The sequence below is a fragment of the Lytechinus pictus genome, chromosome 8 (genome assembly GCF_037042905.1).
Source record: "Lytechinus pictus isolate F3 Inbred chromosome 8, Lp3.0, whole genome shotgun sequence".
NCBI lineage: Eukaryota > Metazoa > Echinodermata > Echinoidea > Temnopleuroida > Toxopneustidae > Lytechinus > Lytechinus pictus.
In genome coordinates, this window is record NC_087252.1 from 14,099,919 (window position 1) to 14,172,007 (window position 72,089).

Genomic DNA, 72,089 nt, shown 5'->3' on the forward strand with positions numbered 1-72,089 from the left:
ACAAACAGAAGACGCAATTTATGAAAGCGAAAAAGACATTGAAAGGGAGTGGAATTTCTATTCAAGAAGATTTGACACTGACAACCCTCAAACTCCTCAAGAAGACAAGCCAACACAAAAATGTAAACGCGGCATGGACAAGTGATGGCCGTATTATCGCCTCGGTTAAAACGACAGATCCTAACACTTCAATGAAGAAACAAATCTTCAGAGAAAGTGACCTTCTTGCCTTATAAACTCTATTAACGCTACAGTTTGTCTATTCCATATGGGCAATTTTAGTAGATCCTGAAAAACTGTGTTATATTAAATACCCTTCTATAATATTTACGAAACTGTTGTTTAAATCAAACCACATTGTATTGTAACTCAACATTAATATATATATATACTAGTATACATAATCATAAAGATTGTAATTTTATATTCTGCATTTGAATAACTCTTTGTATGTCTCAATACAACTTCAACCCGATAAATTTATGGGTTAAATTACTGTCTGTATCCAATGCCTATCAACATACCATTGATATATGCATACTTACATTATTATATTATCATGTGTCTATATATTTGCTGAAGGCAAACCTAAAATTGACGAATTTTCCTCCAGATTATCCGAATTGTTTATGCGCTAAATAATATATAGTAATTGTTTTATACTTTTATATTCTATTTCATTATTATACACCATTATATTGTTTAGATCTTTGCTTATAGTGTGTACATATTCTATATTAGATCTTTAATGGGCTTTTGTATATGTTTTTCCTGCGTATTTAGTCTCTCAAAGTCATATTGTAACAATTGCCATTTCCACTTTAAGAACATGTCTTTAGATATCAATGCCAGTGTCTTAACGATAGTAGTGTACTGCATAAACGAACAATGTAAATCCTTAGATGGTTGAGTCTTTAAACATGTCTTTTTCTGAAGAAGAACTCAAATCTAATGAATGCCACTATTATTTACCCGATGAGTTTAATTCCTGTCATAATAACAACAAGTCTTATTTCAGCTTACTACATTTAAATGCCCGGAGTTTAAGTCGCAACTTTGACAGTGTATCTAATCTACTTAAATCCCTGAACAATTCGCTATCCATCATTGGAGTAAGTGAATCATGGTTAAACCCTAATTCTCCTTCTTTATTCAATTTAGAAGGTTATCAGATGTTACGGTCGGACAGATTACACGGACGTGGAGGAGGCGTAGTATTATATGTAAAAGAAGATATTTCCTTTCAATTAACGACCCCTCTGTCCGAATCACCAGACTTTGAGATGCTTTTTGTAGAAATTACCAATGTCAAATGTAAAAATGTAATTGTAGGTGTAGCGTATCGTCCACCCGGTACGAATATTGAATCATTCACTCTTCAATTAGAATCATGTATCAGTAATTTTTCGAAAGGTGGTAAACATATTTATCTAATGGGCGACTTTAATGTAAACTTACTTACAAAAAACGACCAGACTTATAATACATTCATGTCGTTTCTGAATAGTTACGCCCTCTATCCATTAATAGATAAGCCTACCAGAGTATCCCCGGCATCCGCAACGCTTTTAGATAACATTTTCACAAATGTTGTAAGAGAAGATTTCCAAAGTGGTATTTTATATTCTGATATATCAGATCACCTTCCTATTTTTACAATATCAAGAAAAACACAAGGGAAACGATGTGAATCTAATGAATATTTTAATAGACAATATTCAATCGAAAATATAAACTCCCTTAAAATCGACCTTATAATAGAAACTTGGTCAGATGTATTTCAAGAAACACATGACGTGAACATAGCATATGAACTTTTTCTTCAAAAATTTAAGGAATATTATGATAAAAATATACCTTGTTTGCTCAAAAAGAAAAGAAAAAATAATATTCATAATCCCTGGATTACTAATGCGATAATGAATTCTATCCGAAAAAAGAACCGATTATATAAGTTGTATATACGCAATCCTAGCAATACCGTCCAACATAACATATTTAAGGCTTATCGTAACAAACTAACAGCCGTTATTAGAGCATCACGCAAAATGTATTATACAAATAAACTTAAAAGAGTATCGGGAAATATGTCTGCTACCTGGTCCATCTTAAACAATATCTTAGGTAGGGGCAAAAGAACAGAATTCACAAAAGAAATGTACTCTGAAAAAGAAAAGACACGTGACCCACAGAAAATTGTAAACATCTTAAACAAATATTTTGTAAACATAGGGCCAACGTTATCAAAAACTTTTATAACTAATGAGCACTCTTTTAAAGATTTTTTACCTGATCGAGCTGAAAACTCGATATTTTTCAAACCCGTAAGACCACACGAAGTTATATCCATAGTAAAATCCCTTAAAAATACCAAAACTTGTGGTCATGACGATATTAACTCACTTATCTTAAAACAAATAATCTTTTTTATAGCTGAACCACTATGTCATATTTTCAACTTATCATTGTCTCTTGGATGCTATCCGAATTCTTTCAAATTAGCACGGGTCGTACCAATATTCAAAAAGGGAAATCGTATCCAATGTGAAAATTACCGACCTATATCTATCTTACCCTCTTTATCTAAAATCTTAGAAAGAATAATCCATATCCAGGTATATATTTTTTTAGACAAAAACAAATTACTTTGCACCGCCCAATATGGTTTTAGGAGACAACATTCAACTGAATTAGCAGTTTTGGACTTATATGATAGAATAACCAAATCCCTTGCAAAAAAACAATATATAACTGGATTATTTTTGGACCTTTCAAAAGCGTTCGACACGCTTGATCATTCAATATTAATACATAAACTTGAACGTTATATGGTATAAGGGGTACGCCTCTTGCATGGTTCAAAGATTATTTAAAGAACAGAATTCAATACACTGAGGTCGACTTAAATGTATCACAAATTTTAGAACTCCAGTGTGGCGTCCCACAAGGATCCATTCTTGGGCCGCTTCTTTTTATAATATATATGAACGACATTGTAAATTCTTCCAAAATGCTTAGCTATGTGTTATTTGCAGATGATACGACACTGTTATATTCCCATCATGATTTTAATAAAATGATCGTCACTATCAATGTAGAATTACGTAAACTAACCAACTGGCTACAATGTAATAAGTTATCTCTAAACCTCAGTAAAACCAATTATATTATATTTCACAACCCAATAAAAAAGATTATGGAAGACCAGTGCCAAATCTTAATAGACAATACCCTAATTGAAAGGAAAACTAATGTTAAATTTCTTGGCGTTGTTCTCGATCAACATTTAAATTGGAATTTGCATTTTCAGCATCTAAGAACTCATATTTCTAGATTTATTGGTATAATGTTTAAACTTAAAGATACGTTAATGCCAAAGTCTATTATACTATTGTACAATTCTTTTATATTATCTTATTTATCTTATGCTAATATTGCGTGGGGTTGTGGAACCAAAAGAAATGTTAATTCCTTATTGCTACTGCAGAAAAGAGCCATAAGAATTTGCACAGGTTCTCCTTACTTAGCCCATACTGATCCAATTTTCAAAAAACTGAACATATTAAAAATATCTGATATCAATATCTTACAAACTGCAAATTTTATGTTCAATTATACTAATCACTTGGTTCCAAGCAATTTTAATTCAATGTTTATACGCAATAACCAGGTTCATGAACACAATACCAGAGGTTCTAACAATTTTCATCTTAGTAATCCCAAAACAGTACTTGCTTATAAATCCATTAGACATAGAGGACCTGATGTTTGGCACTCGCTGCCTTGTGAAATTAAAAAATGTTCTTCGCTTTATTCTTTTAAACGTAAGCTAAAAAAACACATTATATCATCATATGACTCATAAATATTCTTAAAGTGTATTTTGATAATTTATATATTGTTACACTGGCTTCCAGTTCCCGATGGGGGATGGGGGGGGGGTTAGGACATTTGTATTTATATTTTTTTCATCCTGTTCATGTCATCATTTTAACCTATGCCAATATATGTATTGCCATGATGGCACTCGGGGTCTGCCTCGTCAAGACCTTTCGGTCTTTTGCAGTCTCCCAAATTTCATTTTATATTTATGTATGTTTAATTGTTTTGTTACTATGTATTTCTCTGATATTGTATCTTGTATTTTTATTGAATGGAATTTGAATAAATTGAATTGAATTGAATTGCATTGAAATCTCTTTTGAGTTTGGAAAGGGATGACAGTTTTGCATTCTATATGAGCACACTCATGCGGTACGTAAATTTCATTTTAACACATATATTAGCTGATATTACACACTGATGGTTCAAGAAAATGTTGGAGAAATATCATAACATGACAGTTGAGTTTTTATTGTTTTTGTTTCATGCACTTATAAAGCATTTAAAACGTGTTAAAATCCAGGGTTAAAATCGTCCAAGGAATGACGGTAAGCCCGATGGCACATGAGAAGCCACACAGTTTGTAATTTGTGCTAGTCTTAATTTGTCCGAATCTGCATTTTATCATCATGCATTAAGAAGAAAAAAGATATTGCCAGTCGGGTTAGATTTAAGAGAGAAGTTGTATACATCATGCTCAATAAACAGATCACTTTGTACATGGTCCAGACAATTTTTGTCATTTTATCTTTCGTATGAGTTTAGAATAGGCTTACTTGTAACACAAATTGAATTTTCAAAAAAATTATATAAGTACAGTACACTGCAACAATGAAGGAATTTCCAATAACACAGTGGCGTAACTACGGGGGGGGCATGGGGGGCACGTGCCCTCCAATCAGCTGGCCAGAAAAAAAAAACTGGGAAGAGGAGAAAAAGAGGGAGAAAGGAAGAGAAACGTAGTGGGAATGAAGAAATTATTGTTCATTATAATGTTATATTATAATAATTAATAATGTTATGTTATAATACATTTTGCTCAGGCCTAGATGTCTTTATTGTTCCCGGTACTCGCATTGTCTGTTTAACGTTTTTAAGTCAATATACACCACATATATTTCCTCGCACTTCGACTTATTATTGTTTGATGTAGTGACATATGGTTCTTTTTCATGACTACTTAATGTGATTGCCCCATTTTAAGGTGTTAATATAAAACATTTCCTGTCCTTGCTTACGTTCGCACTAGTAGATTGGTGAGATATGTCTGCTCTTCATGAATTCCTAAAATTCAGTCCTTAAAATGTCCCTTTTTCTGATCTGAATATCAAAAATTTTCAGCTCGCGCTTCGCGCTCGCATCATTTGTTCAGTGAAATACGTATCGTATGGTCTTAGTGAATTCTTACAAATAGGCCTTAGAATGCCTCTCTTCAGGTCTGAATATCCTAAATTTTCAGCTCGCGCTCGCAATATTGATGAGTGAGATGCGTATTATCATGATTACAATGACTACAAAAAGTGCTTCATGTGTTTAGATGTAGCAAAATCAGCAAGCGCTTTGCACTCGCATTAGATGACTATGGGGAGATATGTATACTCTTAATGGATTCCTAAAATATAGTCCTTAACATGTCCTTGTTTGGGGTCAATATTTACAAAAATTTCAGCTCGCGCTTCGCGCTCGCATTGTTTGTTTAGCGAGACAGGTATGTATCATGATTACAAAAATTTGCTTATAATGTCCTTTTTGGTCTGCATATCAAGAATTTTCAGCTCGCGCTTCGCGCTTGCATTATTTGAGCAGTGAGATACATATCCGTTTAATGGCACTGTCCTTAAAATGTCCCTATTAGGTCAGTATACCTGGCAACTGAGCGCGCTTCGCGCGCTCACTAAGTGACTCACAAATTTTGCTGGTGCCCCCCCAATGCCGTGACTCACGGTACGCCACTGCAAGAACACCATGCATATCAATCACTCCCAAATGTCCTAACTTGTGATTTTAGTGGGGGTAATGTTGAAAGATCCCCATCCACAAGAACATTTGTGTCAATCATCCCCCCCCAACCAAGAATACCGATCGACACCCATGATAACAGACATTTATTTTAAACCTTTTTGGAGGTAATACAGTGATTTTTGGAATTGATATGTTATATACATATATCATTATGTATATGTTATTGATTTGAATCAATAAAGAAAAAAATCAAACAAGCATTTTAAAGGACAAGTCCACCCCAACAAAAAGTTAATTTGAATAAAAAGAGAAAAATCCAAAATCGGATGTAAAATAAGAAAATAATGATATTTTAAAGTTTCGCTTGATTTCACAAAACAGTTATATGCACATCCTGATCGGTATGCAAATGAGGAGACTGATGACGTCATCCACTCACTATTTCTTTTGTATTTTGATTATGTGAAATATGAATTTTCTCCTCATTAATTGTCAAGTGAAACAACAATTAATTCCGCCCTGAACATGTAGATATAACATTGTTTATATGGCTCAGTCAAGTTGGTCCTTATTGTCGAATGTATAAAAAATGAAATATTGTATAATTCAAACAATAAAAAACAAAAGAAATAGTGAGTGATGGACATGCATCATCGACTGTCTCATCTGCATGCAACTGCATATGAGTAGCATGTGCATATCACCATGATCACTGTTTTGTGAAAAATAAGTGGAACTTAAAAATGTCATAACTTTCTTACTTAATTTACATCCGATTTTGATGAAATTTTCATTGTTATGCTAGTTTGATTTTTCTCTATTTATTCAAATCAACATTTTTCTGGGGTGGACTTGACCTTTAAGCTCCATGGGTCCATTTCAGCCGGAGCAAAATGTATATTATCTAATCCAACAGGCCTTAGTGACGTCAAAAGTTTTTCTTTTATCCAAGACTTCAATCCACTAATTTCCTTTTATTCACTCTTCTTTTCCTCTCTATTCCCCCCCTTTCTCTCCAAAGTTTCCCCTATTTTTGAGCCGCTAGCATGGCTATTGCCTATTGGAGAGGAGGGATATACGCCTTCTATCCTCTGCTTCTTCACTTTTCTCATATTTTTCATAAAAAAATCTTCTTGTTCTTCTTAGAACAAGTTCTTCATCAGTGCCTTTTGTTTGATCTTATTCATTCCCTGATCCTTTTTGTGATCGTGACTCGACTTGAGCTAGCTACCCGTACCCGGAAGTGCTGACATCCAATCCAAGATGGCAGCTATCATGGGAAACGAAAGTCGTATCCGGTTGTTACTATTTTCCCTCATTTTCATCCTGTCCGGTAAGTCGTTTGACTTAAGTATGTTTTCGATGGAGAGTTTATGGAACTCTTTCCAGTAGATTGGAATTGATGAGATTTTACAGTCGTTTTAGTAATATAAATTTAATATTGTATTGCATTAATGTTGCGTCGATCGTGTTACTGAGTCTGAGTGTTGGACTGCTGCTGCACTGCGGCGCACAGGCCCTGCGAGCGCCGGGCGAGCTTCGCTGAGCTGCACCGTTAGCCGCTTTGGCGTCGTGGCGTGGCCTGCTGCCGCGGAGATCGCGATCAGAAGCAGAGCCAAGTTGCTGTCTTCTTGCAGTCGAAAGTTTCAGTTTTGCAAGCAACTTCCCTGTTACTAGACCGATAAATCATGTTGTAAGTAGGTTTATTTCTGTCAGGGATATGCTCCGCTTAGCTTATTATAATACCGGTATGTGACAAAAAAAATGAAAATCATCAAATATCAATATTAAATTTGGTATCATTCAGTAGAGGCGCTGGTCAGAAAATTGGGATCGTCCCAGTTTACAGGGACTGTCTCAGTTTATAAGGATTTCTTCACACAAGAAATCTAAGAAAGTTCATTCACCTGTCAAGTGCCGACACCAATCAAGTGTGCTAGTCAATGTAAACATATCGGGTTTCATAACAAGATTATTGGAAGACAGTAAGTCATGAAAAATAGACGGTGAACTGGGGGGAATTGAGGTCACTGAATCTATTTTTAGCACTCTCAATTCCCGTGATTGCTGTCTTTGTCCCGTAGGGGGAAGTGAAAAAAAAACGTCCCCATAAACAAGGACAGTCTCAATTTATCAAGACATGATTTGTCTTGGTTTATGAGGATATCCTCGTTTTCTGGGACAATCCCAATTTTCGGACCAGCGCCTCTTGACCTTTCAAATGATACCAAGTCCAAGAACTCTAATTTTCATCAAGAAATTCTAAAGTTATTCCAGTTTAAGTCGCGCATATTCACCCAAATTTGTTGTCGTTGTCTTAATTAATGTAAAGTCAATGGAATACAAAACCAATTTTTGTGACCAAGTCTGTTCAACTTCAAGTCAACACTCAACAGGCTCTATTAAATTCTTTGTTTTTGAGCCCTTTGAAGTAATTTTAGGTATCAATGGAAAGGTGAAAGAAAGCTCAATTGATGTGTAATCATGTCACTTTGTAATTTTTCTTAATAATTTTTAATACCGGTATGTGTAAAATATTTTCTTCTAATTAATTGTAATTAATTATGCAAATTACGCAAAATAACATTTACTGGCCTCTTTTCTTTACCAAATGAAGGTGATCATGATAGATAATTTATATAATTTAGTTGGCATCAAAACAGCATCATGTAGATAATTTCCTAAATGAATTTGTTTAAAGTATTGTTTTTGTAATTTCTAATGTATTTCTTTGTTTTTCTGATGTAAATTACCAGCTCTTTTCAACTTTAGTATTGTATACATGTATGTACTAGTGCTGTTGTCGATAGGCCTCATATCGACATTGATGTCGACATACGAAGGATTTTCAATGTTTCCGACATGTCGACATGCACGCACCCACATCGTCATGTTAACATAAAATAAAAAGGGGTCTAGCCTAAAGTCACGAGTGTAAAGCTTTAAAGCTGAAAATTTAGAAGCATTTATCCAAAGTAATTGGTGCGATTAAAAGGTTTTTGTCTCACCTGCATAGCAGAGTGAGACTATAGGCGCCGCTTTTCCGACGGCGGCGGCGGCGTCAACACCAAATCTTAACCCGAGGTTAAGTTTTTGAAATGACAGCATAACTTAGAAAGTATATGGACCTAGTTCATGAAACTTGGCCATAAGGTTAATCAAGTATTACTGAACATCCTGCCTGAGTTTCATGTCACATGACCAAGGTCAAAGGTCATTTAGGGTCAATGAACTTAGACCATGTTGGGGGAATCAACATCAAAATCTTAACCTAAGGTTAAGTTTTTGAAATGTCATCATAACTTAGAAAATATATGGACCTGGTTCATGAAACTTATACATAAGGTTAATCAAGTATCACTGAACATCCTGCATGAGTTTCACATCACATGACCAAGGTCAAAGGTCATTTAGGGTCAATGAACTTTGGCCGAATTGGGGGTATCTGTTGAATTACCATCATAACTTTGAAAGTTTATGGATCTGATTCATGAAACTTAGACATAATAGTAATCAAGTATTACTGAACATCCTGTGCAAGTTTCAGGTCACATGATCAAGGTCAAAGGTCATTTAGGGTCAATAAACTTTGGCCAAATTGGGGTATTTGTTGAAATACAGCCATAAATTTGAAAGTGTGTTGGTCTAGTTCATAAAACTTGGACATAATAGTAATCAAGTATCACTGAACATCCTGTGCGAGTTTCAGGTCACATGATCAAGGTCAAAGGTCATGTAAGGTCAAAGAACTTTGGCCACGTTGGGGGTATTTGTTGAATTGCCATCATATCTCTATAAGTGTATTGGTCTAGTTCATAAAACGTGGAAATAAGAGTAACCAAGTATCACTGAACATCTTGTGCGAGTTATAGTAGTTTTCAAAATCAGCACTGCTGCTATATTGAATCGCGTGATGCAGGTGAGACGGCCAGAGGCATTCCACTTGTTTCAGCTTAGCAGCGCATTAAATGAAAAAAGAATACCTGCGAGCTGCGCGGCAGCAGAAATACGTCGGTGCGGGGCCGGCCTGCCCGATCGAGCCGCCCTCGATCCCGACGATCGCTCTAGATCTATATCTAGCGCTATAGCGAGCGTAGCGTAGTAGCATTCACTGTACCCATCCACGGAAATATGTACCCATCGCTATTCTCCGTGCTTGATAATACGTTGCTCCTCAATGCATTACTTTTCACACAAACGTGAGCAGCAGCAAACACGTGTTTTTGTCAAATTTGTGACCGCCGCAATAGACCAGTTCGTAGTTATTCATGGACAATTTTGGTCAAATGACCTTTCATTTCTTTCATTATGATAGGCAGATTTCAAAGCAAGATATTACGTAAGCTTGCCTTACATAGTAGCATGAAGAAATTGAATGGACCAGGTGACTAGAATAGCATACCAATGAACACTTGTATTTGTTGCATTCCTACTTTGAATGCATATCATATAGCATGTTGCACAATGTACTTGGCAAATTGTGAAATACCAGTCGTTCGTGGACGCATTGTTGTTTTTTGTAGATGTAAAAGAAAACCACAATTCAAAAGAAAATATGAATAATCAAGACATCAAAGTTGGTGCTTATCTCATTAGATTTTAAACCACCATGTCACTTCAGTACAAATGACCTTCCTCTGATCATGCGCAGAAAGGAACTACGAACTGGCTTATTGAGCGCTTACTTCATATCAGGAAGTCACAGAAAACTTCCCTTCCTCCGTTTGGAGGTCGTTGCACGGATCGCCGCGGAAGCGATACTGAAAATATCGGTCGATTTTGATTATTTTTTATTGTCAATTTGAGGAGCATGCGTTTGCAGCACATGTGTACCAGCGTATAATTCGCAATGATCACTGTTGTAATTGGTAATTCTCAAATTGGCTCCGAGTGTTATTGCGCAATGCTTTCGAGACCGGATCGTGGTACAAAAACTTGATTCTCCAGAAAAAAATATGGATTAAATCGGTGATTTTGAAAGTGAATTCACTCTAGCTGTATTATAGTGAAAATATGTTTTCCCGAACTGAGCCTGTATTATATAGATCTAGATCTAGTGTGGGGATATCACTCGTGTCAAGGTGAATACATTTGATTGAGAGTGTTGTGTTCCACGATCGAATGATTTTTTTTTTGTTAGGGAGCCTAGGCTAAATTACCCTCCCTTTTTCATGTCGACATTGTCGATGTCGGGATTAATTTTTAAGCGACATGTCGACATGGATTTTTGTTCCCGACAACAGCACTAGTATGTATGGGGGTCTTTTTTACATATGAAAATTATCATTCCTTTTGTACTTTGTATGACCAAATAAAAATACAAGTGTGCTATTTTCTGATGTATTTGATTGTTTCACCAATTCCTTATGTTTTCTATTGTCTCAACAATTTGTTATACATGTATGATATGCAGCTTTTGATTTTGGAGGGATGAGCAGCTGAGTGTAAAATATGTATGTAGCATTGTATGCAATTTATTACAAGTATCAAGAAGTATAAAAATTAAGCTTTAATATATATTCTATCAGTTTCCAATGCATTTCTTAGATTTGTATACATACATTGTATAACAAAGGCCCTATTTGAGCTCTCTTTTTTAAGAAAAATAAATAAATTTAGATTCTAGAGTGAAATCACTGCACATAAATGTACCTAATTTTTTACACATACTTCCATATAATTCTGAAACAAAACAAAAAATTTGCAAGATTTTTGTGGAAAAGAACTTAACAATCTAAACTTACCAATCTCCCCATGGATAGACTTGAAAGGCACCAAAGTATTAGTTGAAGCAAAAAGAAAAGGAAAAGAGTGGTCTATTTCTTTCAAAACAAAACAAAAACAACCAGGAAAAAACAGATATCAAAGCTACAAAAACAGATATCAACGCTACAAAAACAGACATCAAAGCTCCAAACAAACACTAAAATCAAGACACAAAAACTTGTACCAATCCCATCCCCATTTTCCAGTTTAAAACACAACCCCCACCTGCACCCCTAATGAAAAAAAAAGAAAAGGAAAAAAAATTAAATTAATAAAATAGAAAAAAAATCATAAATACAGGACTTAGACCCATCTGAAAATAAAATATTCTTTCCTCTGAGTTTCATGTATTTTCTTACAAGAGTGAAAAAAATTAAAATAAACAACAACAAAATAGACAACATAGTTCTTGCATTTTAATTAAAAAAAATCAACATTTAAGATATTCCCCTTTCAAAAGCAATTCCAGTCTCCAAATAATGACACATGTTTAAAAAAAATAAACAAAAAAGAATTAAAAAAGAAACAATAAAAAAAAAAAAGTGAATAAATAAACTCCATAATTTTTGCATTTTAATTAAAAAGTCAACATTTATGATATTCCCCTTTCTAAAGCAAATCCAGTCTCAAAATAATGAAACATGATCAAAAAATTTCCAAATATATTTTTTTCCTACAAAAGAAAAAAATAAACACTATAGATTTTGCATTTTAATTTAAAAACTAAAAAGTCAACATATTCCACTTCCAAAAGAATCCAGTTTTCAAATGATGAAACATGATTGAACAATCAACCACCTTGACTCTTGACTTGGGAAGAAAAAATATTTTTGTGACAAAATGTGTATTAAAATCAGTATAAGAATAATAATCTACGGTATAATGACAGAAGGCACAATATTATCAAGTAACAAACAATTCAGATCCAGTTCAATCTAGCATGAACGACTCACTATCGACCGCTCCCGTCACCCAGCCCTCTGCATCGGGTAGCTCGACTGCCGAGAGACCGGCGGGAGCCCACCCTCCGCATCGGGCAGCTCGACTGCCGAGAGACCGGCGGTGACAAGGGTAGCCTGCGGCTCTTATATCTGGACTGCGTTTCAATAGAATCTGCTATATTTGGTTTTATTTTGAACATCAATAGTTTTAGAAGAAATAAATATACATACCGGTAATTGGAACTTTTTTCTACTTTCCATCACAAAATTTTGATCATTTACACATCCAACCCGAAGGAGAGAATGCATACGCCACAGAGGCATACACAACAAGCTGACGCACCGTCACCTTCTCGCAAACAACGTCAACCACACATCACGGGCTTTCTTCGTACACACACACCGTCACAGTCCGATGAGCAATACAACACAACAGACGTAGCAAATGAATGCGACTCAGGAGACGAGACATCGAGCGAGGCAGACCAGTTTCAATCGCCTTTCTCACCTGAAACCCCGACACCGAAAAAATCCAACAAAAAACCTCCGAAGCGGAAAAGAAAAGAAAGATCAAACACAGGAAGATAAATTCACGGAAACGAATGAAAGAACGCCAGAAAACTCAACCCTACTAACATGGCTATTAACTCAAAAGTTCTACATTTGATTTCGGTCAATGTGAGAGGAATACGAAATAAAAAGAAACGAGAAAAAATATTCAAATGGTTAGATTTTCAAAAATACGATATCGTTTTGATGCAAGAAACTTTTATAACCAAAGACCTTGAACCAATATTAAATATAGAAAGAAAATGTTCATTATTTTTTAACAACGGTACCAACCATTCAAAAGGTGTTTTAATTGGAATATAGGATGGTTTACCTACAGATATCATAGAATGTATTAGACAACCAGGTGGTCGTGTAATTGGTATTCGATTATCTTACAGCAATAAGTTTTATTTTATTGTAAATGTTTATGCTCCGACAAAATCATCGGAAAAGTCTAATTTTTTCAGAGGTTTACTATCATGGCTGAAAGCACACGTACATAAAGATGATTTGCTATTATTGGGTGGAGAGTGGAATTCAGTTCAAAGTTCGTGTATGGACACCCAAGGAATAAGTTATGCATATAAACCTAATGACCTGTTACAAAATATATGTAAAAAGTTGAATTTAGTAGACATCTGGAGAAAATGTCACCCTTCACTCAAACAATTTACTTGGCGGCAATACTTACTTGGTTATTACTCCCGATTAGACTATTGGTTGATATCATATAATTTATGTTCATTTGTACATTCCGCAGATATAAGACCCATTCTGAAATGTGATCACAACGCTGTGTCTTTAAAACTTACAATTTCATCTTCAGTCAAGGGTAAAGGTATATGGAAATTTAATAACTCACTTCTTAGAGACGGCATATTTAAAGAAACAATCAGAAATATCATAAAGAAAGTAAAACTAGAATATAAAAACTATAATGATCAAATGTTATGGGATTTATGCAAGATTAAGATCAAAGAATATTCAATAAAATACTCAAAGACAATACAGAAGGACAGAAACCAAATATATCATACCTTGCAAAGTAAACTTGAAACCCTTTCGAAAGCAAATGATAATCACCCGAGTGACAATAATCTCACTGAACTTAACGATGTTACTAAGCAGATTGATAAATTAATTGAAGATAAATGTAAAGGTGCCTTTGTGAGATCTTGTGAAAAATGGATGGAAGAAGGCGAAAAATCATCAAAATATTTTCTCAACTTGGAAAAAAGAAACGGGATAAAAAAACATCTAGATTTTTTGAAACGGGATAAAGATGTCATTTTTGATGAAGAAGCCATTTTAAAAGAAATCTATGAATACTACCAAAATCTATATTCAAATAAAAAAAATGTTCTTGTAACAGAAATATATGATTATTTGAATGTTGTTGAGTTTACTACCTTGTCGGAAGAAGAAGCTGACCTTTGCGAAGGTTTACTTACAGAATCCGAGTGTTACAAAGCATTGAAGTCAATGAAAGGTACATGTAACAAGACTCCAGGTAGTGATGGACTATCAGCAGAGTTTTATCAATGTTTTTGGCAAGATATAAAATATATGGTTATCAATAGTTTGAACGAAGGCTACAGAAAGAATAAGTTGTCAGAATCTCAAAAGCAAGGTATTTTAATATTGTTACATAAAAAAGGTGACAGAGGTTTACTTGACAATTGGCGTCCTATATCACTTCTAAACATCGACTACAAAATTGCAGCCAAAGTCATTTGTTCACGTCTTCAACGTGTTATCGATAAAATCATTTCTAAGGATCAAACTGGTTATCTAAAATTGCGTTCAGCTTCAGAAAATGTTCGTTTAGTTGAAGATGTAATTGATCTTTGTTCACACCTAAATCTTCCAGGTTATTTCATTTTTTTAGATTTCAAAAAAGCTTTTGATAATGTTAACCATCAATTTTTATTTCAGTTATTACATAAATTGAAATTCAAGGACTCACTTATTAATTGGATTAAAGTTTTGTATAATGATGCTTCCGGAAGAGTGATTAATAACGGTTGGATGTCACAAAATTTTAAAATAGAACAAGGTGTAAGACAAGGCTGCCCACTCTCAGCCTTACTGTTTTTATTAATTGCTGATGTTATGACAAGGAAAATAAAACAAAACGATAATATTGAAGGAATCATTATTCCAGGAGAAAATGGAACCCAGTGTTCAGAAAAAGAAATCAAAATATCACAGCTTGCTGATGATGCAGTAACTTTTGTGAGTTCTGTTAATTCTGGTAATATTGCGATAGAAGATATAAGGCAATTTGGAGAAATTGCAGGCCCTAAACTTAATATAACAAAAACTCATGCAATGTCCATCTTCCCTCAAGATGAAACCTTAAGAGATATACAATGGACAAATGATCCAGTGAAATACCTTGGTATTTTTGTAGGTACAGATAAACGTAAAAAAGAAAGAATGAATTGGGATACAAAACTAGTTAAAATTCAATCTATAATGAACATCTGGAAAATGAGAAATTTAACTATATATGGCAAAATAGTAATACTTAAATCTTTGATAATATCACAAATTGTTTACCCTGCAACTGTAATACACGTGCCAAACAACCTGGCACGTGAATTAGAGAAAATGATGTATATATTTATTTGGGGCTCGAAAAAAGAAAAGATAAAACGAAATGTTTGTATTAATTCATTCAATAAAGGAGGATTAGAGATGATAGACTTAAATTCAAAATTATCTTCATTAAAACTTTCATGGATTTCAAAATATTTAAAATATGATGATCAACCATGGATGTACTTGTTCAAATTTTGGACAGCAAAGATAGGACCGATGCCCTTGTGTCTCCGTTTCAATTGTTCGAAAAAAGATATGTCAATTGTATGTATGAAAAAGCAAATTCCATCCTTTTATACAGATCTATTATGCTCTTGGTATGACATACGATTTACTGAATATCACAATATCAATAGTATAAAACACGAAATTTTATGGTATAACAGTCATATAAAATTTGAAAGAAACCTTTTATATTTCAACAGATGGTCCGACCACAATATCTTTTATGTTCACCAGTTATTACGTAATCATGCCTGGAAACCTTCCGAAGAAATTTTTGAAATAGTAGCATGTAAATCACTTTTAGTCGAGTTTGAATATTCAAAGCTAAAAAGAGCTGTCCCAGCTGAATGGACTGACAAATGTGACACCTTATCTTCAAAGCTTCCAGAAGATCTTTTTGAAATTAGTGGAGGAGATATTGTAAACTTAAAGAACATGAAATCAAAAGATTTTTATGTTTTACTTGTAACCAAAAAAAAGTCTGATCCACACATTATACAATACTGGCAATCTAAATTAGAATTACCAGTAAACTTTGATTGGCAAAATGTTTTTAATTTCAAACTAAAGTATTTAAAGTATAACAAGATTCGACAATACAACTTGAAAATGCTTCACAATTTATTACCCTTTAAATTCAATTTATGTCGTTGGAAATTAGCTAATGACACATCTTGTATGTTCTGTGAAGCAGAAGAAACTTTTGTTCATATTATGTTAGAATGTAATCCTGTTGCCAATTTTTGGATAAAGATAAAGAATTCTCTGCAATTTATGTTTAAAATTGCAATTCCTATTAACGAAACGACGTTGTTCATTGGATACAAAATTCACGATCGCAAGTTTACGTTGGTTAACTTGTTTATGATATTTGCACAGTATGCAATATACAAATCTTATGTCATGTATAAGATGCAAGGAAGAGCTTTTAATATATATTCAATTTGGTATGAGTTCAAGAAAGAGATACTTTTTTATGTAAAATGGCGATTTAAATCCAATGTTCATTTAATTCAAATGTTCAAAGAGCTTTAACCCTATAGAGAAATTTCATCTTTATCACATTTTAGATTAAATTGTTGATGTCTATAACATGTTTATATGTAACTTGTTTTGTAACCCTACACGCACTGTGCCTCGAAAGAAATTGTTAAAATGAGAAAGGAATATGAAGAATAAAGTACCTCTGAACGAGGAAAAGGAAAAAAAAAAAAAAATTTACACATCCAAAAATTTGATGAACTTTCAAGCTCCGATATCCACACTTCACAGGCGAGTATCCATATTGAAACTTATATGTACAGAAAGTGCACATCTGCAACTGTCTGAAAAAAGGCACAAGATCGCATTCAACTATGTGCGCATGCGCATTAAACCCCATTTTCGAGGAGCCGCCCAGAAAGAGGTGATGCCACTTGCAGCAAAACCTGTGCGAAACTGGTGCAGCCAAAACCAGCGCTCGCGATGTGGCCGCATTAGCACATACCTACTTATTAGCCGTCTGTTTCCAGGAGTTTTTTACATCTTTTATTTTTTTTCTCGTACAAACTCGTCTCACTCATTAACGTTAGTCACAGATGGCTCGCGAACGAGCACCCGCCATTAGGGGTTTTGAAATGCAAAAAAAACCTGCAACGGGGCTCTTTGATTTTTCACTTTATTCTAAATAATTAGATCTACTAGGGTAAGCACCAATTACCAAAACGGGGAAAAAATAAACTTAAAATTAAAATGAAAGAAAAAGCAGTGACTTACTTTGAGTTCGGCTCTTGTAAACTCCCAGTATGGCAGTATCACTTTGCTATTTCTGCAATTTACTCCCCTTAAGATCAAGTGAGAACTTCGGTATCTGTTATTGGTGAGAGTGGAGCCAACAGAGTTCAGCGAAAGAACCAATATAACAGAGACCGAAGCTTTTGGTCTATGCTCTGCTGAGACTTTGTTTGGATCTGGCTCCACGGCATCCCCTCCGTCAATAGACCTAAGACGGCCATGGATGGTGGAGCAAAAAACCGCCGCTTAACTTCATCGTCTATGCCACTTTGGAGAAAGGGTGCGTTTTTGCACCCTCCTCGATTACTCCTAAATTTTGCTTTTTGACGGGGTAGATCTAAATTGAAACAGAAGAAATAATAAAGATAAATTTTTATTTAATACGTTCAGCTTACCACCTTTCCAAAAAATAGTAAATTTTGATGACAAACAGATCAGGAATCTGCCAGGCTCTTCTTCGATCGCTGAGTCGTCGTCAGCTACAGCTGAGTGTACGGATGCGCCAGCGGATTGGCTGGCACGTTCATACGCTCATCTGTAGTCGTGTTGCTTTTTAGTGTCATTTTATCGCAATATTGAGTAATACATTTGGAGGTATTTGCCCTTTATCTAAGCAAGTTGAGACATTAATGCTGTCATAAAGCATATCAATATTCTTGTAAATATACCCTCTTTCGTGTCAAATGCTGATATTTTGCATTTATAGTTGATGTTAATATCAAAACCGAAAGACATCAATGCACATGCAAATTTTTGACCCAAAGCATGAAAATTTTGGCATAAATTCTCATATTTTCCCATTGTCTGTTCAAAAATATGAAAATAATTGATTTTCATGAAAAATCCAAGATGGCCGACAAAATTGGGGTCCTCTGGGCCTTCCGTACAGGAAATGACCCGGCAGCAACACATTTTCTTCACCACTCATTTCATGCCAACATGATGGTACCATCAAACTTTATGTACCCGATCAGCTGAATAAGCTCTCCCAGCCCCCGGTCTATTTGGCCTTCAGTCTACAAATATTAAGAAGGGCATCAAGGCCATTCTGAGGGCATCAAAGGCCGATGCCTTGGGTTAAGTTAAGAGCCCTGGGAGGCGTTTCATCAACATTTTTGTCCGACAAGTTGTCAGATCTGACAACTTTCCTTGATAATGATTGGCTGAGAGTCACTGTTACCATAGTAGCTGTCGGATAAAACAGTACTTGTCGGATAAAACGTCCGACAAGTCCTTTCATGAAACGCTCCCCAGGGCTCTTAACTTAATTCCTATAACCATGCATGAATCCAGAAACTGTTTTCTAATGTCCACCATTCTTTTGTTCTCTCTCAACAGTGTTGGACGGTATCCATGGAGCCAGCAAATCCCCAAGCAGAAAAACTCATAATATGATCTATTATGATATCATGAATTTTGGTCAGTGTGTACGGAGATTCAATGCCACGCATCAGATCGGCTGTACCAGTAAGTAGAGTTAGGGGATGTTTCACAAGATAAAAGTGTCATGTAGAGTCGCATACCGCGTCGGTCTGAACATGTGCATGGGATTCGCAATTTCCTTGCATCCATCAATCAGATTATGGTTTGTGTGATAGTCATACTGAACTCTTTGTGAACCCCCCGTCCCCTGATATGCTAAATGTTCTTTTTTATAGTAGATTTGACCCTTTTTTCTTGTTTTATGTTGGTCAGTTTCTGTCTGACTTAATATTGGCCTAATAACTGAGGGGCCCCAACATTCACTGGCCATGACTGTGCAGCGGCACATTGTAGATAGTACATGTTCAACGATATGAATGTTGCACATTCAGCTCTATGTGTGTATAAAATTGTTAATGATATGTTATTTTGACATACTTTGTTTTTTAATCACAGGTGATTTCAATGGGAACAATGGAGTCCTCCATCTCATAGAAAATGTTGCTGATATAAATTGGCTGTTGGTTAATGGAACATACACTCCCTACATAGCGTTGATGACGCCACAAATGTTTACATTGTAAGTGAAGATTGAACTCATGTTGATTTTGCTTGGTTGTAGATTTTTTTAATGCATTTATTCCGGGGGGGGGGGGCAGTCAAATATATTGCTATACGCACGCGTGACATAAAAAACGCGTTTAAAGGGGTGTTTTTTCAGTTTTGGACGCGGTCTGCGCGTCTATTCGTTAAGAGTATCAAAAACACAGATTTTCAAGAAGAAGGGTGGTTTTGAATCAATCGCGGGGTCAAACGTATTTAGGGTATGTGTTTTCTCCAAAGCTTTTTTTTGTAAGACTAGCCAAACGTGTTTAGGGTACGTTTTTTTCCCAAGCTTTTTCAACGAGGTCATATTTTGGCGACAAATTGTTCAGGGGCCAAAATGTGTAAATAAAGCCCGCGAAAAACTTGTTTAGGGGGTTATTTTGCACACAGAGAAAAACTTGTTTAGAGGGTGTTTGGAAATTTCTTGGTCACGCGTGTGTACAGCAATATATTTGACTGGCCCCCCGGGCATTTATTCTCAGCTTTTGAAAGCATGCATGGTTCTTTTTGCCTTCAAATACTTCAGGTTGGCTTGTGCCATCACAGCAGGTTGTCACGTCTGGGCGCGTAACCCGCCCATTCAAGAAAAGGGCCCCGTGAATTCCAAAAAGGTGGGGTCTGGTTTACCCGACGCTCTTTGAAAATTATCAGTCAAATATACAAATGTGCAGGTACAATTTAGTCTGCTGTGCAAACCCTTCACACGAGTAAAGGATCTGAATGTGCAGCCTACTCATGCCTTGTGTACTGAAGGCCCTCTTGCTCAAATTGAAACAGCAAATTTTGTATGTGCTAGTCTTGCGTGGAGACACACTTGCTGATCAAAGTTTCAATCGGGGTCTGTGCCTGCAGACTAGGTACAATTTACCTAAAAATTTCCGAAATATTTGGATGAACTTCTTCTTTCGGGAGGTCACCATAAAGTAGGTCAACTATTGTGACTTCCAAGACGTGATTCCCGCCGAACAATCAAATCATTCAATTGTTTTTTCGGGAAATAATCGAATGGTAAAAATGACATTCGTCCCAGGCCTATCAAATATACAAAGGGATTGGATGAACTGGACCCGGCCTGTCGGCAATGTAGGGGGCCATTTTCTTGAATGGTCGGGTTAAGGGATTGCCCAACTAGACATGATAACCCTCTGTGATGGCAAATGCTCTTCAGGTTACCTAAAAATAATTATTTCCCACTATAACTGTATGTTACTCCATGTACCTGTGATACATGGCGTCAAAGAAGAAAAGTTATTTATCAGAAGCTAGTCATTGTGCTCTCCAAATTGTCAATTTATTGAAAACCATTTTATCACCGTTTTAAGCATGCAAATTAGCAACGTTTGATTGAAACTGTGTGCTCTTTATTCATGTTTTCAATAATTTCCATAATTGAATATGTGTATATTAATTTCACTAAACATTTATTATAGTTGCCAATTTGAAGAGGGAAAGTATATGGATAAATGTCTGTAAAATTCATATTTTTTCCAAACTATTACTCTGTAAACAATGACAAATGTTGTAAATTTGGCTCCAGAGTAAACTGAGATTTATCTTGAAATAAAAGTTAAACCATTACCGGGCTACGCTCCCTTATGTTTCAAGTCTTGAATCTTTTATCATCAATTTTCAGAGAAAATGTGAGGAGGTTACTTGATTCAGGGAAGGTGAATGGGATCATGGTGGATCACTCAGACCCTATGTCAATGATCAGTGACGGAATACCATTCTCACCAGACAAATCATGCCCCAATGATAACTATGGTAAGTAATCTAGTATAGAAAAAACAAAAATATCTTACCAATTAATCCCACAGTATAGATTAGATGTAGCTCGGGAATTAGCCAGGTAAGAAGGAACCCGGATTGTCGAGATAAACGGCGAAGAGGAGTAGTTTGCCTTTAGTAGGTTGAAAAACGCGTACTCTGTGCGGTATATCTGACTCTCCAAGTGATGATGAGATCCCTTGGCTGGCCTGACTATGCAGAATTGCTGAGTTGTGCACCCAAGCATGGATGAATGCACAGGACTTGAGGGGGTTTGGGTCTATTGTTATTGTGCACACAGCCTCTAACCCATAGTATACTCTATGCTGACTCTATGCTCCAACCAAGGAGGTAGTTGCTCCAACCCATCCCACAGTACTACATGTAGGGAGCAGTCGTGCGTGCCCCAAGCTGTGGTACATTTTACCACACCAGAAATAAGTAATGTTCCATTTTTGTCTCGCCTGCATAGCAGAGCGAGATTATAGGCACTGCTTTTCCAATGGCGACGTCGTCAACACTGAAATCTTAACCTAAGGTTGAGTTTTTGAAATGAGTCATGTTCCATTGTGGCATTATGTGCTGTAGGTACATTTAGACAGACAGGGCTATTTTGATGCCTAACAAGGCCCCGGGGGGGGGGGGGGGTCCTCAGCTGTTCACAAATTTCAGCAGATTAATTAATTCTGTGGACTGTCAGATTCTACACCACTTTTCATGAACGTTTCTTTCGAGTCTTGCTCAACATTTTTTAATTACCATATTGCCCGTAATGCTGAGGGGGCTGATTCTACCTTCGCTATTTCATTGCACCCCCCCCCCCCCATCCCCTGGGTGTAGTAGGGCTTAGACATAAATCTCATTTGTTCATTATGCAACGTACATGTATGCATTCTGTAATGTTATATTTCATATTGGCAGCTGCAGTGAAAATAAACAATTAAGGTTGTTCTGAGGATTGCAGAAACTACATAATAAATCACCCCAAGATGCTCTCAATGGCAGTGCCTTTTTCCTAGCCCCATTTGTATTTTTCTAAAACCTACTGAATTTCCGCTGGCATCATTTGAAATGTCAGCAGACAACAAATTTGGAGATTAATCATTGTTCTTCAAATCAATTCCATATGCACAAATGCATACATATGGCAGCCAGAAGGCTGAAATTTGGCATGCTTCCATGACATTCTCAATCATATTACATTTCAAATCAGAAGACAGGAGAAAGACATACAATAATACGGTACAATTATGCATGCATGTACACAATTTTGAGGACAATGAATATAATACCAGGGGTGTTTCACAAAGATGTAAGTATGAGTTACTTAAATGAGTCGCACTTAAATGCCAACGCGTACATGATGTGCAACGCGTAATCTTCTTGATCAATACGCAGGAGTGTCTGCATCCTCCTTCGCGTGATCTGACCAATGCGGTCATGCCTTTAATACTGTACGCAGCTAGGCATTTAAGTGCAACTCTAAGTCATGCTTAAATCTTTGTCAAACACCCCCCCCCACCCCCGCTATAATATGTTATGATGCTTATTCAGTTTATATACATGTATTACACATGTTATATAATATCTCATGTATGGTATGTTTTGATGTTTTAAAAATGCAACGATCATTCAGTTGTTTTTCCCCTGTTATTCTAATAGGAATGTATGCTGACAATTCTGAATATTCTAACTGCCAAAAGGTCTTATGGAACACTGATGGAAATGGCATGAGTTTTATGGATCTAGGAATTCCTGTGTTTGCTCTCACAAACTCTGAAGATGTGCAGACTGTCAAAGATGTAAGTGCGGAATAATACCCCGTTTAGATCTACCACCAAAGGCGAGGTAACCTCGAAGGCTACCGCAGGTCGTCCTTTGTCCAATGTAGATCTAAAGCACAAAGCACGAATCTGAGGTAATCGCAAGGTAAATATTACCCTAGACAGTGTAGCACAATTGTGAGGTCACACGGCATGATCCTTTGTAGGAGTGTAGATCTAAACGGTCTTTGCGTAAACTCGCCATAGAAAACGGAAGTGCTTTATATGAGCGATCGTTGTGCAGCGCTCGCTTTCCCCCTTGATTGATATATTGTCATGACAACGCAATTCGCAAGTCCAAAGGAAGACCGCAGATGATAAAACGGCCACAATCTGCACCTCGTCATTTGCTAAGGAATTTCACGCCGTTTTCGCTCCAGAAGATTGTCTAGTGTGACACCAGAGAGAGAGAGAGTTAAAGTTAACAGGGTATAATTGTTCAGGATTTCTACTTTCCTACAGTGATAACAGATAATTGCATGTGTGCTCAAAGAATTATAGTCAATTATTCAAAAAGAAATTTAAAAAAGAATAGAATTAACACAATTCCTGATTTCAAATGAAATTGTTCTTGGGATGAATGAGGTCACACGGCATGATGCTCTGTTGCACTGAGATGTAAACGGTCTTGGCTTAAACTCGGCATAGAAAACGAAAGTCCTTCATCTGCGCGATCGTTTCCCCCTTGATTGATATATTGCCATGACGACGCAATTCGCAAGTCCAAAGGAAGACGATGTACCTCGCGGTTACCGCAGATGATAAAACGGCCCCAATGTGCACCTCTTCTTCTGATAAGGAATTTCACGCCGTTTTCGCTCCAGACGATTGTCTAGTGTGACACCAGAGAGAGATAGATCTTAACAGGGTATAATTGTTCAGGGGAGTGTTTCATCAACATTTTCATCCGACAAGTTGTCAGATCTGACATCTTTCTCTGATGTTGATTGGCTGAGAGGTACTGTTACTATGGTAACTGTCGGATAAAATGGTACTTGTCGGATAAAACATCCGACAAGTCCTTTCATGAAACGCCCCCCAGGATTTCTACTTTCCTACAGTGATAGCAGATAATTGCATGTGTGTTCAAAGAATTATAGTCAATTATTCAAAAAGAAATAAAAAAGAATAGAATTAGCACAGTTCCTGATTTCAAATGAAATTGTTCTTGGGATGAATTTGTTTGCTTATCAGTAAACTCATATTAGATGTTAATGCCAGTGATGACAATTTGAATTGTGCTTCACCAAAATTCGAATCGCCCATTTTAATTCCTGTATTTCACAAATGGATATGTCGTCGTCAAGAAGATTTGCTTTGAATATGTGTGCACATTTTTCATGTTTTTATTTTAACTTAGTGTTATGAGGAGCACAACAGACCAGATGCCCAGGGAAAAGCCAGACCCTACCCACAGTGTGCCGGTGAGATGTATGATTTCATGTTTGGAGCAAAGGACACGCCCACTTGCATGTGGAGAACACAAAGGATTACAAATTTGGAATCAAGTAGGCGACACTTTCATGTATTGTCAGTTTTCTACATTCTATATTTTATTATTAATTTCATCTAACATACTTTGAGCTAAGGCCTGAGTCATTACTCAGATTCTGCACATGTTGGGCCACAACTTGAAAATTGTGAAACATCGTTAATAAATAGGTGTCAAGGGTTGACGTGGGAGGTAAAGAAAGGTCTTTACCAAATGTTGCTGAAATTTCACATTTTGCATCTTTACATCCAATAAATTACCATATATTTTCCATATTTCCTTGAAATTGTTTTGATTTTAGTTGGAAACTATTGAAAAAATGAAGATTATTCACTTCTTTCTTTGCTCTAAAAAATTGTTTAATGGTGTTACACTCAGTCAACACCAGGAAAGTTGGACTACAATATTGGCATTAGTGTGGTCCCACATGTAGACTTCCATGGTGTAAGGTGAGTGTATCATCAACTGAAAACGATCTGTGATTGTTTGATCGTTTTGAGACAGATAACTTCAAACAGACTTGTCCCCAAATATAAAGAATCTATTATTCATCTGCATCCTTTGTATTTTTTTTTCAGGTTTCTACTGTGATCCTCTGGGAGATTGGAATGTCTGGGCCACTCTTGTACCCACCAACAAGTCAAATCCTCTTGGGGATGAATCAATGATTATAGCTGCAGCTCAGGTGAGGTTTAGCACTCATGAATTTTGAAGCACAGATAAATTTCCAAAACTTAAATCAACATATTGAACTTAAGATTTTTAAGCCCAATAAAACAGTTAGCAAACTCATTTTCTCTGACTGTAGTGCACAAAATTTTGAAATTTTAGATTCATCATTGTGAGCATATGTATATAATGATGTTCGAAGTTCTACATAATCTTGCCCCAGAATACATGAAAATGTCAATACCTGTTAAATCTTATCAATATTCTCTTCGTACTTGTACACTAACCCGTCTTCCAAAACCAAAAACGAATAGTTGTAAAAGGACATTTCTATTTAGGGGGGCTTCATTGTGCAACAAACTACCATCCCAAGTTATCAGTCTTGATTATTTGTTGCATTATATATAATTTTGAATTAGCTAGGTTCTCTTTTAGTTTTACATCTTTTTTTAATTATTTTCGTTTAATTAGGACCCCATGGAAGAACAGTGATATTTTGTAAATATCACTGAAATGGGCTATCCTCCATTGTAGATGTGTTCATGATTTTCATGTATTTTATTTATGACTTCTTATTTGGAAATAAAAACAAACAAACAAAGTCTGAAATATTAGATTAATTCTTGACATCTACTTTGAAATGACTACAAACTATAACCGTGTGAAAAGTGATGTCATGCCTGGCAGCCAATCACACACAGTTTGTACATTTCATTAGCAAATGAACGTAATTTTACAAAAGAAATTGATCTTTTAATCAGCTCATTATTCAATTCAATTTCATTTTATTGTCCATATGGAAATTTGATTTGCTCACATTATAAAACATTGGTAATAAAACATTACATACATCACATGCATAAATACAATTATACAAAATTATATAAGAAGGCGACAAATGCAAGGGAAATTCTCCAGGATGTTTTCTTAATAAAAATGCAAAAGTAAAGGGCCTGAAGTTAAAGTATTTTAGATTTCTTTATAAATAATAACTTCGAAATTGCCTGCCTCTTATGATGTCACCGTAGCTTCCTGAAATCAGGAATGAGAATCTTGTGCCCTTTCTACAGCTAATTTCTAGAAACTTACTTGGTTTTATGGATATTCTAGTCTGAAAATATTTATATCTAAATAAATGAGTAAAATTCACCAAGCAAAATGCTGAAAGTTTCATCAAAATCTGTTAACAAATAACGAAATTATTGAATTTTAAAGTCTAGCAATATTCTACGAAAAGAGTCATTTGCATATCATGATTATTCATTAGGTGGGCTTATGATGTCACATCCCCACTTCCCTTTTTCTTACATGTATGTTATTACGTGAAATCATAATTATTTCATTTTTTCATAATGTGTGAATGATATATCTCCCTTATAACGACATAAGTTGCAGCAATGAATATCTAATGCATTGAATCAATTGTCAATCCAAATTTCTTAGTTCTTGGGGGAAAAGTTTTGAATAAACCTAATTTCATATACACTGTAATAAAATACAAAAGAAAAAGTGAGGATATGACATCAGTTTGCTCATTGAATAATATTCATGAAGACATCCACAAAATTGTTTCTCGATTCCTCGATTTTGATCAAATTTTCAGTGTTTTGTTTGTCTGATTTTTCCCAATCTGTTCAATTCATATTATTTTCAGCCTGGAGTACCCCTCTGAAGCATTTCATCTACAGTGTGATTCATTTCTACATACCATTTCCTGTCAATCTATACCACATGGAGCTGAAAATATTTTCTATGTGTATCTAATAATAATAGTCAGTTCTTGTATAGCGCATAATACTTTATGAATAACGTCTCTATGCGCTTCCAAAGGACTTGGATATTATTACCCCAGCTTTAGCTGGGCTGCCTAGGCGCTCAAGCATTCAAGGAATTTCTTCCTACCGGGTACCCATCCACCTCGCCTGGGTCGAGTGCAGCACAATGTGGATAAATTTCTTGCTGAAGGAAATTACGCCATGGCTGGGATTCGAACCCACGACCCAACTCTCCACAATAGTTAACCGTCTTTCTCCTTTCTCCCCATACAGCTTGATGTGGCGGAACTTTTTTACTCACTATTCCCTTCACAAGGAGCGGAAAACACAGTATCCGGTTTTGTGACCCTACTCGCTGCAGCCCAGGCAATCGGAGCACTTCCTCTAGAAATCAAACAAGACATGAAAAACATCATGTTCACGTTCTTCCAAGGTGTAAGTTTCTTTTTCTATTTCAGAAAGTTGTACAAATGTTGTATTTTGCTCAATATAGCTGTAGTCTCGATACACGCCTACACACCAACCCTAATTTAAATGGACTATTTCAGAGCAAGATAGGGGGGGTCAATTTGACCTCTCCTTCAGATCTCGGCTGCTGATCGCCCGATAGCCGTGAAACTTTGCCCATGCGTAGAGCACAATGTAAACTACAAGACTGTATAGTAAAATTTTCAAACAAATATTTTTTAATTATTTTTGAATGAATTAATTATGCAAGTAAGCGATGGAATTTGCCCTTGATGTGTTTTTGTGTATGTTTTTGCCTTTGACTCACTTTATACAGCTCATATAGTGCTAATTTTTGGTGAAAATATGAACTTTTAAGTTTCCAACTAATGTCTACATTCAAAATGCCAAAACATAATTTCCTATGTATTTTGTTGTCTTTTAAAATCTTATGTACTTCTTTGTTTTTTAACCTTTGTTTTTTAACCTTTGTTTTTTATTGTTATTTCAGAGACATTTTGCGATCATGAATAGCATAAAATAAATCCATTTAAACCTGCAAAACATATTTATGATTTTAAAATTTATAAAAAATAAGTAAAATAGGCAATGACCTTTCTTTTTTTTTCTTGTCATACTTTTCAGGAAAATTTGCACCCCATTAAAGTTTAAAGCACCCGGTGGTTGATTGTTTTACATTTGTGGAAAACCGTACAAATCACTTTGTGAAATTTGGCCCGGGTGTCAAGGTCATTGTCATTTCTAAACAAGCATCTATAGGAAAATATCATATTTAAACTTTCACAAGCTTCACGTGTTGTTTGGATGTCTTCTACAGGAAAGCTATGATTACATCGGATCATCGCGTATGGTGTACGACATGAAGAAAGGAGTCTTTCCCTTTAAGCTTGACGAGAAGAACACACAGCCTTCCCAGGTCAACCTGTCGACGGTTGCTGCAGTGTTAGAGGTGCGACAGCTTGCCTTGTCAGAGGGAGACAACTTCTACATGCACATTGACCCGTTGTCACAGTCTGATGCATCTACCCAACAGGGTGTAAGTAAATCATATTTGTGTGTTTTACGGTAGAATGTTCCCCGGGAGTGGGAAATGTGTAAAGTGTGCTTTGAAGAGGCTGCAATGGTAGCGCCTGGAGCAGAGTCTGATCCATCTACATGTAGTACTCAATATGGTGTTAGTGACTCATTTTAATGCGTTTTAACCGTAGCATGTTCCACAGGGAGTGGGGAATGTGTGTAAAATGTGTTTTTGGAGAGGCTGCAAGGCTAGCATGGAGCCAGTTTGATGCACCTACTCAACAGGGTATTATTGACACATTTTAATGCATTTTACCAGTAGAATATTCCACAGGGAGTGGGAAATGTGTGTAAAATGTGTTTTGGAGAGGCTGCAAGGCTAGCATGGAGCCAATCTGATGCACCTACTCAACAGGGTATTAGTGACACATTTTAATTCATTTTACCATTAGAATATTCCACAGGGGGTGGGAAATGTGTTTGAGAGTTCGCTGGGCTAGCACCTGGAACGTCTTCGGACAGTGTGCAATCAACACCATTATATCATAGAGAGTGAAAGAGCTGTACATGTATATGGAATGAAACTGTGGGTTAATCATGTAATGTGCTCCCCATGGAGTGGAAAATTAGCAGACACTGTATTTTTAACAGATATGGAGGGAAAGATTGGCTGTTTATCATGTAATTATTTGGAATTCTTCCCAGCGAGTGAAGACTGCACATATTTCATATTTGCAACCAAGGGTAGCAGATGTGCTGATGAGTGCCTGTTTTATGAGTCCATGTAGAAAACATTTCATGATGATAATGAACATCTACATGTACTTGACACACATGCATGAAGCTTATTCTTGGTAAATGGAATTAAAGGGGAATTAAGCCTATGGAATATATGGGCTTGTGTGGAAAGAGAAAAATCAAAGAATAAGATCAAAGAAAGTTTGAGAAAAATCAGACAAATAATGAGAAAGTTATGAGCTTTTGAATAAATTGCGATCACTAATGCTATGGAGATCCTCCTATTGGCAATGCAACAAAGATGTGTTATGTCACATGTGAACAACTTTTCCTGTGATGGACTATAAAATACCCCCGAAATGCATTTTAGTTTATCTTTCTTATGCTGATACAAACTTTTTATCCATAATATATTCTTTGAAAATCTGTATTACATGCACTCCTATACAAAGAATACATGATCTTCTAATAGATATGATAAAAGAGACAGTTTAAGTGAAATATATAGAAAAGTAATGGGAAAGTTGTTCGCATGTGACATCACACATCTGTGTCGCATTGGCAACTGAAGGATCTACATTATGATAATCTAAACTTTAAATGCTCATAACTTATTATTTATTCAATTTTTCTCAAACTTTTGTTGATCTGTTTCTTTGATTTTTCTGTTTTCCCACAAGCTATCTTGTTTTAAAGGTTTCATTTTCCTTTAATGATCATTGTAATGCGGGCAAAATAACAATAACATATAAACCATGTAATACAGTATTCTCCCTGAAGAAAATGTCCTTTACCTTTCCTTTCAGACTGAGAGACTGATGCAGCTGTTGAAATCCTATGCAGTGAATGTCACCATGAACAATGTGTCCCTGGACCAACCGCTTCCACCAGCTTCTTTCCAGCAGTTCTTGAGGAATGGAACGGACATACCAGGGGTAGTCATCACAGATCATAATATGGAATATAAAAATAAGTAAGCAAATATGATTTCTGCGTCCTAAGGGGGGTAGTCATTGCAGATCATAGCATGGAATATGAAAATAAGTAAGCAAATATGATTTCTGCGTCCTAAGGGGGGTAGTCATTGCAGATCATAGCGCATGGAATATGAAAATAAGTAAGCAAATATGATTTCTGCATCCTAAGTGGGGTAGTCATCACAGATCATAGCATGGAATATGAAAATAAGTAAGCAAATATGATTTCTGCATCCTAAGGGGGTAGTCATTGCAGATCATAGCGCATGGAATATAAAATTAGTAAGCAAATATGATTTCTGCGTCCTAAGGGGGGGTAGTCATTGCAGATCATAGCATGGAATATAAAAATAAGTAATCAAATATGATTTCTGAGTCCTAAGGGGGTAGTCATTGCAGATCATAGCATGGAATATAAAAATAAGTAAGCAAATATGATTTCTGCATCCTAAGGGGGTAGTCATTGCATATCATAGCGCATGGAATATAAAATTAGTAAGCAAATATGATTTCTGCATCCTAAGGGGGGGGGGTAGTCAATGCAGATCATAGCATGGAATATAAAAATAAGTAATCAAATATGATTTCTGAGTCATAAGGGGGTAGTCATTGCAGATCATAGCATGGAATATAAAAATAAGTAAGCAAATATGATTTCTGCATCCTAAGGGGGTAGTCATTGCAGATCATAGCGCATGGAATATAAAATTAGTAAGCAAATATGATTTCTGCGTCCTAAGGGGGGGGGGTAGTCATTGCAGATCATAGCATGGAATATAAAAATAAGTAATCAAATATGATTTCTGAGTCCTAAGGGGGTAGTCATTGCAGATCATAGCATGGAATATAAAAATAAGTAAGCAAATATGATTTCTGCATCCTAAGGGGGGGTAGTCAATGCAGATCATAGCATGGAATATAAAAATAAGTAATCAAATATGATTTCTGAGTCATAAGGGGGTAGTCATTGCAGATCATAGCATGGAATATAAAAATAAGTAAGCTAATATGATTTCTGCATCCTATGGGGGTAGTCATCACAGATCATAGCATGGAATGTAAAATTAGTAAGCAAATATGATTTCTGTGTCAGGTTAGTAATTAATCGCTAAATAGAAATGACCTATCAAGATCATCCTTGCATGTGCATTTTGCTCAGTAGACTGCGATACATGTGCCATATTCACCCCTCCACTCTCCTCGAATCGAGTGGTTTTATTAAAAAATACATTGAATTCATTATGGATTTTTAGATTTGGTGTTTTATTACTGTTATCAATGTTGTGTTTCACTGTGTTTTGGCAATTCAGCCTCACAGGTTTTAGAAAGCCACGCACTTGATTTTGTATCAACTGATATTATTATGGCACCTTTTTGTGTTGGTTTTTGTATTTGTGAAATGGAGATTGAATCCAATCAATTTGAGTGGATGATGAGGAGAGTTTAAGTCGTGTATTTGCCCTTCTTTATATTTCATTCTAGGTATTACAACAGTCGTCTGGACATTCCTGAGGCCTTTGGGATCAACTTTACTGAATATAATAGCACGGATTATTTACCGATCTTCCCAGTGGCACAGGTTAGTAGCATTGTTTAACCCTAATTCTCCCGGGGGGGGGCCATTATGGCCCCCCCCTCGACAATTTTCGCGATATATCTGCTGCGCAAAATTTTTTGACCTCGCCGCTCACTGACTTTTTACTTTCAAGTCTCGCGCAAATTTTGAGCCCAAATTTGTGACGCCCGGGTACACGGTTACGACATTACGCAACACTATGTAAGTGCATGTCAGACCCAAAATTGCTCATAAACGTGATTTCATGTACAAATCCAATGCAAATTGTGTATTTAGCCAAAATTCATAAATGTATCATTATTTCTACTTTTACTGATTAAACTTAATTTATATTGCCTTGTTTATGATCAGAATCAAGTCTGGAACAATTTCCATTGAAAAAACAATAAAAAACAAAAAGTAAAAAACAAAGAAATACATAAGAAATTCATAAAACAATAAAATACATAAGAAATTGATTTCCAAACTGAAGTTTTTTTTAATGCGATTGTTAAGAATGCTACAAAGAATATTTTTACCAAAAATTAGCACTCTAGGAGCTTTATTTAGTGAATTAGAGCAAAAAGTATGATTTATGCATAATTTAGCATAATTAATTCATATAAAATAAAATCTCATTAATTTGGAAAATTTTACCATACAGCCTTGTAGATTACATCGCACACTACCAGCGTGCAAATTTTTGCATCGCTCGCGCGATCGGCGGCCGAGATCTTAAGGGGGGGCCATAATGGCCCCCCCCGGGAAGGACAAGAATCAAAATACCCCGGGAGAGTTAGGGTTAAAGGTAAAAGAAAGTAGTTGCAGCATACAGTTATTTCACGAGAAAGTCCTTTAAATCAAGGTTAAATACTGTTACAGACTGAGTCATAGATCTAGATCTGGTACATTGAAATCAACTCATCTATGTGAAATCATGAAATCTTAGCTGAAAACTGATAAAAACACAAATAGGTATATGTGGAACAGTGTATTAATACTGGTTGGAAAAATGCCCAATATTTTATGGAATTCTGTGTTTTTTTTTGCTCATTTCTCATCAATTACAGAGGTTTCCCCAGAGCCATTTGACACATATTTTTAATTCATACATACAAACACTTGGGTGGTCATTTTATAGAATTCTCTTCGAACTAATTTTGAGATTGTTACCACAACTGGCATTTTTCTTTAATCAAGCAAATTATCTTAGTTTTAAAAACATTGCTCAATATTGATTTTACTTTTAAAAATCTGGGGTCGTATTCTAAAAATTGTCTTAACATGAATATTCTTGTATCTTCAGAGTTGCAAAATAAATCAATTTTCTGAAAATTCTTGTAAAACTTGTAACTTTCATTGAGCGCTCATGATGTCAGAGCTAAAATCTGCATAAAGCTCAAAACGTTGCATAAATTTCTCTGTGCGTAAGATAGCATGCCGAGATAGAAGGTATTTTAAAATTCTCTTTTCTGTCTTTGATCTACATCAACAAAATAAATTCAAGACACATCATGGTTCAGAAACTTTAAAAAACAAAACCTCTGTTATGTTTACCAATGTACTGTATGGCTCATGCTACCCACTAAAATAAATGTTTATCTCTGAATTCCTTCAGGTTGAACCACTTTATTTTAAATTATTGCATGAGTTATGGTTGTATTAGACTGGGCATTTTGCATTTCTCAGCTTTTGTTATCTCCATGCAGCGATCATTGCTTTCAAATTCACCCACAATACATGTGCATGTTATATACCCGATCCATTTAGCGGTGAATAAAGTTTTAAAAGTAGAAACTCACATCCTATCCTCAAATTTTGATTGTTTAGACCCTTACAGGCTTAGCCACTACAATAGCAAGAAGTCTTTACTTGTATGCAAGACCAGGCGCTAATGCCTCCATACTAGTTGCTGATGTCAACCTGGTAAGTATCATCAATCAAATGACTTATGTATGAAGCATATAGACATAAGAGGACATTGTGAAGCGTTGTGGCCAATTGGATTAGTCTTCTGACTTTGAAAGAGAGGGTCGTGGGTTCGAATCCCATCCATGGCGTAATTTCCTTCAGCAAGAAATTTATCCACATTGTGCTGCACTCAACCCAGGTGAGGTGAATGGGCACCCGGCAGGATTAATTCCTTGAATGCATGAGCGCTGAAAGTCAGCTCGAGCTAAAGCTGGGGTAATAATGATATCAACATCGCGCCTCGAAATAGAATATTTCTAGATAGATGGCGCTATATAAATGCCTATTATTATTAGAGCATTTTGTATTTTCAGAGATTTGTGTACGATATGTCTCCCATTTACCAAAATGAGTTGCAGCAGTGATTTCCTTACTCATCAGTAGTCAATCGAATTGTTTCCATAATTGGAGGACTAGATGTAAATAAATACGATTTGATAGGATCAAATATAAAAGAAATAAGTGGGGATACAACATCGGTTTGCTCATTGCATATCCATGAAGACATGCATAGAAATGTTTCACTGAATTAATGCAAAAGTGTAAAATGTCATTACTTTTAATATTGTGTGGCAGGTATTGGGGCGAGTCTTAATAAAACGTTTGCCCCAAAGTACAGCAATTTGGGAAGTTTTAGAAACGATTTGGGCTGTCTTGACTGTGAAATCGCCTGTCTGATGAAACATGTGACTTCTTTGTTGCATTTTCATAGCTTTTTGACCATTTTTTTTTACTCATTCTAGGTAAACGATCTGTTATATTGTTTTAATGAGAGACCAAACTGCAGTCGAATTCGAGAAGCAGTCAGTCCTGATGATTGGAAAAGTAAGTTTATCATTCATTTTTGTAGGTACATTGCAAAAATATATGCCATAGTGGGTGGTGATTAACTCTTTGCCCGCTTTGTTCAACTAGAGCATGTGCGTAAATCCCGAAGGGGATGGGCAGATACATCCCCCCTACTTTTCGGAGAGGGGGGAGATGGCATGTACAATCATCCCCCCCCCCCACTTTTTAAGATAGAAAAATAAATTTGATCATCAAATGGCGTATATTGTTAATGTGTGGATTCATCTTTAAATGCAGTCAAAGTGCTCAAATTTGCCTCATTTAGCATCCTAAAATGCAAAATTTCTCACGCAGTCGCGTGATAAATATATTCTTACAAGAATATGGCCGTGACAAATCCCTACATTTAGCTTATTGCAAAGGTTATATCCACTGCATCATGAGAGTTTAGTTATAATAAGTCCATTTATGAATGTGTGATTCCGATGATTTTCAAATATGATTATAACATTTATCATAAGCGTACTAAATCATCCTTTGAATACACTTTCGTGAATATGGGAGGGGGTCATCTGGTATCTTTGTGGAAGCGAGGATTTTGTATTAAAAATATTTGGCCTGCGTATTATTTAAAAGTATACAATGAGTTACTGAATTTTTGCCGTTAATGAAACATTCATCTTTACCATTTTTATCCATTTATAGGGGACTTTAATCACATTAATTAACACAACAATGTAATAAATATTTCATAAATGACTTTGCTCAAAATTTGGAATGTTCCATCATCTCCCAATATAATCTTATAATCTAAGTCCTTCAAGTGAAAGATGATAGTTAGGGACAGTGATTTTCCGTTTCAAAAAATTGCCTTTTCCGTTTCAGAAATTCGTAAATTCCGTTTCAGCATGCCAGAAAACGGAAATTCCGTTTCCCCATAGACTTTGTGTACACGGAAAATTGGCAATTCCGTTTACCATTCAGTAGCAATATATCACTCGCGCTGCGCTGGTCAAAATTTGTATCTGCCACTGTACCAACAACGCAGTAGAATCCGCTCTAATCGGATCTATGCGGGTACACAAAATATTTTCACAAACATATCTGACATACATGTGTAAATACATCCTTACCTTTCACATTATTAGCATTATTTTTTTGTTAAATTAAATTTTATCGATAATTTTGGGGGTTTTTGGACATCGTTTCGACCAGTCAACGACTGTAGCCTATCCGCCATTTTGGATTTCAAGACCGGAATATCGTGCTGTTACATCTTCAAATGTAGAGGGCAGTAACACACGACCGTGTTGTTTGCATGTGAATGTTTTCGATACGGCCGACCCCGCCGCCGGCCAAGACGCGGGCGAGGCCCGCGGGGTACGATCGAGAGTGATGGAGTCAAGAGCAGTCACGATGTGTGAATTGTCATACTTTGTAGTGAAGTGAGATCGTGTTTTGTGAGGTTTTGTGGCCAGTTAATATTCGTATTTTGGAGTAATTACTGTTGCTGTTCTGTGTATTCTGAGGAAAAAATATGTTTTCCGTGATTTTCCGTTTGAAATGGCACTTTCCGTTTCAAAAGGCAATTTCCGTGAATTCCGTCCGTTTTTCGCGATCGCGGAAAATCACTGTCCCTAGATAGTATTGTGCTTGCAGTTATATACCCCTGTACATTATAGCCCATGCAGGCCTGGCCCATGATAAGATAATTACACACCACTTGAAAGAGGTTTAGAGCCAACATTCTGTCTTCCACCTGAAAATTTGCTTGCTTACTATGCTCATTCGCTGCATTATCCAATAATCACACCATGTCTTCCAACTACTGAAAAATTGCTCGGTCGCTTCACTCGCTCGCATTTGGGTATTAACTGTAGTTCAGTATATAGTTTATAACACAACAAATTCATTATTATAGCCATTGAAAAAAAATTCTTAGAGCGGCCTTTAACTGAAAGACAAAGGATTATGTACACGGTTATATACACCCTTATACATAGCCTTAGGTGTGGGGGTGTCCCCTAAATTTTTAATTGTCAGGTCAATATATTGCTTTCATCCCCCCTGTGCTTGGACCAGATTTACGCCAGTGGACTAGAGTCACATACAGCAGACTGCCAAGTTTGACTCAAGTCCCATTCTATTCACAATACACACACAGTACATTATTATTTATACAACTCCCAAGAATGTTCTGTAATCTGATTGGTCCAAATCGGATCACATGACATTCAGCAAATTGCACTATTGCATCCAAAATGCACTATCCTGCACTCTGACGTCATACCAAAAGTACTATCCTGCACTCTGACGTCAGAGTGCAGGATAGTATGAGGTCTGGGATGATCTAGAATTATCTAGAATTTAGATCAAATAACATGGGGGAGGAGGGGGGATTGTATAAAACAAACAATGCATGCATTCTTGTGCATAGAGGACCTAAATAATGAACTCTGTGCTCGACCTCGGTGACCTCGGTTCGGTATATCCATTGGCTCTTCTCGCACATCATTCATTATTTGCCCCTGCATGCACGCGCTTACGTGCATTATTTGTATATTATTGTTCTAACACACATACATGTATACAATAGTGATGTGTGCATCGCAGTGTATTGTGTACACACAAAGCTTTTCTTTACAATGAACCTATCAAAAGCTTTTGTGAGCTGAAGTAGCATAGTCTATGTAAAACCCCTCTTAAGGTTGCACCTCGAAATTAATGCGGCACAGCAGTGATTCTAATCGTGACGGGCAAAAAGCTAAAGGAAAACAAATCCCATTGAGTGAATAACTCTTATTGAAAATGAAAGGAGCAATTTAAAACAAGTTTCATCAATGTCAATTATAAAATAATAGTTATGGATGTTTGAAAAAAAAATTGCATCACTTTCTATGGGGATCCTCAAATTGGCAAACACGCTTCAAAATAGTTGGTTGATTTTATATCAAAATGAAGAAGAAATCTCAATTTATGATTATATTGAAAAATATAAAAGTGAACCTGGGGCCCGTAACACAAAAATGATCGTAGAACAAATTTTTACGATTGATTCCATTGACTACAATCATAAAATCGTAAAAATCAAGCGTACGATCAAACGTTATGCTTTGTGTTACGGAGCCCTGAGTCCCGTAACACAAAGGTTAGCGATTGATCTTGCATTGTAGTCAATGGAATCAATCGGAGAAAAATGTCTTACGATCATTGCTAACCTTTGTGCTACGGAGCCCTGGTTCCGATTTTTGATCGTGTGTGGGATTCACTTTGTAGATAATACTTGTTTTTACTCTTTCCTCGTGACAGGTTTATCAAACAGCGCCTATAGCTATTATGTAGGAGTTGACGGTCACCATTCTTCTGTTACTATCCTGGTTGGTAAACTCCTTAGTTATTACCTTGGACTGGACAAAGAACCAATGACACAGGATGCGGCAAAGGAGAACTGTAAAGACGGTGAAAATGATCAGGTGAATGGACGTTACCGGCCCAGTGTTCTGGCTTGGTATTCTTGAAAACTGTCGTAAATTTTTGCCATTTCTCTCCGGGATGAGAGACCGCTGTGATTGTCACAAATCGGTTTTCTGAAAATTGGCTTTTCTCTGTCGTATCTGTCTAAGTTCCACACATCTTTTCACTGACTAATCAAGTTCCGAGTGGGACCAATGAATAGGATGGCCTGGGGACACATGCCATGAAATGTAGCCAGATATATTATATATGTAAATGGATAGAATGTTCACTAATGTACTTATGTTAATTTTTTGAAAATATTTATAATTTTCTTGGTTTTTGTCTCTCTTTAGTCTCTCTGACCTCCCTCTATTTCCCCGTCTCAAGTGTCTCATTCTGCAATACATTTCTACTTCTACCCCCCCCCCCTGGTTCCTCACTTTTCTTTCTTTCTTTCTCCATGATTATTGATGCCATTCAATCATTAAGCCAAAAATTATATTTACTTTACTTGTTATGGTTTTTTTTTGTACTTTGTATTGATATTGTAAATTGACCCATTCAGCCCTGCTGCTGGTCAAGTGCATATACCAATAGATAAAAAAATAAAAAAAATCCTCTATAGAGTAGGTGGCATATTCGGGAGTCCAGATTAACTCAGGCCCTCGTCTAATTCTGGTGAAATTATGGGAAGCCAAAAATGTCAGAATTTTGTTCAAACTGTTTGAACTTTATATATAGCCGCTAGGTTTAGGGTTTAGGTACCGTATCTGTATTTCAACAATTTGGTGGATTCACAATATAGGGCGCCATCTATCCATTGCAGCAAACAGGTTGAAATTCGCAATAACTCGTGTGAAAAGGTCGACATCTGTTGCGCGTGGTAGTACTAAAGTGCATATGCATGCATGGCGCGACCAGATATGCTGTTAACTCAGTCCAGGAGGTGGGAGAGAAATTCGCCCACATATTTCTTAGCAAAATTTATACCATTTTTCGTGAATTCTTGCAATATGGTTTTCATTTTTGAAGCTTCACAGTCGCATTACAGTACGCTAGCACAGTGTGCTGCCTGCGCGCGATGTCGACCCTGAAGTTTGAAATTTGGCCTGTTCGCTGCAACCTATAGATGGCGCACCATAATGTGAATCCACCGAATTAGGAAGTGTAATTCCTTCTGTTTCTATTCCAAAAGTGTTTCACACAAATCAAGGAAAATTAAATTGGGGCTCAGGGTGAATTCACCTCCAATATGCTCAAAAGAGCCCTGAAAAATGTCCATTCACTGCAGTGTTAGAGCTTATCCATCGTTGCGGATTTAGGTAGTAGGTTTTGACAAGTATCCCCGAAGAAAAAAAAATATGTTCTTATTTCCTTGACAGATATTGAATTACCACTTCGTAGCTGGTCCTGACTTCAATGGCACACATGGCTTATGTGTAAAGAGCACGCAGCAGATTGCTCCTGCTGTCTCACCCGCGTTTGATGCTGATAATCCTGACTGGAGTTCAACGATCTACTCCACGTGGACCGAGTCACAGTGGGGTTCTTACAGGATAAGGGCTTTCCTAAAACCAAGTAGAAGTCAAGAGGTAAGTCACTAGACTATTCTTTGTCTTAGTTGCTTTGTTGAGTTACAGTGAGGTTCTTACAGGATAAGGGCTTTCCTAAAACCAAGTAGAAGTCAAGAGGTATAACATGTAACTAGGTTCTTCTTTTTCCGATTTGTTTTTGTTGTTGTAGTAGTATTTGCAGTGAGCAAAGCTATGAAAATGGACAAAATTCATAGTTTTATAGCCGTTTCATATACTGAAGCGTATGTCCCATAATCTGAGGTTGAATTTACTTCAGGCCATTGTCTAACTCTGTGATATATCTATGGAAAGCCACATTTGTCAAAATTTTATTTATGTTTTATGCTTTGTATATAATATACTGTGCTCTTTCTTTATTGATTGATGATGAAGATAACTGGCATATTTATCCTTCGCAGACAGTTAAGAATTATTTAAGTGTCAATGGGCTGATTCATTTAACCTCTATGTTTAGAGATTTATGTCACAAATGGCTATCCATAGTAGTTGAACCACAGATTTAGACTAGAATTTTTATGGATAAATCTAAATTATAAAATTTGTTGTTTTCAGGTGTTTTTCCATAGCACTATAAAACGACATAGAGAAAAACAGTTTCTCTCTGTGGTAGGATGTAAAATAAGTCTCTACTTCTAGACATTTCCCCCCCCCCTTTTTTTTTTTACAAACATAGGGGAAATTCACCCTGAAGAAAAGTTTGTTGTAAAAATAGCAGAAAAAATGATAAAAAGCATTCTTCCAGAGCCACTTGGCACATATTTCTTATTTATACATACAAACACTTGGGTGGTATTTATTTTTGGATTCTGTTCGAACTCATTTTGAGATCGTTACCACAACTGATATTTATCTTTAAAGACCATATACGTAAAGTAATTGTCATCTTTTCTTTTGATTTTGTACTTTCCCTTCGCAGACGGTAACTTTCTCAATGGGAATGATCGTGCTTATAGTATCGTTAACCAGTGCGTATTTCCTGAACAAGCGATCTGATGATCTGTTTCCATAGCAACCTACTCTTCCTCACCGTAATCTCATCAGGACCAAAGTTTGTATATTCAAGGGGGGGTTGCAAAGCTATAATTGAAATTACGCATGATCTGACAAACAACTTTGTTATGAAGTAGTTAATTTATGCTCGAAGCCTTTCTTTGGTAATGATTCACAAAGCTGGTGGGTGTTTTATTTAGGGCCATTCTTGGTCACATGTGTAACTGAATATGACAAATCTCGACTTTCATTAGTTATAAATCTAACAAAAATAGAGATTTATAACTAATTATGATGATTTTGAAAGTTTAATTTCATTTTAAACTTCACAGGAATTTGAAAATTCAATTTAACTGTCAAAATCAAGCTTCTGTGTGAAGTCACACACGTGATCCACTTCTTTTGACCTCTGACATTGAGCCTGCATATTGGAGACAGCAAAAAATATCTCCAAATGATGGCTGACTAAACATGTTAATGTTATATAACATTTGAATTACTAAATCAATAAAAATTATTTTTAGATTTGTAACTAATTAAAGTCAAGGTTTGTCATAATTTTGGTCACACACGTGACCAAGAATGGTCCTTTAGCTGTTTGTAATGTTATGCATGACTTTACGCACGACTGGAACATGTTCTTAGGTGCCAAGTCAGATACATAAGGATATATCATATAGCGCAAGATAGGGTCACCAGTCATGACTGGAACATGTTCCTAGGTGCCAAGTCAGATACATAGGGATATATCATGTGGCACAAGAAAGGGTCACCAGTCACGACTGAAACATGTTCTTAGGTGCTAAGTCAGATACATAAGGATATATCATGCAGCACAAGAAAGGGTGACCAGTGACCAGTTGGTTCCATGGCTTAGGAGTTGCATAGCTGAATGCGCAATCTCCAATCTAACTATATTTTAGAAAAAGTTTTTTTTTCCATCAGCAGTCTGAAGAGATACAGCTCTACCTTTGCCTTATTACACAAAAGTGTTTTGTTTTATTTGCCATTCCTGTTTGATACAAATAGTTTTCTTTGAATGATAAGGTGTGTCATTCAACATGAAACTTACATCACCTCGCACATGTGTGAGTGTATGAGAGAGAGAGAGTGTGAGAGAGAGAACAAGAGAAGAGAAAGGGAAGGAGATGATAAAAAGAAGTTCATTGGACTTCGATCATATATTTTGCTAATGATATGCATCATGTTTGAATCTGTATTTAATGATTTGTAAATTAGCACTTACGTTACATTACCATAATCTCTATTGAGTGCAATAACATACAAGCGTTTTGATGTACATGTACAATAAATCATTGCAAATTTTCAATAGTATACATGTATGTGTTTTTTTTTTTTTTTTTTTTCAAGAACGAAAGTTAATTTGCACTAGTTAAAAAAAGAGAAGATTTTGAGAAAAATCTTTGATGAAATAGCCTTGTTCAGATGTGATACAACTGGGGAGTGATCCATCAATATTCTTGTCCGACAAGTTGACAGATCTGACAACTTTCCTTGAATCCGATTGGCTGAAAGTCAATGTTACTATGGTAAATGTCGGATAAAACAGGACTTGTCAGATAAAACTTCTGACAAATCCTTTCATGAAACGCTCCCCAGAACTTTGCAATGTTTTCCATAGTGATCGGATAATGGGGAGACAGTTGCAGACCATTTAGGAAATGGAGTCCTATTGACTTGCACATTATAATCTGCCGTCATGCAAGCCCTGCAGACTAGTGTGATAAAAATGCAGCCGAACTCTGGATCGTCATGTACACGTACTTAATGTTTTTTAAATTTTCTATACTAATCAATAGCCCTGAGTTGTAGACTTTTACCAGGTCTCATGATTTTTTTCACAAACCTAACACCCTATATCACAAATTTATGTTTAAAATAAACTTCTTGGTCCTCGGTCTCTACCGATTTCCCTGAAAGAAAGAAATTTTTTATCGTCTTGAACCATTACAAATTTGAAATTTATGCATATTATATTACATAAAATATGGGGTAGCTGCGTGTTTAAATGATGTCACATCAAAAACTTGACATTCTAATACATTTCCTAACCTTTGATGGATTTTCCTCAAACCTTCATGATTTTTTTTCGGGTGATTTTACTACAAAATTTTCTTCAGGGTTAACCTCCCTTTTGACTATGTTGCCAAGCTTTGTAGTGTTATGTCTGAACAAGGGTATTTTATGTCTTGAATTTAAAATGTTTAATCAAGTGATGGTGTGCTTGATATGTATGCAAAGCCATTCAGATACATGAGTAATCTTTTAAACATTGGTACATCTTGGATTGTTTTGGCACCATTAAAGGGGGATTCCTTTGTAAAATTTAAGTGATTTCCTGTCTTGTTGAAAAGGTGACAATTGCACTGTTTTCTCTAAAACTTTGTCCTTAAGGTCAACAAATACTAAGTACACACAATTGTATGTGTAATATTGCTGCAAAACAAAGGTGTCACATTCTAATGATATGTTGAAAAAGAAAACATACAGTATTATGATTTCATGTATTTCAATTCAATTTATACCGAACGGTAAAGTTACAGCTCGAGTTTATTCCTCTGTATTCGATATTTTATATGTGTATGCATGTATGTTATTCTCCTTTATTTAAATGCTTACATATGGGGGAAATGAGAAGAATTGGCCAAAGTCTCGACTAACTTTTGAGTTGAATGTACCTTTATATCTCCAAATCTCAAAGTAGCCAAGTTATTTAAAGTTATGTTATAATCACACCACTGAGACAATTTGCTTCTGACCAGCGGTGTTCAAATGGACATAGCGTAATAGCTTTCGTCGGGCTGGAATCTGTTTTAATAGTTTGACATCGGCATTACGTTTTATTGAGGTCATATTGCTGGCATGTTATGCTTTGTTTCACCATGTACATGTTGGGGGGAATGTCTGTGTAAAAGTGTTTAAAATATTACACTGTTCAATAATCAATTAGTTTGCTAGTGCAATTGACGGATGTGCTTCTTTACCCTTTGGAGCAGGGTTGGCTATTTTCCAGGAAATTTAGGTATTTCCCACCTTGGTGCAAAATACAGTTAAAAACTAGTAAATGCTGGGAAGTACTAGGATGAATAGGGTGGTACAGGGAAATGCTAGAATATGCTTGAGAAAGACCTGGGCAATGCATTTATACATTTTTCAATTTTTATCAACCATTATTGAGACAGTATTTTCCAGTGTAAACCACTAGTATTTCCCACTCCAGCCAACGTGGGGTCGGGGACTCCAGGGTCTAACAGCATACAGTTTGTCTTTTATACATTGCAACAACTTTGAAGTAGCTTCCTCCATAGTTTAATATCACGATCAGAAATTCATCTTTGATATTTTGTGTAAAACTTATTGATTATGACGAGAGGTAATATATTAGCTTAATTTATTTATTTTAGGAGATGTAGATATTGTAACTAGAATCATAGTATAGAGCACAGAACAGTGTAAGGGCATATATCATGCTCATGAAGAACATTCCCCTTTACACTGCAAAAACTCTGGTGTTGATTTAACACCAGCCCGGAATCTATATATGTCCACACCAGAGAAGTGTTAAACAACACCAGTTTCCTTTTGGTCTAACACCAGATAGGTGTTTATACAACACCAATTCGTATTAAAAAGCATCAGTTTGATTCCAAACTGGTGTTGTTTCAATACTTCTCTGGTGTGGACATATAGATTCCGGGCTGGTGTTAAATCAACACCGGAGTTTTTGCAGTGTAATATTGCATTATAACAAATATTACTTGACATTATCAAAGGTTGACAAACAGAAGGTTAAGACAGTGTAGGTATTTTAGGCCATTTTGAGATTTTGAAGAGAAAAAAAAATCAGTAACAGTTTCTGAAAAGTTGTGTAAAGAACTTAATTTGTGTTTTTCATAAACCATCTGTCTGAATTGCACCCTTATTGTGACATCACTCATTTGCAAGCTTCAATTGTATTTAAAGTAAAGCAATATTTCTCTGCATGTCTATAGATTTGCTTGTTAGTAAAAACAATCATTAGATTAACATTTTTTTTCTCTCTCTGAAAACTTTTTTTTTTAAATTAAAGCCTTCTGTTTGTGAACCTTTGAATAGTCTTTGGTATTAAACTAATGTTGCTTTCACATCAAGGTACGGTCGCTGCGACCGTACCCAGCGACCGATTAAATCATTAATCATGATGTAAAAGCATTTTATCATACTCAGCGACCAATGCAAGCTTGATGTGAAAGCACATCGTACTCAGCGACCGATCAAAATGCCCTATTCATCACTTGTGACATCAATGTGCATAGTGTGAAATATGCGCTGATCATGATACGCACATACTTACAGTTACCGATCGCTCGGGGCCTGACCAAATTTTGATGGTACCTTGATGTGAAAGCAGTATTAGATATCTCAAATAGACAATGGTGTTGGAAGCATGATGTGTACTTTTGATATGTACCGTAAGCATTGCACTGTATTTAAGCTGTAGTTCATAGGTAATATCATTTGACATTACAAGGAGAAAAAAAACAAGATTTTATAAATATTGTAAAGACTTTCAGGAATAAAATGTAGATTGAAAGAAAAACGATTCTGGAAGTTCTTTTCATTTCTTGACTGTCATTTTGTCTTAGTTCGGATCCTTCATTTTCTTTTTGAGAATATATATACAGAGTGATTTCAAGTCCATTGTTGGCCTTGGTGTTGGTGTTGGAATTTGGATTGATTGTCTTAGCTCCAAAACTTATTCAGAGTTTGTAAAACTGAACCAGATCACATTATTGACATCTCAACAACTAGTGAGTGACTTTTCGGGATCATCTTCATTTTATGTTTGGTGTTATACTCACCAATAGGTGAACACTGAACTTGAAATCACCCACTGTATACTCGGGAAACAGTGTCCAAGATTATTTATTGAATGATTTCCAGGTCAAAGTTCATCTCAAATTTCATTCCCCTCATATTTTATCCGTTTTGTGTGGCAGAGATGGTCCATATAATTATGTGTGTTATAGTACTTATTGCCGTTATGAGGTTGCAAGGATGACAATGGCTATTGTGTTGTTGGTGGTGGTGGTGATGATGATGATGATGATGATGATGATGAAGATGATGATGATGATGATGATGAAGATGATGATGATGATGTTGGGGATGGTTCTGGGGATCAAATTAACACTTACTAGTATGGGAGAGTTAAATTTCCTTTTGTTTTGAGGGATGTGACACACAAAAAACACTATTTTGGAGAGACTCCTCTCCCTCATCCCCCCCCCCCCCCTTGTGGAAATTTAGAAATCCAAAAATTTTCTGATTTTATTTATTTTGTTACAAAAACTTCTTACTATATATATATTTTTTTTTTTTTGGGGGGGTGGGTTTGAACAAGTTGAAATTCAATCATCTTTTTTGTATTGTGTTTTACTTTGTTAGTGTGTTTCTATTAGTTGGGGTCCCTTTTTGCAAAAATGATTATTCACCTGTCCGATTCCCACCCAGGGATTCCCACTTTCATTTTAGCAATAAATTGTGAAATCGAATAACGCCCTCTACGATTATTGAAAACATTGTATTTTTTGCGATTTGATCTCCATTACGTGTGGGGGGCATGGGCGGAAATCCCAGGGGGGGACGTGTCCCCCCTACCCAAAATAGTAGGGGGACACAATATCAAATGTCCCCCCTACTATTTTCGGTATTTTATGATGGAAAGAAAGAAATTGAAATAAACCATGTATTTATGACGAGATGACCTTACTTATTGGGTGATAACTTTTTTTTTTTTTTTTTTTTACTTGTCAAATATATTTTGGTCGAAATGACCCCGTACATTTTTGGTGATAACCTTTTTTTTTTTTTTTTTTGCTCGTCAAATTTTCCAGCCCTGGTCCCCCTACCTTTGGAGACAGATTTCCGCCCTTGATGGGGGGGGGGTATTTTGGTGATAAATAGGCGGATCCAATGGCGAATCCCCCCCCCCCCCCGCATGGTCAGCGGTGGAAAACAACAAAAAATAAAATGGAGAAAAGAGAAAGAAAAGGAAAAATAAAAGAAAGGAGAGGTGAAAAGGAGGAAGAAGAAGAAACAGAATAATAAAAAGTGCATTAACCGAGGGGAGTGGAAATTAGAAAGAGGGCAATTCCATAAAATGTTAAACTCTTTTGTACGTCCAACCCCCAATTTTCTCAAGTCTTACTTCACTTCATAAACTGGCCAAATCATGGTCATTTGAAAACATTACAGACTGTCAAAAGAACAAGAAATCAGAGACAGAAAATTTCATAAGGGTTCCCACATGTAGGGGGTCGGACGTATAAGTAACTGCCTAAAACATCTTTTCATTCATATTATCAAATTAAAAAGGCGCTCGCTTTTTATGTTCACATTGTCCGTTCAAGGAGATGCCTAACCTTTAAACGAGGCCGCCATGGCGGCATCATTGTCAAGCCTAATCGCTCACGATGGCGGTCTCCTCCATTCCTCTTAATTATCATTTTCTTAAACGAAAAATGCATTTTGTTGATATTCATATCAATTTCTTATCTTACGACCACTGTATTATTCTTTTGTTATTTACTTATCACTTTTTGTATGTGATGTTGTATAATCATCTCTGATGTGAAACAGAAATAAAATCAATCGATCAAAAGTAGATGACATAAGCATGTAAAGGGCTTAAAATATCTCGTTTTACTAAATAATTTTCATAGCTGTCAATCGGTGTTCATGGTTGGGGATGGGGTGAGTGACACAATGTTGCTCTATGTGAGTTTTTTTGGGGGGAGGGGGCGTGTCAGTGGCGTAATGAGTAAGGATAAAATAGGGGGCTAACATCTGACATGGCATACAGGGCAACATTTCTTATCAGGGGTATTCCGGCTGGCTCAAAATACTTTTATCTAGATAAATGGAGTAAAATTCCAAATTAAAATGATAAAATTCCATCATAATCTGAAAAAAAAATAGTAAGGTTATTAAATGTTTAAATTTATCGATATATTGTGAACACGCCGTCATTAGATGGGCTGATGATGTCACATTCCCACTTTCCTTTCGTTTAAATGAAATTATAATTGTTTCTTTTTTCATACAAGTGTGAATATGTCTCCTTTGTAATGAAATAAGTTGCATCATTATTATTATCATAATTATCAATATTATTATTACTATTACAATTATTATCATTATTATTTTCATTGTTATCATTATTATTATTATTATCATCATCATTTATTTATTTATTTTTGTTTGGGGGGAGGGTCCATACCCCACATGTGTATGCCAGCGAGCGGGGAGGGCGACGTTCTTATGACTGAATTCAAGTTTATAAGCATGTGCTAGCTATCATAGTGCGAAACACGCGAGCCTGAAAATTTATTGACCGGAAAATAAAACATTTAGAGGACTCTTGTCAGTTTTCACTGTTAGTATACACTCTTTTATTTAAAGAGTTCTCATTTCATTTGTATTTTCTCCCCCTAAACCGTAAACCTGGAAGACTCAAAACAATGAAGTGACATTAAAAAAAGGTGGTAAAATAAACGGAACACGCGCATTGCGCTTGGTTACGGGGATCGAGAGTAAATAATAATAATGAAAAAACATGTCATGTATACGGAAACAGGGGACTCGATCCATTTTTTCAGATTGGGGGGGGGGGGGGTGGACAAAATCATGAATCCACATTAGGCGCTCGATCACACAAAATAAATAAACTCTCACACAGTCATACAGTCCTTAAACTGATTTTTTGTTCCGGGTCAGAATCTAACAATACAAAGTTCAGATCGTGCATGATTCGCGCTCATATCAATAAGGTGAGCCCCTTTTGTTCTTCAGTTTATTCGACGCTTGTTCCGTTTTCATAAAGTCGGAATATTTCACCTCGCACTTTGCGCTGTCCTCATTTGATTGTACAGATATGTATCATTTTCGCGACTTCCTGGAAACACTCCTTTTAAAAAGTCCCCTTTTCAGATCAGTACATAAAAAAATCACATCAGTCGCTTCCCGCTGGCATTAATCGTTTGGTTAGAGCACGATCTTGTTCGTGAAAAGAGATTCTTTAACAATGTTCCACTGTCAGGTCTTAAAATAAATAAATATACAAACTCGAGCTTCGCGCTTGCATCGTTTAGTTAGTTATTATGAGATACCACTTATTGTATAGAATAAAAGGAAATGCACTTCAACTTTAGTCATTCTTTTTCTATCCCCGAAATAGAAACAGCCGTGAAGCAACTCGCCATCAAACCAGAAATTTAACTCTTCGATGGGGGGGGGGGGGGGATTGATGACTATATATTCAGGATAATCAATACAGATAAATAGGGTCGAGCTAAGAAGTAAACCAAAAAAAAGTCGACTTATCTCGATCACTAGAAAAAAAAGTCGGAATTGAAATAAACGAAATGAAATGAAAAGTTATGATATGCCCCGATCGCCGGCCTCTTCGGGGATGGACACACCAGAACTTTTGCATAGCGTTGTCACAATTCCGAGACAATAATTCATTATGAGGATTCCCTCTGGCTCCGGCCGAAAAGGGAATTCCTGTTGTTTGAACGAAATAAAAATACAGGTTTGCTCTCTCTTGGTCCAAAGGTCGCAGTAGTATTCCATCGAAAAAGGAAGAGATATTTACCCAGACACGATCAGTCACAATGACAACAAAAGTAACTTTTGAAGTTTTGTAGAGATAATCGATAATTTAGATTTGTTTAGTGTCTACATATGATGACGTCATTAGTGATTCACAATTTTCTGGCTTTTCGGATACGTCATATCCGCGAATGGCGTTAGATGAGCTCTACCGTACCTTTATGTCGAGGAAATCCGAGGAGCTATAATTTCCGTTTTGTCGATAAGAACTACTGATTTGAAAGCAGTGGAGACGCTTACCTGGACGTAGTGACTGGTATTTTCAAAGGATTATTGAACTGGAAAGAAAAATCGAGTCTGAAGTCATTTATTCTGGTAAGAAAAATTATGTTTAAGGATGTGTGCTTGCTTGTTTTCGGTTTCGAGGGAGTGTTCGGACATGAACAAGCACACCAGCCCGCCGTATATGGGTGTTTGTCCGTGTCCTCCCCGCTGGAGGAGGTCTCTGCATGCAGCCGCTCAAGCTCGAGCTGGGGCCGTGTTTTGAATTCTATTTCTATGACGATCATCTTCTTTCTTGTAACTTTTTAGATGGTCCCAGCAAGATAACAGCTCGCTAATATCGGCGTTAAATTTATTTAACTGTTTAAAAAAGGACGTCCCATGCATATTTTTTTTAATCTCAGCTCTGAAAGAGTCTGATTAAGTACCGTAGTCTCTAATGTTAGACAAGGTCAAGCCTGAACTAGTTAAGTTGACCAGATTTCACAAAATGAAATATGGGACAATCGACATCAACAAAGAAGGCTACACAGTCACAGTGTTAGACTTGTGAAAAAATCTAAAGAATTGGAAGGGAGGGTAAACAAAAGAATGAAGGAGAGAAAGAAAAGACGAAAGAGAAGAGATGAATTGAGAAGAAAGAAAAAAAAAAAGAAGGGGAAAATGAAGGAAAGATAAAAAATAAAGGAAAGTTAGATTGAAAGGATGAAAGAGAGAAAAGAGGTTTGATTATGTCATTCTTTGAAATGAATATAGTAGACAGACAGAAAGAAAAAGAAAGGAAGGGAAGATTAATAAATGTGTGAAAGACAAAATAAAGGAGAGAAAGGAAAAAAAGTAAAAAAAGAAAGGAGGAGGAAAGAAAGAATGAAGGAAAGAAAAATGTTTCCTTCATTCTTTGAAAGAAAGAAAGAAGAAAAACAGGAAGGGAGGGAGAAAGGAAGGAAGGGAAAGAATTAGAAGGAAAAAATATAATAAAGAATGAAAGAAAGGAGGAAAGAATGAAGGGAGGAGAGAATGAAATAAGAAAATAATGGAAGGAGAGAAAGAACGAAAAGAAAATGGAGAGGAAGGGAGAAAGAAGCAAAGAAAAGTTTAAGGAAAGAAAGCATGAAGGAAATAGAGGAAAATTTAATAAAGAAGGAAAGTATTAAAAAAGAGAAAGAAGGAAAGAAAGAAAAATGAACAAAGAGAGAGAGAAAGGTTCCAAATCAGTAATCTGAGAATCCATAATATAATTATAAAAATTTCCTGCCGATTTTGTGATTATTTTGGTGGAAAAACTGTTAATCATGTGAGATTGTTTGCACCATTGACAATCTGCTCCGATCCTACATGTAGCTAGTAAAAAGTATGTATGTATAAACCTGCCATGCACGTTCAGGCAGGAGGCCAGTTCGTTTGCAATGTATTGGGTTAGCAAGAAAATCACCGCAGAACTTGCAAAAGTTTACAGTTATCGATTTTGTTGTCTCTGCTTCGTCATCTGTTGGTTATTTGATGAAAATTCATCACTTTGAAATGTATTAGACCTAACTACATTTTGTTCAATATTCTGAAATACGGGACAAATAGGCGTCCCGGGGAGGGTTTGTCGGGACGCGGGGACAAAGGAGCAAAATACGGGACGATCCCGGGAAATACGGAATGTCTGGTCACCCTGTCTCTAGATAGATCTACTAGCAGTACATGTTAGTCTACTGAATCTAAAAAATGTAGCCTAATGTTTATAGTCCGAAATTAAAGTTCACCAGTTTTTCTTTTGACTTTTGTCCACCATGCACCAATCATTAATGTTGTCATTTGGCTTTAATCTAATGTTTAATTGTGGAGATGCTTAAAGGAAAATGAAACCCTCGGAACAAGTGGGCTTGTGTGGAAAAAGAAAAATCAAAGAATAAGATCAAAGAAAGTTTGAGCGAAATCGGACAAATAATGAGAAAATTATGAGCATTTAAATATTGCGATCACTAATGCTATGGAGATCCTCCCATTGGCAATGCGACAAAAATGTGTGATGTCACAGGTGAACAACTTTCCCTTTGATGGACTATAAAATACCCCCAAATGTTTCTTTTTGCTCTTTCTTATGGTGATACAAACTCTTTATCCATAATATATTCTTTGAAAATCTGTATTACAAGCCCTCCTATACTACATGTACATATGTAGAAATAATTCATGATCTACTGATTAATGTAATGAAAAAGGCATTTTAAGTGAAATATATACAAAACTAACAAAAGCAATGGGAAAGTTGTTCACATGTGACATTACACATCTTAGTCTAAGATAGTCGCATTGCCAATGGGAGGATCTATATTACAATAATGATCTAAATTTCAAATGCTCTTAATTTTCTTATTATTCATTCAATTTTTCTCAAACTTTCGTTGATCTGTTTCTTTGATTTTTCTGTTTTCACACAAGCCATCTTGTTCCAAAGGTTTCATTTTCCTTTAAATAAATTATTTGATCAAAGTATCTCCTCTGTAAAAAAAGTGCATATTGTTCTGTTGCTCATACATGAAATTTCCATTGCCCCCGGCCCGAGGACGCTTATGCTTGCGTGTTTGTTAGCCCCCGAGGACTGTTTTCGGGCTGCCACAGTAAGCATGCTTGATACAATGGCTGTCATGTCACAGGCATATTTTCTTTGAAATGAGTCATCCTGTCGAATGAGATCTTTAAAAGCTTGTCTTTAGTTTTGGTATTTAAATCTTCCCTATGGAAGTGAATGTCACTGAATTCCATCTCATGTCATAATTACTCTAGATAGAGACTCTATCAATCATAATCAATGAATATGTGCCCGAAACGTTTGTTGCACAAAGGATATTACATGTACATGTATAGTCTAGACCTTTCTAGTCTATCACTAAAAATTTGTTTTTGGATTAGTTTACCAATTTAACATCAGATTTTAAATTAAATTGATCATCCAATATGGCTTGTACATCATGTATACATGTACGATTCTCAACTTTAAAAATAAAGAAATATGGGTACTGGGTAGGGCACTGTACGTAAAGATATGAAATCTGAATTTACAATTTTACAAAGGATTTTTGTCCTTGGTTGTTTCCTTCTGTGGGTGCTTACATGTGTAACAGTGATTCTGAAACCTAAAACCTAAAACGTAATTATACCCATTCCATACATTATGTACATGTAGGTCTGCCTAGCGGTGAGCTGTCAGTATATTTTTTGCTGTATCATGTTGGAAACCCTCCGTATTCTAATAACTGATGATGGATGCTATTTTATTCCCTCTCCTTCTCTGCCACTTGAGAAGCTGTACTTTGGTTTCACTTTCAACAGACAATATCCGATTTTAGAATGAAAAATGTCTGCGGACAGTATCTGCATACATGAACATTGATCCTCAATTTACATGATGTACAGTACTGAACAGGCCCCATCTTACAAAGAGTGATTTTTTTTTTTTTTTTTTTTTTTTTTACCTGATTGCTAAGAAAGCATTAATGCTTGTAAGCAAGCAACCAGAGGACCGACGGCTTAAGGTCCTCTCCGAAGGACCTGGTACTGAGGATTAATGCCTTACCAAAGGGCACTAGCGCACCAAGTGGGAATCGAACCCGGGTCACCGGAATACGAATCCCCCGCTCTACCGACTGAGCTATCCGATCAATCGCAACTATGGACGGCCAGCAATGTCAACATATAAAATGCATACGAGTTTGCAAAAAAAAAATCTAGATATGAATGTATACATATCCCAAGGCTCCACATTAACTTTTTTTGGTGGTGGCCCGTTCGGGCCACCAAAACCATCAAATAATTTTTTTTTGGTGGCCCGATATTAAAGTTTGGTGGCCCGAAAAATATAAAGAAAAACATTAAAAATGAATAAAACAAACTTCTGAAATATTAATTCTGCAGCCACTACCACTAAGTTCCTTTCACTTTATACATCTTGTATGTAAACCTTGTTTGCTGTTATTTTACTTTGCTAATTGATAATTGTTTCTATCGTTGTAAAAATGAAATGATTGAAAGTGAATAAATGAATTGTATTGTTCGCAGGTTGTGTGGACTTTTTTTTAAATCTCTGTATAGAGATAATGGTAAAGTAAATAAATAGTGCATAGCAAACTCAGATAGATGTACAAAACAATGGTTTTTCCTTCCTTCCTCTTTGAATCCTAAAACCTAGATTATGCATGCCCCAAATCCAGTTTATTTCTGTTTTCTCTTTTGCAGCATATAGAAGGAGAAAATCACAGAAAAATATGCTGCAAAATCAGAACAATGCATAAAAGGGAGAAACAAACGAAAATAAATTTCAAAAAGTATATAACAAAAAGAAAACAAAAATAATAAAAGGAATTAGTGAAATAAAACAAAAGAAAGAAAATGAAGAAAGAAAAAAACAAAGAACAGGGAAAAAAAGAAAAAAAAAGAAAAGAAAAAATTAGAGAGAAAAAAGAAAAGAAAATTAAAGAAAAATTAATAAAACAAAGTTAATATAAACATGGGGAAAAGGGGAAAATTAAGAAGCCATTACATATATTTTTAACAGTTGTGGCAACAGTCTATTCTGACTGGAATATAATTAAAAGCCAAGCATATAATTTTCACTTACATTTTGGGAATGGCACATTTCTATTTTTATATCCTTTAGTTTGTATTATTTTATTTTCAGTAGAAACATATTTTTTAATCAGGCATATTCAATGGGAAGGGGTATAAATGGTTTAACCACTGTCAAAAAAAATAAAAGAAAAAAAAAGAAAACGGCAAAAACTATATTGGAAAAAAAGTGTGAGAAAAGTCCTTCCCTATATTTGCCAAAATGTTGGGAAAAAAATCACATTTCATATCAATGAAATGCCTTCCCAAAGTATTTACTTTCTTAAGAGTGGTTTAAGAAGTCATTTATAAACAAGAAAGAAAGAAACTGTCTGTTTGTTTAAGGCTAGAAAATACACAGCTTCGAAAGAAACCAAGTATCAACATAAATACAAATGCACACGTGGGACTGTGATGTACTTGCCTATGTGTTTTTATGTGTATTAATTCATGTGGAAATCGGTCTTTTTGAGTCAAAAGAGAGGTCATAATTCCTCTTCTTAATACTTGCAAATAATCAGGGTACACCAGATTTTCGTAATATAGACTGTAGAATTTCATTTCATTGGTGTAAAAGGTGACTTTGACTTAGATTTTCAAAGTTCTGTGGAAGATTTCTCAGCAGCAACATTTTTTATCGCAGCTCCCTGAGTCTGAATAGGCTGAGCTAGAGTTAGAGCACAGCTGTATGCAGTGGCTTCATGCAAAGCTCACGCCAGCCGGCCGGCGCGGCTGGCTGGATAATAGCTACCGTATGCTATAGCTGTAGGCCTAATATGCAAACTGTGTGTGTGTGTATTTGTGTGTAGATCAACAAAAAAGGCGCATGACGAACTGGCTTGCAATTTGAGCTGTAGAAAGTTGATAAATGCGTGCAAAATTGGGAGAAAAATTGCGCTACTTTGAAAATTATTGGTTGCCCGATTCGGGCCACCAAAACTTAACATTTTATCAATAATGGTTGCCCGAGGTGAATTTTTGGTGGCCCCGGGCCACCGGGCCACCGCTAATGTCGAGCCTTGACTTGCATATCCAGATTAAAATTCATTGATTTCTTGACAATTTGGTGTGTTCTTCTTTGTTTACAAAGGACATTTTTTAAATTTCCTGTAGAAAAAATTATGACACTGATGGATTTCCATAGAGTTAAGCTTGATTGGATCAATCGTAACTCTTTGTAAGACGGGGTTCAGGAGTGTGTGTGTGTGAGTTTGAACAGGCTTGTATGAGGGTATCAATCTGTAATATGATTGTTTACATCTGAGACTGACATTCAACAACATTACCATCTGATAGAAGTGACCTGGGACCCGTCTTCATACTAAGAGTTACACGTATGATTGATCCAATCAATTAAAACTCTATGGAAATCCATCAGTGTCATAATGTTTTTCTACAGGAAATTTTTTATGTTCTTTGTAAACAAAGGAGAACACACCAAATTGCCAAGTAATCAATGAATACACTACCAGTCACAATTCTTTGACTCACTATTACCTGTTTCGGCCAGAGAACAATAGAATCAGTGGACCAAATCTATTGTTCTCTGGTTGAAACAGGTAATAGTAGGTGGTTTCAAACCGCCTCGATCACAAGAATCCCCGTTAAATTACGAGAACTTTTTTAGGCTGAAAAATACCCATTAATTATTCCTGCATTCACACCGCCCTGAAACATACCCTTCGGGATAAGTTCCTGAAGTTACGAGCATGCGCAGTATGGTCTGATAAGCAGCAAGGCGCGAAATTCAAAATCACTAGCCCAGCAGCAACCCATGCACGGCGCCGCACCCAACGACACGCTGGGCTAAAAGTTCCCGTAATTTGCTTTCAGACCGCCAAAATACCCACGACCTTGGAAAAATCCCCGTGAAAGTTCTCGTAATTTCGCCAAGTACCTACTATTTATCGGGTATTTTCTTTCGGGGATATTACGCGTAGTTTGCTTTCAGACCGCCAAAATACCTGGTATTTTCTGATCGGGGTAAATTTCCCGATCAGAGAATACCTGGAACTGGCGAACTTCGAGGCGGTCTGAAACCACCTAGTGATTCAAAGAATGGTGACTGGTACTGTACATGTGATTCTATGCAGAGAAATTTTTGAGCAAACATGCATTTCATATGTTGACTTTGGTGGCTTTCCATACATGTACATGTAGTTGTGATTTGTCAGATCAATCACAACTCTTTGTAAGACGGGCCCCAGAGCTCAAACAGTCCGGAACCTCTGCATCGTAACTCCCCCAAAGTACTGTTCATTGTATCTCGGATAATAGGCGCACGCAACAACATCCAGTTGTGCATTGTGGCAACAAATGAATCAAACTATACATGTAGATCCAGGCTGGTATTAGTATGTAGACTCTACATGTATTCAACCTGTACACTGTGGTCTGTACATGTACATGTACGTGCATGCTTTTTGTATGAGGATCAACACATAATTATTAAAGGGGAATCCAGCCTTGGCCATAAAATGTTGTGTTAGGAAAGAGGAAAATAAATTAACAAAATGGTGAAAGTTTGAAAGAAATCGGACAAGCAATAAGAAAGTTATAGCTGCTTTAAAATTGAGATCACTAATACTATGTAGATTTCAAATTGGCAACTGGGTAAGTAAATTATGACAAGGGGCAAGGACAACTTTCCCATAGGCCATGTACTTTATTATCAGGGATTTGTGGTTTTCTCCTAAGTACCCATTCCCCTGGGGCGGTAATCTAAATATAACCCAGGTAGTATATTGTTTTATGTCCTCATGAAAGAAAAATATAATTTGAAATAAAACTTTTGGGAAAAATGACATTTTAGCCATAATATGTATTGGAGTACATGGAAGAGTAGTCCTTGCCTTACATCACTATGACATCCCATATGCGGCCAATTTGAAGTCTCCATGGGTATAGTGATTACCAATATTTACAACTTTTAAAAATTCATAACTTTCTTGTTGTTTGTCCAATATTGTTCAAACTTTCACCTATCAACTTGTTTGATTTTTCTTTTCCTTATAAAAACAAGTTTTTATTTGGGTTGGATTCCCCTTTAAAAATATGAAACTTTGGATTTTGGAACTACCGGTACATGTAGGTGGTAGTAAGTGTTCTGTACAACTTTACATTGTACATTCTGGATGTACAGTACATGTACCACAATGAGAGCATTGTTGCAGTCTTACATTTTACAATTGTGGACTTGAATCTAGATATTCCTCTCGAGTACATGTGCTTTAATACAGGCTACAGGTGTGTGTGCAGTACATGTACATGTAGGTGTGGAGACTTTGATTTTTAAACCTCATGTGATCGTGCAAGGAAATAAGGGTGCTGTGTAGATTTGGGAACACACCCATGAATTTGATCATGGACCTACATGTACTGTATGTACTACTCTGTCAGAGTAGTAGGTCCATGTATACACATGTAGGCCTCTTGCATTTTAGATGTACATTATATACCCATAACCCATTAGGAATTTTTGTCTTCCCTTTTTGCCGAGATCCCAAATGATGACTTCTGAAAGAAAGATGGGTTAAAAGAATCAATTTGGGAATTGTAGATGTAAGAGAATTGTTCTGTAGAAACTTCTTTTCCTGAATATATGTTCACTGTTCTTTAGTTTTATTCTCCCTCTTTTTTTGGGAGGGGTCGGGGGGGGGGAGGGGGTGAGGGCTCCCACTCAAATCACTTCAGTAATACCAAGATGGAGTGAATGTCTTATTAGATTTCTACATGTATTGTCCAATAACTTGTAGGCTTTATTGTACGTGCATGGTTTCTGTCTTTCTGAACACTGGTAACTAATGACTCATGAAGCCTAACCCCAGGGGTCTCCAATCTATGACCTGACCTTTGCAAGATTTTGATTTCCACCATAGGATGTGACCAGTCGAGGGTCATGGTAATTGGAACGTGTAGTGTGTTATACTGTACAGGACTACAGGATATGAAGTATAGTTTTGAAAGTCAACATTAATTATAACATTGCATTGTAGTTTATAGCGACAATATGGTATGCAGACTACAGTGTAATTAAAGAGGGAGTGAATATCAATATTGAGTTTGGTCTCTCCTTATAATGTACATTGTAAAGTGTACATAGTTTTAATACCCTTTGACATAAAATAGCCTTGTATAATTTTATATCCTATATAAATTAAATCATGTATGCTGATTGGTTTAAATACATCATGTGACCAAACATATTCTCACTATTTTGTGATGATGTTGAAAATGAAACGCCCACTGAAGAAAAATTGCTATTCCGTGACGTCAATGATGGAATAGTGCACTATTCCATCATTGGCGTCACAGATCATGACGGCGCAAGCACTAATACGCGTTCTGCGCTGTGAGCGCGTGGCTTCAGGAAAAGTACCGGTAGGTCAGTTTAATAGCGCAGTGGGTTATCTTGGCTCAGATTAAAAAAGGATGAACTACGAGTACAAAAATTAGATTTTTAAGATATATTGCTCTAATTTATTCAAGTCGGATATAAAACAAATATATTCCAGGCCTTTATTTCGAAAGTATAGAGGGAATTACCGTTCTCATCCTTGGTTGTACACTGTACTGGCAAAATAGTAATGCCAGTCCAACCTCGGATGAATAATTCCTGCTATACTTACTCAAAGCCTGGTATATTCATCTATTGTAAAGAGGAAAAATTATTTTTAAAATGTTTTGAGAGGAAAAGTACTGTTTTGCTACACAGTCAGACTGCAGGTCCCAAGAAAGTGGCTTCTTTCATCCAAGTGATATTCATGACTTGGGATGTTTTGCATATTTAATGAGCTTGATGCGGACCAAAACACCTCTTTTCATTCGGTCATTGCTGCTCTAATTGAGCATCGAATTTCATGAATTTGGTACCATTGTAAAGAAGAAGAATCATTCTTTCAGGTCATGTGTTTGGATTTATTCAAAGATTTTGTAATAAAGGTTAAAATTTTGATCTAAAATATGCTACAAAATAAATATTTTTACCTGACAAAAGCTGCTATTTTCACACTTTATTTTTATTTGAGCCCAAATGATTTTTATATCATGATAAAGCTGAATATGTATGCTTTAAAATGATATAGGTTTCAAAATAAGAATTGGTTTAATCGGGTCAAGATCACACTTTTCATTTGCCAAGTACATAAAGCAGTTTGAAAACAAGAATACTGCACTCTGATTGGTCAAAGAGACCACACAATGGAAAATTCCAACGGTCCCAGTGCCTGTGTTCGTGGGAAGGTAACACTTCCCATGTGCTAATCTCCTCAAATACCCCGCGCCTGTTGTTCTGTGAACCTTATCCAGCCAATCAGAACTCTGGATTTCATGCAAGTACAAAATTTCAGAAATCTCGTCTTGTACCCTGGTGGGAAAAGTGTGATCTTGACCCGATTAAAAGGTGCCGCATATCAAGAGTGGCATTGTGAGAAAGTACAGAAGTTCAGCTTTATGGAGATATAGATATCATTGAGGCTCAAAATAAAAAGTTTTGCACAATTTGCAAAATAAAACAGAGGAAGAAAATTCAGTTTTGAGGCACATTTTCAGGCCAGAAATTTACTTATTTAACAAAATATTGTATACAAATTAAATGACCAATATAAAAGAGTAACTTTTACTCTATCTGATGGTGCAATAATATTTCATTTAACTTGAGGTTAAGACATGTAAATTCTTAGAGAAAGAAAATCTCACGAATCACGAGATTTTGCAAGGAGGAGGATTCAGCCACGAGATGATTTGGATGAATCTGGCCTTTTTGCTCATTAGCATAGGGACCTGCGGTCTGACTGTACATGAAGTATGTACAGTACTTTTTGGGGTATGGATGTATTGAGCAGTGAGTAGTGATTGTGTGGAGCCTACTACATGTACACACTGTTTTTAGTGTTTCATTATCATGGGCAAGGAACGTGGTCAGTGTCAGTAGTTATAGTCGTGAGGTGACATGCTACAAGGCTGCTCGTTATCTTTCTTTTTTTTCTTTTTTTTGGTGCTTTTTATGAACAGTGCCTCACGATATCACCCTTTTTTCATTAATAAAAATGATGTAGGCTTTATGCCTCGACGTAGTCCATATACCGTAGTCATTCCATTCCGCTCTTTATTCAACTGCTTCAGATCCCATTTTCCCCAAACTGTTCCCCACATTAGGTCCCGAAGCCCAAGGACGAAGGGTCAGCTAAACACTCTTCAATTTCTGTTGGTTTTGGATCAAGTTTAACCGCTATGTTCAAAGTTGTGCCAAGTTTCTGAATAGGAATTCAGAGTAGGCACTTCGAGCTGGCAACCCCATTGCCATTGTGTTGTCGGTTAATGTCTTAAAGGGAGTTTCAATTTTCATTTGAATAAACAGCAAGGATAGGAGGGACATTGTAAAATGAGAAGAGTTCTATTCTAGATTGGAGGGACGATAATGTAGAAAGGTGGTTTATTGTGTCATGGAATTAATAGCAAAAAATATAGGTTTCTTGCTCAGGGGTCAAAGAAAGAATGGCAGATGAAGATTCTTAAGAATGAAAACTGGAAAAGATGTTTGTTCTTTTTGTTTTGTTTAAAATGCAAGGAGGTCATTATTCACATACCTCGCACAAAGTACAGAATCAAGGGTCCCTACATGTTTGTAGGCTTATAATTATACTACATACATGTACGTATCAAGATTTGTCATTTGTGATACTACTGTAGTATGATAATCAAAGAGTGAGGGGCATAAACAAGTGTTTCTGGGCACTACTTTGTCCAATAATCCTATCTTTCTAGTCAAAAGAAGGTTGCCATATTAAAATTAAAGATTCTTTTGAACTGTTTTGTACATGTGCTGTACATAGTTCAAACGCAAAATATTACTGAGAAGCATGACATGTATACAATGTGCACTTCCCTGATCCAAACCAATGCTCCGCATTGCATTCCGACACTTTCTTGGTTCTCCCCACCCTTCGTTGCATGTTACGATGCACTGTATTGAAGTTGGCCTATAAAAGTAAATATTACCTGTCCATGCATAACAAAAATTGTTTGCTAAATGTCTGCACTCTATTGTTGTAAGGTCAAATTTTCTGCTTTATCACAGGTGCGAAACACCCTCAGTGAACTTAATGTGTTTATATTCGATTATTCAACGAATTATTCTGTTATTAGGTATTTACATGACGTGTGGAATAGCAGTAAGATCAATAGACCCATTCTCACCAGCCCATTTTGGCTCGGTATTGAGATTTTACTAGGCTTGTGCCTATGTACAGGGGCACTGTGGTCTTCAGCTAGTCTGCAGGCACAGACCCTGATTGAAACTTTGATCAACAAGTGGGTCTCCATGCAAAGACTAGCACGTATAAAACCTGCTGTTTCAATTCGAGGGCCTTCAGTACAGGTACACAAGGCATTATACATGTACAGGCTGCTTATTCAGACCCTTAACCCGAGTGAAGGGTTTGCACAGCAGACTAGTCTTAAGCAGTGTGTACATGTAGGCCGCGCATTCAGACTGCTTGTATCAACTTGGGTTTGCACACAAAGGCCCGTATTCTGAAGTCAGGTTTAATTTAAACTCTGGTTTTTAATACTGTAAGTTGTGGTTTAACTATGGAAAGCCCATTATTACATAAATCTCTCACAGTAGAGGTTCAATGTATCAGCTCATTTGACTCCAAAAACATTATTAACTGCCTGGGAAGGATAAGTATGACAATTGTCTTCACCATTGAATAATTAGTGAAGAGCACAGTTAACATGAGAAGCATTCACTGTAAACAAAATGTTGAAACGTTTGGCTTCCCATAATTTTAGCACAGAGTTAGACCATGGTCTAAGTTAAACCCGACTTCAGAATACGGGCCAAAGTGTATAGACATACAAGTATGTAGGGTCTGTATTATCAGACTATTGTTTAGTTGAGGGGGGAGGAGACTGAGAGTGAGCGAATGAGTCATGAGTACAGTCATCACCCAAATGGCCATCTCATCCATATCACGTTTTAATACACATACAGTACTTCCACATAAAATTTGTTGAGAAGCAACAGCCCATATTTCACCCAAATCTAGTACATCAATACAATATCTTGCAAAAAATGCCTTCAATAAATGTCTGTAATTTATTCTTTCCTACTTTTACATCCACTGTGTATAAATTACAATTTAATGGCCCTGTAGGCTGTAGTGTAGGCTTGCCAAGGATCTTTTTAATTTGGATATTGTGTGCATGCAGTAAATGCATTTCCACTTTTAGAATATGATGAATAACAATGTTCAGTGTAAATTTCACACCAATTGATACATGGATCAACATAATACACAAATTTCCTATTAATTATGTTTATTGTACAGTACATACTTCACAGTGTGTAAGAGGATTTGTTTTAAAATTCCAATAATGGTAATATTTGAAATAATACCAAAGAAAAGTGTTTTGTCCTTCCAATCCTTTGTGAAATGAAGGTTTTGCCATGATAGGGCCTAAACATGCGTGTACATGTATGTCCACAGCATACAGTACATTCCATATATCCAATCATGCTGAAAAAACGTTTTCAAATTCAATATGAATTCTATCAAGTATCAAGTGATACCCAATTCAATTCATGATCAAAGAATTGTGACTGGTAGTGTACATGTACATACCTGGAAGTGCTGCCAATGTTTTATTTACTGAGAAACACACCTTTGAGTATCATTGTAGACACGTATTTCATAAAATTAATCATCTCATACATGTACATGTACATACTGTACCGAATTGCAGTCCCTGCAAGATGAATCCATCTGCTTGTTTAATAATAAGGAAAGGTTTTAGCCAGCCATTAGTCAGCCATTTTGGGGAAAAAGGGCCTCTTCTGCCTCGTGCCCACTCAGACAGGACGCTTAACATATTCTTAAATATATTTCGCCTATTATAACCCTCCTCTATTTTTGGCTCTGTATGATTCACACCCCTATACATGTAGGTAGCGACAACTAAAACAAAAGGAAAGAAAGGTTGATTAATAAAGTAGGAGAGACAAGGGTTATCTCTTGAAAAGCTTCATAAATTACCTCTCTTGTACACTCTAGACTGCTTTTACACCTTCCCAGTTCTGAAAAATGCTTGGTATTCAAGTAGGTCATTCCACTAGTGTGTGGAATTTGCAGCGGAGCAATTGTCGGCTGAGAAAATGTTGTGGAACCTTCAATTCATTCCACTTATGAATATACTTTTAACGATGTTTATGACAGTTTCATGAATGCATTTTTTAAAAACAACTTTCCATTTAAATAATTTGCATTCCTTGAAAGAAATTTACAGCAAATTTGTTTATAGTGGGGATGTTTTTCTTCAAAACTTTGAAAGCATGAACAAGCATTTTTTCCCCAAGTTTGATGGGATTTTATAGCTGTGTTAAAACTTATTATATGTATGAGACAATGATGTGAGGCTAGGGAAAATGTGCATCCTTGTCTTCAGGAGGCTAATAAACTCAAAGAAGATGATGTAAAATAGCTATTTTGTATTTAATCATGATTCTGAATATTGTACGTAAAACTGGATTGATAAAATACGGTTCAGAATTCATGTTTTCAAATTTGTGGATATTTGCTTTCCAGGCAATAGCCTAGAGGTAAAGACCATAATTGAGCCAGTGCGATATAATGAAATAATAATCATAATAATATAAAGTCACTGAATCAAAGAATATGTGATTACATGTCCCATTTCACATTGCTCCGTCATGCGAATGTGATGTGACCGCCTTTCAAGCGCAGAGATTTCAATAATCATTATAAAGAGATAAAATAGTGGGTTCTACTTCATACCGGTTGCTTGCATATACACAGTGTACATTTGTAGATGTTGCTTCATGAATTGGAGCGTTGAATGACTTCACTTTTGATATAGCCAATAACTTATGAAAACATGCATTATAATAATAATATTCCGCATTTATATAGCGCTTAATACATCGGAACGACGTCTCTAAACGCTTTACAGACATATCATTACCCCGGTCATCGGATCCTTGCATGCCCGCATACAATGTATGCACCTTCTCCACTCCCTGGGGAGCATTCCAACAAGAGTTCCGAGACTCAATTGCTAGGCATTATGACCGAGATTTTCTCATGGATGTTTGCACGTGATTGTCGATTGGGCTATAATGTATGTACAATGTAGACCCAGTGCCTGTACTTTTAAACAGTTTCTCTTAATTAGCTCTTTTACTTTTTAATCACCAATAGCACAACACCAGGAACAGTCTAACCCCTTTTCTGCTACTCAATACAAAATTTATACTTTACACCTTCAACATATAAAACTTCAGCTTTTATCTTGTTTTATTTTCATCATGCACATTGAAAATTCTGTGATAAAATTATTAAAGAATTATCCACATCCCCAAAAGGTATAAATATTCTATGTACAGCAAAAGAACCCTCTGCCTTTAATATATTTCTATTTTAAATATTTCCAATATGTATCAACAGACGTCTTATTTCATGTTCATGCTTCGAATTTTATCTTCTGCAGTAACATTCATGAGCCAGCCAGGGGTGGATACGATTCTTGCCCTCCTGAGTTGCTGCCGCCATTCTTGCCAATATGATGAGCCCAGAGGGAGCGATGGTGGTGAGGGTATCAGCCAGTACAGTAGCTCAGCCCACTAGCACAGAAACCATCAGCACATCGCCAGACAGGTGAGTGTTCACACTAATCCACTTGTTAACGTTTATAGTTGTGGAAATCGTTCGACACCTTTACAACTGTGGGGGTGTCGTGGTTAAGACTCTCGTCTTCCAATCAGTGAGGGATGTTGGCTCGATTCCCAGCCATGGCGTGTTTTCTTCAGCAAGAAATTTACCCACATTGTGCTGCACTCAACCCAGGTGAGGTATTTGTAAAAAATCATGGTGACCTGCACCGAATGGGACAAAATTTGTGACTTTAGAAGCTGATGAAGTCAAGAAAAATACAAATATTACGTACTGTACCAAGAATATATAACAGATACATCAGAGTAAACATTCATCGACATGTAACTTTTATGCATACATCAACTTGGGAAATTGAGTTCAACAAAATTGAAATGGAGTGAAGTTGTCTGCAGCACATGTGCAAACTATACATCAATGTGGTGAGCATAAACTGTATGGACCAGGCTAATTTCCCTTTTTATGAGGAATCCAATCCAGCATGCAAAAATGTTTATGATAAAAGGTACATCATTCAAAAGTTTAAACATAGATGGTGATTTCAGACCTGTTAAGAAGAGAATGTATATTGAGTTAATCCCTAAATATTGGACCTCAATGTTCAAATTTGAGAAACCGCTTTGAACATAGAAAAAGAATGATTCCTTTATTTTGTCAGGGATCCAATATGTCATTTGAATCAGACATTATTTAGATTTTGTTGTTGTTTAATTGATAAAAAGTGATATAAAGATTTTTAAACTGTAAATTTTGCTTTAATTTTTCTGAAAATGTGTAAAATGAAAAAAAAAGAGTAATAAAATTGAGATTTTATCTTCCAAAATTGAATACAGGGTAAATAAATAAAGGTGAGAGGATGCAAAATTCACTTATTAGTATGTTATATAAAATGGCAAGTTCCCTCAAGTCTGCGCAGTCCCCCTTGTCAGGTACATCTGCGCAATTCTAGTAAAAAGAAGATACACAATGAACACAAACTTTACACATGCAATAATAGGCAGATATCAGCCAGATATTCATAAAAAAATCTGAATCAAAATGGTGGAAAAATAATGAATTTTGGGCATTTCTTGTGACGGCCTCAAATTATGCAGCCTTCCTCATCAAAATCCCTGAATCGCATGCAAAGTGAATGGGAGCACAGACATGGGGCACAATTTTTTTTTGTTTAATCTAAAAATGACTGCCCTAGCTTTTTTTCCAAGAAATTCATATATATCTTTCAAATTCTTATGAGATATTTGGCATGCCAACTCATAATGATGTAAGGAACATTATCAAATGAAAGCTAAATAAAAAGAAATAAATAGAAATATTAACTCAAATCATTAGGTGCACCGACTTGGGGGCCATCATCATACATGTACATGTATAATGGAGAGACTCATTGATATAATAAAAGTCTGTTTGACATTTTTAATGTATAGGCCTGAATGTGCCAAGTAAGCAGCTGCATTGTTACCCCTGAAACAGGCTTCATAGTGAATCATTCTACATAAAGGCTTCAGTTATAAACTTTGTATCTCGATGCAAAGTACATGTACTTTTGGGGAAATGAAAGAATTTCCTTTGAAATTCAGACTTTGAATGTTTCAATTCATGTATTTCTTGATGTTAAAATTGTTTTATTATTATATCACAGAACAATAATATTAAAAGCAATACATATACAAAAATACAATTTAGAAACTGTAACAAAAGATTAAAAAGAAATACTGTATCGGCAGGAATTGCTTTACATTGTACAGTAGGCCTACTATTTTGGGGATTTCATGAAAGTACCGTTAACTCCTCCAAACACGTATGCAGTTTATAAAGAAGCTGTCTATTTATGATAACACTCCAAATAATAGTAATTTGTCCCAAATAATAGGGCAAATTTTAAAGTCATGTACCTATTAAAAATATGTACATTATAAAGAGGGAAGGACTCTTTTTTGTTTCAGTTTATAGTTTACCAGAAAGAGTACTAATTACACTTTAAGATAGATGTTTGAAGTTATTTCTCAATCCATCTATCCCATTCTAAATCAGACAAATCATCTCATGAGGGAGTTTCAATGCCTATCGAAACTCTAATATCAGAGCAAAGTCTAAATTTTGCACACAAGTAGGGATCCAAATAATAACTTTATATGGAGTTAATGGACCTTAAACATTGGTATTGTCCAGGGTTTCTCTGCAATTGTGTTTCAACTCTATTCTCTTTCCCAATTATTGAGTGGATTTTTTTGCAGTACGTGCAGTACGTAATCTACGTACTTCAATAGAATCAGATGATTGATGATGTATTGTGTGGCTGTCATAGCAATAAAACAGCGTACTGTTTGCGAATATTTTAAGGTTTTTTTTAAGTTTCTTCCTCTTCCTTCTACATACAATGTACATGTACGGGTCTATTTGTTGTGCCGTACTGCTAATCCATGCAATCAAATTTTCTCTGAAATTTAAATTAATGGCTTTTACACTGTAAATTGGAGAAAAGGGTTTTATTCAGTTTTAATATGATCAACCATACACTGTAAAAAATGAAGTGTAATTTAGCACTTACAGTGCTTGTATGACTGCTAGTCTATCGAGTGCTGATTGTTTAGTTTAAATTTGAACTAGAAAATCAGCACTCATAGTGCAGTCACTATACTAGCACTGTAAGTGCTAAATTAGCACTTCATTTTTTAGAGTGTAAAGTCATGAAATTTTAATATTGGGACAGCTGCTCATTCTGTTATAATATACAGGTATCATGTAGATCTAGACTACAGGTATGGCTTCACAAAATCAAACCTTGAATTAAAATTGGAGAAAATGGTTTTCAGTCATGATTGATCAAACCATAAATTAGGTTTCCTTCAAATTCAAATCGCACCGCCTTGAGTCGGTGACTACCGATTTTAATTGTGATAATTGGTTGCTGAAAACTGTCTTTATATGGCAAGCTTGCCATTATTGTACACTGTCGTTTTTCACTGTGTGACAATGGAACCTGACTATTATTGTTTCTTTTCGAGGGGGAAGGGTCGAAACCAGGGATCGAAAGAGGGAAAAGGGAAAATGCATACGATTTTTATAATCATATACGATAAATTCTTAATTGGTCTAAAACCAATCTAGTTGGTCAGTACAGTCTCGACCCATTACATGATGTACCTAGGCCTAATAGCATTTTGTCTACCAAACAATGTATGAAACGGTGTCCCTGGATTGAAGCTCAGAATATTTCTGCTCCATCGTCATTACCACCACTACCATTACCTCTCGTTTATATTTTTTATCATGAATCATAAAGTTATGAAATAATATTGTATTGTATTCTGCATATCAATCATATTCTCTGCTTTATAATAATATTCCAACTAGCTTTGCTCAAAAACAGAACATAGAAAATTGGTCACAAAATCCAAATCTCCTTTTAACGTTAGAAATAAAAGAACACACAAAACAGGCGTTAAAGGGGAATCCAACCCAAATAAAAACTTGTTTTTATAAGGAAAAGAAAAATGAGACAAGATGATAGGTGAAAGTTTGAACAATATTGGACAAACAACAAGAAAGTTATGAATTTTTAAAAGTTGTATATATTGGTAATCACTATACCCATGGAGACTTCAAATTTGCCACATATGGGATGTCATAGTGATGTAAGGCAAGGACTACTCTTCCATGTACTCCAATACATATTATGGCTAAAATGTCATTTTCCCCAAAAGTTTTATTTCAAATTATATTTTTCTTTCATGAGGACATAAAACATTATACTACCTGGGTTATATATAGATTACTGCCCCAGGGGAATGGGTACTTAGGAGAAAACCACAAATCCCTGATAATAAAGTACATGGCCTATGGGAAAGATGTCCTTGCCCCTTGTCATAATTTACTTACCCAGTTGCCAATTTGAAATCTACATAGTATTAGAGATCTCAATTTTAAAGCAGCTATAACTTTCTTATTGCTTGTCCGATTTCTTTCAAACTTTCACCATTCTGTTTAATTTATTTTTCTCCTTCCCAACACTACATTTTATTTTTATGGCCAAGGCTGGATTCCCCTTTAATTTAAATAAAGAAAATATGAATTACATATGAAAGTTGATAAACGCGATTCTGGAGAAAAGAAGAGAGTACAAACAACTTAAGAATCAACTTGACGTATTATCACTCAGTTTTACACCACTAGCAAAAGTTAATTACTGCATCCCCCCCCCCAAAAAAAAAATTACGGTACAGGCCGGGCGCGACCGATATTTTGCGTTGCTCTGACGTAATTTCGTCCCACCCGTGGAAGGGACGAAGGGCCAGGGCTGGCTCTGACGTAATTTCGTCCAAGCCGCGGCGGGATGAATCTCGTATACATGTAAGGCTACATGTAGGGCTGATATTGCAGAGCTCTTGGATCTGTCGTCCTGGGCGCGGCGGGATGAATCGCGGCGCGCTCGGGGCGTGCAAGCAGAAAAAGGGGCTCACTGAATTGCCACATCGTCCCGGACGGCAGAATTTCATCCCGGGCGCGGCGGCCCGCAACCAATAATAAGTTTGCTTTCCCTAAAAATGATATCAATTCCCTGGGAATACTCAACCGAGTACTAGCATCAAGTGACTTGCTCAATGTTCACTCTTTCAAAGAGAATGAGTTTTAGTTATGCTGCCCTCTTGTGTTTAGAATCCATAGAGTCCTGCATTGCAAAATGTAGTATGACAGAGCATCAAATAATGAGTGGTTATAAAACTTCTTCTAGAATTTAGGAAATTCTTTGAAATTCTGAGTTTGTTGGAAATTTGTTTAAAACAAATGTGAAGATATCAGGAAATTAGTTAAAATTCAAGCTGTGGAAACACTGAATTACATTGTGAAAGTCTGTCTCAAACATGTTAGCATTCACCTCCTGGCAAGGTTCACTCTCAAAAGGAAATAAATCACCATTTTTCGTTACATTTCAAAATGAATCCCAATTCTAGCTTTTGGTTTTATATGATTCAGATTTTTTAAAAATTTTTAACAAACAATTTGCCTATTAAATGTACATCATTGTGCCCAGGGACTGCACGAGTCTGTAGTCACAGACCCTTGGTTTTCACAATTCACGTAGTGCATAACAAAGAGTCTGAATTAGTGAGACTAGATTCATTGTGTACTATGCATGTGGCTGGCTCTACCAAGGCACAGACATCGGCCCATATTCTGAAGTTGGGTTTAACTTATTAAAACTCAGGTTTAAAGTTGTGGTTTAAGTATGGATAGCCAATTGTTACATAAATCACTATTAAACAGTATAGATTTCATATTTCAGCTCATTTGGCTCTCAAATCATTCATAATTGTCTAGGAAGTATAAATAGGTGATTGTCTTCACCATTGAAGAATCAGGAAATAGCACAGTAAATATAAGAAACATATATTAAACTTAATAAAAAAATTTGACACTTTTGGCTTCCCATAATTTTAGCACAGAGTTAGACTATGGTTTAAGTTAAACCTGACTTCAGAATACAGGCCAGAGTCTTTGGATTCTAGTCTTCACTCTAGACCTCTTATTGATTGAAGTCAAGTATCAAATAGGAGTCTGTGCTTGCAGACTAGGACTGCATATATCTTGAACAATGTAATGTACACATTCATGAACTACAAGGTTCGGTCATCTCATTCTCCCTCATTGGACCTATACATGTAGTCTGTACCAGCCCCCCTCCCCCTGCCAAAAAAAGAGAGTTATAAATCTGGGAAAGGGAAATGAGTATTTCCTCTCTTAACTTAACTCCAAACAAGCGGAAGTCGACTAATTAACAGGCTTCAATGCTGTGTGACCAGGCTACAGTACTTATTAAACAACAGTGCTACAGAGTTTACAAAATACAAACATGCTTTCCAGTGCAACTTGGCACCATAAAGAATTATGATATTTTCCTCATTTGAGAACAAAAAAAGATACAAACATGATGTCATGAACACTGTACTTTTAGTTGAAGCGTGATGAAATGTTGGATGTTAAAGATAATGCTTGACAAGTTGGTCAAAATGGTCAATTCACTTTGCAATTTGGAGAGATTTATAACAGTTTTTATTAGGTGATCAGTCATAAAAATACTGTTTGTTCCAATTGAGATGATGCTCACTACGTACTTGTAATTGTTATTAGATTATTTTACGCACGATACATGTATCTACACACTTAAAGTTCTGTTCAAAATTTCAAAAATGATGAACTTTACAGTAGGATCTGCCTTTAAAGTACATGAACTTTAAGTTTGAACAAATCATTAAAATTTGAATGTCAACGAAGTTTGATTTTTTAATATTTTATCTCCAATGAATTACATGTACATGCCAACTCATGGTTGTTTAAACCTATAAAAACAAGACAGCCACTGTTTTAAATAAAATGTAAAACAACTTTGTATATAACAAATTGAAAACACCTTTATTACTGTGTAGATTTCTCAAGCTATGAGTAAAAACCCAATTATCCCAAACCCCAAAACAAAAATTATGTAGTGGTGCTAGAGAAGGCAAGCTCATTTTGCTCTTTCATCACCATTCAAACACCGAACTGAAAATCACATAACACACATTAGGTGTTGGTGCTAGATGAGGCAATCTCAGTTCTTTCAACACCATGAAACGCGAGCAGCAAGCACCAAACTGTAAATCACAAAACTAACATGAGGTGTTGGTGCTAGATAAGGCAAGCTCAATTGCTATTTCATCACCAACACCATTTAGCACGAGCTGCAAATACCAAACTGGAAATCTCAAAACTCAACATTAGGTGTTGGTGCTAGATAAGGCAAGCTCAATTGCTATTTCATCACCAACACCATTTAGCACGAGCTGCAAATACCAAACTGGAAATCACAAAACTCAACATTAGGTGTTGGTGCTAGATGAAGCAATCTCAGATCTTTCAACACCAACACCATGAAACGCGAGCAGCAAGCACCAAACTGTAAATCACAAAACTAACATTAGGTGTTGGTGCTAGGTAAGGCAAGCTCAATTGCTATTTCATCACCAACACCATTTAGGACGAGCTGCAAATACCAAACTGGAAATCACAAAACTCATCATTAGGTGTTGGTGCTAGATGATGCAATCTCAG

General features: G+C 36.1%; 1 protein-coding gene across 1 annotated transcript; it reads left to right on the forward strand.

Moving 5' to 3' along the window:
- Nucleotides 1-19,048: 19,048 nt before the first annotated feature.
- Nucleotides 19,049-45,345, forward strand: LOC129267140 (nicastrin-like). Its single transcript, XM_054904880.2, has 15 exons — nt 19,049-19,172; nt 19,584-19,707; nt 21,367-21,497; nt 23,163-23,302; nt 24,684-24,831; nt 25,394-25,500; nt 27,533-27,694; nt 28,545-28,763; nt 30,289-30,455; nt 31,942-32,038; nt 33,845-33,940; nt 34,729-34,810; nt 38,084-38,247; nt 39,613-39,822; nt 40,742-45,345. Exons 1-15 carry the CDS (start codon nt 19,097-19,099, stop codon nt 40,832-40,834), a joined length of 2,016 nt encoding a protein of 671 aa, XP_054760855.2. The 5' UTR covers nt 19,049-19,096; the 3' UTR covers nt 40,835-45,345.
- Nucleotides 45,346-72,089: the final 26,744 nt, after the last annotated feature.

Bases quoted from the DNA above. Each gene is read 5' to 3' on its own strand.
- LOC129267140 (XM_054904880.2), top strand. From the start codon at position 19,097: ATGATCTATTATGATATCATGAATTTTGGTCAGTGTGTACGGAGATTC. The intron at 24,832-25,393 runs GTAGGCGACACT...TTTTTTTTTCAG, and splicing joins GATTACAAATTTGGAATCAA to GTTTCTACTGTGATCCTCTG. The intron at 25,501-27,532 runs GTGAGGTTTAGC...CTCCCCATACAG, and splicing joins TGATTATAGCTGCAGCTCAG to CTTGATGTGGCGGAACTTTT.